Consider the following 71632-nt stretch of genomic DNA (forward strand, 5'->3'; position numbering starts at 1 on the left):
TCTTTTCCTTAAAGGTTGCCGCGCAAGGTGCTATTACCTTTGCCTGCGGAGAATAGTAACAGGATGCCTCTACACTGTGCTACTTCAGCCACTAATGCAATGTAGACTTCGCAGGCTCTATTCTCTAGTGCCTGCGTCTTTTTACTATTACGTTAATTATGTAAATAGTAGAGAAGAGACACAGTTAAGATTAAGAAACGGATTACATGCGACAACGATAGTACGGTTAATATTGGGGTTGGTGTTTTTCTGAATTTACAGTTAATACGAAATATTTTAAAAAATCATAACACTACGTAACGTGTATTAATCTCTTCAAAAGCTGTATAGGATAGAAGATGTATATAGTATATACGTGTTTTATAGGAGAGAAGATGTAAAATTATAGTGGAAGCTATAATAGCTTACTCTACACTGGGGACTCCTGTATAATAGTATGACATCGGTCAACCCATGCATAATCAGAACTACCAAACACGCATTGAATAAAACCTTTAGCATCGCTCCGTAGTCGCATTAACTCTGTACGTCTCTTCTCAAGAACGGAATCATAGTTGATCGCTATGTCGCTGTTCCTTGGGGAGTCTCGACGCCCACTAGTAACCCGAATCCATTGCAGTTGTCGAAGGAAGCGGTTGTTGCAACCTTTGTGCTCTACCCCAGATAGTACTATGTTAGCAATGCTTCTTACTTGGGAAAAGGGCCTCTCTTAGGGAAGTCTTACCAATCTTCTTCGTCATCTCCCGTACCGAAAGCACCCAACCATCGTCTTCCTCCGACGGGAAGTAATCTGGTCGAAGAGACCAGAGCATTCTTGTTACCAAGGCGGCCGCAAACATTTCAGAGTTCTTGGTTGGTCCTTTGGAAAACTCAGTCGCATTCACCGCTACAGTAGGGGTAGCTGAAGAGGATGCAAGGGTTAACACCAACATGAGCATTAGATCGCATTTTGGCTGACCTAAGCACTCGATGAGGCACTGACGTGCTCTGTGGTAGTGTTCACGAACCTTCTGATTCATGCCGGACTTTGAGAACTGGCCGTCCAACTGCTGAAAACCTTTTTCAACTAGCGGCGGGATGGCGTTAAAAGGGATTTGGCAACCAAAGTCGATAGTACTCTTTGTTTGCGAGCGCCGCTTTGCTTGGTGTACTGCCTCAATCGCTGCCCGCTTGAGGCTGCCCGGTCTCGCCGCTATAGCGGATGGGGCCGGAACGTTACCGACTAGCCGCGTCATTCTCCGGTAGCTCAATCGGCCATGGTATGAACCAGGCACACAGTCAATGCGGCACGCCGCTAGAGCTGACATTATGGCGCTGATCCAGTATTCCTCCTTCATCGCCTTGGCCCTGGCGTGTTGCACGGCAGCGCGTAACACAGTGAACCAGCTCGCGTTCTTTGAAAAGAGGTAGCTACTAGATTGGCCATGGCTGTTAACACACTCCCAGTAGAGCTCTTGCGCAAAGTCGCGTCGCGTCTGGCTTCTCAAACCCGAAGTCGCTTCTGGATAAAAGACAGGAAAGATCGACTCGTACTCCCTGTACTGTGTTAGCGGCTGATATTTGAAACGCTAATTGCACGAACCCTGCAGAGAAGGGGTGCTCGCTTTCAGCCCAACGCGTCACCTGCTCTTGCGCCTCCTGTCGTGCCTGCAGTGTTGTTAGGCTTACGCTTTGAGCATTGCCCCGTCCGCCCTTGTTCAGAGCGCGATAGAATTGGTGTGTTACGAAAGCGATTGTCTGCGGCTTCCACATCTCTTCGAGCACCTCTACTAGGAACTCTTCTGCGCCACGAGGCCCTTTACCTGTGAGCCCACCAAGCTCACGGAACCATACCTCGCTGTGACAATAAGCGGCAACCTGGGGCCCATAGTGGTGGCGAATGGAAGCAACGTGCATCATAATAGGTCGTCCATTGTCCATGCGCGGCCAACGCACTAGGTTAGCATGGCCACTGCCTTGCAGATTGAGCATGTTGGGGTCGATAAACGGCCACCCACCCTGCTCAATGCTTTCTATGGTGCAGAGAGGCCCGAGCACTGAGCCCACTAAAGACCGGGGGAACCCAGTAAAGCAGTAGCTGCCAAGGCGATCGAATGCGGCCACACCTTCCGCTAGGGCAAAAGGCAGCCCTTTAGAGCCAGCAGCCTTGAAGCGACGATAAAACTCGTCTGATGCGTGCGCGAACAGACTAGCAAAGGAGGAGAGAACCTTTGGAAAGATGCGTTCTTTGAACGCGAAGAGGACATCAATGTAGGTAGGTTGTTCCAGCGAGAAGTACCGGATTAGCTGGAGGATAGGTTGAAGCACTGTCGCAAAATTCCGTTGACCGTCAGCTAACTGCGACACCTGCACAGACAGAACTTGCTCCATCCTAAACGCGTACAGTTCTTCCTTTATAGCGGCTTTAATCCGCTGTTGCTCGCGAGCGAACGGTTGGGAAGACGTAGGGTTATCAGGAGTCTGTTCGCCTCGCAATTTCCGCAGTAAACGCTGCCGCTTCGCCGCTACCCGAGGGTTTAGGTTGCCATCCTGATCTGGCAGCGTCAGGGCAGCCGTGGCAATGCCCTTGGTAGCAAGTAAGTTGCCGGGGCTATGGCGTATAGTTCGCTTAATGTTGGAGTACGCCTGAAAATAACCACTAGTCAACACGCTCGCACCGTTGTTCTGATAGCTCATGTTGTCCTCCATTACAGCGAGCACGTTGTCGCGTAGGAATGCTGGGGGCTGCGCGGAGGAGAAGTTGCCGTACGATGGATGGAAGGCAAGAGGGTAGAAGGTAAAGTCGCGCGGGTGTTGGTATTGGCGAACAACGTTGTTGCGATTGGCAAGGAGGCAGCGCGCAGGTGCGAGAATGACACCGACGTCATTAGAGGCGTTAGGGAGGTTGGAAGATGCTATTGAGTGGATGTCGACCGCTAGCGCGTAGGAGACCGTCTCAATGCTCTCCAGTCTATACTTGTCCTCTAGTGCGCGTAGAAGATCCTGTGTGTAGTTATCAAACGGCTGTTGATGGTCGTGCGGCGGGGGAATTGGATCGCCTGTTTGTGTACCGCTCTGTGGGGGCGTAGCCCCCTCTGCGCCGCCTTCGGACCTAGCCGCCGCGTCTTCAGAGTTAGATAAATCATTCTGAGAGTTTGGTAAATCATTCCCAGAGTTTGACAAATCATTCCCAGAATCAGACGTCTCGCTATCAGAGTCAGACGTCTCGTCATCAGAGTCAGACGTCTCGTCATCAGAGTCAGACGTCTCGTCATCAGGGCGCAACCGGGTTTCCTTAGGCAGACTATTGAGTTGCTCAGTAGACAACTCAATTGGAAGGTTCTGCCCGTAGTCATACGCATGGAACGCTGGCAGGTTCTCAGTCCAGAACGGATCCTGCGTGTTCTTGCGCACGTACTCTGGCCACCCTTCCATGAACTGCTCCTGGAACGTTTCCCACTTGACGATTGAGATCGATTGCGACTGGGGTCCATCCAATTTCCAAGAAGCCTCAACACCCTCTCCAAGTAATACGCCTGTAAGGAAGACTTTCTTAATGTACGACGTAAGGAACAGGGCATGGGAGGGTTTGAGAGCGCTGTGCTCAGACGCCTTCTCGCGGCGTTTGCGACGTTCGCTGCCTGACAGAAGAGGGTCTACTGTGCTATCGACAGGGTGCATAACAATAAACCAAGATTCGCGCGTTCCACCCTTTGCAAGACGGAAGGTACGATGCTCCATATCAAACGACAGTCCGTGGCTGTGTTTAGCGCTGTATGGAGCTCGCCAGTGTTTAAAGCTGATTGTTACGTGGTCGAAGAACGTAGAGAACTTCACAATGGGTTGGAGCGGCCGGCCGATGATAATGATAAGGTCGAGGTGGAACTCAGGGATAAATTTGTCCTCAGGCTTGGCTGGTCGGGACCCAACGCGCCTCGATCCGTAGTCTATCGTGTATCGCTTCTGCAGCATTCCAATAGCCTTACTGCCGTTAAATTCGGGGCTGTCTATCATCTTGATAAATCCCTTCACTACTACGTAGTTACTATATGCGTACAAGTAGGATGCTCTTAAACTCACCAGGTAGTCGGTGGTCACCTCCGCTGTGGTCAATAGCCCAGGTAAGTTGATTATTCGCTATTGCGTCTTCGTCCCCAAGGCTGCTCTCGTGGTATTCTTCTCCATCATGCTCGTCAGGTTCTCTATCGTGCTCATCAGGTTGCACATCTTGGTACAGGCCGTCCTCCTCTCCAGCACTGCTGTTATCGTAATCGCTATCGTTTTGTTGTGCAAGATCTAAAGACATGATGATAAGAACAGTATTATATAAAATAGTACGTTGGCTAAGGGCTGAGGATCTTGTAGGGTAGATCGATAGATGATGATCGAGAATCACAATATCCAGTGCAGAGGAAAGAGGAGAGGAACAGTGTCTATTGGGTTAGGGCTAGGGTCAGATACGGATTACTTCCTCCAAGCCCCTCGTTGTTTCTGTCGAGTCTTTTCGCTTGGAGAAGCACTGCCCTCTACAGCTACCTGGTCGCCAAGGGTGTGTTTCTTACGGTGTTTCTTTCGGGTCTTTTCGCTTAGAGAAGCACTGCCCTTTACAGCTACCTGGTCGCTAAGGGTGCGTTTCTGACGGTGTTTCTCTCGGGCTGCAGCAAGGTCGCTTAGACTCAAGTCCTCAATCCCCCTGTTTTGAACTTTGGTCTGCTGGGATGCCTTGGGTATGCGCGGCTCAGTTGAGGGGTGAGAAATTAGCTCTGGGGTAAGCTGGTCCGAACTCGACCGTGCTGAAACGCTACGTGCCGCTTCAGAGACTGTCAGATTGAGCTCTCTCTCTCTGCTAGACTCGGCGTTAGAGTGCCTTGCGGGCAGCGGAACCTCTTGACTTGTATTATCAGAGTCTTCTAGAGTGTGTCTAGACATCCATTCAGTGATTGCGACCTGAATTGTCTCTAGCAAGTCGTTTGCTGCCCTAGTAGACTGGAGCGCAGGTTCGTTGACGACTTCAGGGACCTGACAGATAGCATCACACGCGATTTGTGCGATTGTAGGCGTTCGCGCTATGTAGGTATCGCTTTGAATTAGGCACGCCAAGTGCTTGTTGTGCAAGGTTGGCCCTGTGAAACTGGTCACAATTGACAGCAGTTCTCTCCACACCTTATGCTGGAAGCGTGCGCCGTAGTTCTTGATCTCTGCACTTGGGTACTCGTCAATATAGCGGTCTAGTATAGAGCTTGTGAATGCTTCCGCATTTTGCTGTACGTGTTGCAGTACTTCTTGTTGGAGGTCAAGAGATTTTTGATCAGCCTGGCCGGCATGCCTGCTCTGCAGCACGGGCACTAGATACTTCCGCAGTGCGGGTTTGTTGTTGTCGCTGTCAGACACCTTGGCGGATCCGCTGTTTACCCATTGGCTGACGTGGGTCATAATACTCCTCATAAGCTTCCCCTCTTTCTTCGGGGTTTTTAAGAGAGCGAGGATGTTTGTGTACGTGTGTGTGGGCTTTGAAAGTACAGTGGAGTATAGCGCATGGTAGGCCTCATTGCTTAGAGTTGGGAAGAAGCCCTGCCGGCGCGTATGGGAAGGGCCAGGATCCTTGTCTAACTCCTCGCCAGGGTAGAACAGGTCTTGTACGTCATGGGGACTTCGTGCCTGGGGCAGGCTAGCTAGCGTGTTCCAGTCTGCTAAACTGGCGTCAACCCCATACTGCTTTCGAATAGATGTAGAGATGCGAAGTACGTTCTCAAACGCAGCGAACCAATGCTAGACAGTAGATTAGCAAGACAGGTCAGAGTATTTCGGCGGCGGGTTACACATACGTCATCTATCCGACAACTAGCCATCCACTCAAAAGTGGAGAGATTAAACGTTGCCTGCCCAATTGCGGTAGAACACCAACGCGTAAGCAGGGGCTGCCAGTTTTGATTTCTCCACAGGGTAACTAGCCGCCGTATTGGGAACTTGACGCGGCTACTAAGCTGAAGATGCTCTCTCATCTCTTTCTCAACTGACTTGCTTGAGCCTTGAAAGAGATTGGCGTTTGTGCAGAACAGGCTGGTTAACTCGGACCATATCTGGCCATGATTGTCAGGGAGCGTAATATCGGCCCGATTCGCCCGAAGTTTAACACGAGTGTCTGGTGGTAGCGTGTCTAAAAAGGTTAGGGGCTGTTGTTCACAGTACGCGCGTTAAGGGGCACCCGCCTTTATCGTAGATGCGGCACACCCACCACCTCTCCTCTTCTCCTAACTGCCGAAGGCGAAGATACTCTTTGAATGCCTCTACACGATGGTGACCCGTAATAAGTTCCGCTGTCCCTCCAGTCACGCTTTTCCAGCTCTTGAACGACGGCCATTCCAATCCTTCCTTATCCGCAAACGTGGCAGAAGTAACTGTGCTCTGAGCTGGCAATTCCACCTTCAGATGATGAAGCATCTGCTCTACGTGTTCCTTAGAACAGGCAATCTGCAGTTGGTGGCTAGGGTCTCGTCGAAGAATACCAGTTTCGTTAAAGATCTCGCAGAGGCGGCGCTGGTGTGCTGTGTCAATAGACCTATTGACACCAAAACTCCATTCTGCGCTAAGCGCATCGATTGGAAACTTCGCTATAGCGAGTAGGTATGGCGCAGCTTGTTCGTGGATAGGAGTTGTCTCTTCAATCTCTGGATCATTCGTACGCTGCCGTTTGCTGTTTTTGGTTAAAACGTTTGCTAGAGGGCGCTTCATTGCAACGTTGTTAGAAAGAACACAGAAACTAAGGTAAGTGGAAAAGAGATAAGAGAAGGTAAGAAAGCAATAGAGAGGTACTACACAAGGTATAAGTAGGCGAGAAGCCGTCTATTCTTGCATAGGCCGCTGTAAGTCTAGCGGTGAGTGTTAGTCACTCTCGCCCCCAAGGGCAGCACCTTACGGCAATCCGCGGCTACTATCTCGCCCCTGGGGGCAGCACTCTACGCCTACTATCTCGCCCCCGGGGGCAGCACTCTACGGCTACTATCTCGCCCCCGGGGGCAGCACTCTACGGCTACTATCTCGCCCCTGGGGGCAGCACTCTACGGCTACTATCTCGCCCCCGGGGGCAGCACTCTACGGCTACTATCTCGCCCCTGGGGGCAGCACTCTACGGCTACTATCTCGCCCCCGGGGGTAGTAACTTACAGCAACTTGCCGCAACCCGCGCCTACTATCTCGCCCCTGGGGGCAGCACTCTACGCCTACTATCTCGCCCCCGGGGGCAGCACTCTACGGCTACTATCTCGCCCCCGGGGGCAGCACTCTACGGCTACTATCTCGCCCCTGGGGGCAGCACTCTACGGCTACTATCTCGCCCCTAGGGGCAGCACTCTACGGCTACTATCTCGCCCCTGGGGGCAGTAACTTACAGCAACTTGCAGCAACCCGCGCCTACTATCTCGCCCCTGGGGGCAGCACTCTACGGCTACTATCTCGCCCCCGGGGGCAGCACTCTACGGCTACTATCTCGCCCCTGGGGGCAGCACTCTACGGCTACTATCTCGCCCCCGGGGGTAGTAACTTACAGCAACTTGCCGCAACCCGCGCCTACTATCTCGCCCCTGGGGGCAGCACTCTACGCCTACTATCTCGCCCCCGGGGGCAGCACTCTACGGCTACTATCTCGCCCCCGGGGGCAGCACTCTACGGCTACTATCTCGCCCCTGGGGGCAGCACTCTACGGCTACTATCTCGCCCCTAGGGGCAGCACTCTACGGCTACTATCTCGCCCCTGGGGGCAGTAACTTGCAGCAACTTGCAGCAACCCGCGCCTACTATCTCGCCCCTGGGGGCAGCACTCTACGGCTACTATCTCGCCCCCGGGGGCAGCAACTTGTAGTAACTTGCAGCAACCCGCGCCTACTATCTCGCCCCTGGGGGCAGCACTCTACGCCTACTATCTCGCCCCCAGGGGCAGCAACTTACCGCAACCCGCGCCTACTATCTCGCCCCTAGGGGCAGCACTCTACGGCTACTATCTCGCCCCTAGGGGCAGCACTCTACGCCTACTATCTCGCCCCCAGGGGCAGCAACTTGCCGCAACCCGCGCCTACTATCTCGCCCCTGGGGGCAGCACTCTACGGCTACTATCTCGCCCCTAGGGGCAGCACTCCACGGCTACTATCTCGCCCCCAGGGGCAGCACTCTACGGCTACTATCTCGCCCCTGGGGGCAGCACTCTACGGCTACTATCTCGCCCCCGGGGGCAGCACTCTACGGCTACTATCTCGCCCCTGGGGGCAGCACTCTACGGCTACTATCTCGCCCCTGGGGGTAGCACTCTACGGCTACTATCTCGCCCCCGGGGGCAGCACTCTACGGCTACTATCTCGCCCCCGGGGGTAGCACTCTACGGCTACTATCTCGCCCCTGGGGGCAGCACTCTACGGCTACTATCTCGCCCCCGGGGGCAGCACTCTACGGCTACTATCTCGCCCCCGGGGGCAGCACTCTACGGCTACTATCTCGCCCCTGGGGGCAGCACTCTACGGCTACTATCTCGCCCCCGGGGGCAGCACTCTACGGCTACTATCTTGCCCCTGGGGGCAGCACTCTACGCCTACTATCTCGCCCCCGGGGGTAGCAACTTGCAGTAACTTGCAGCAACCCGCGCCTACTATCTCGCCCCTGGGGGCAGCACTCTACGCCTACTATCTCGCCCCTAAGGGTAGTACTCTATAGATACTATCTTACCCCTAGGGGTAGACCCCTATAGCTACTATCCTACATCTAACCCTATACTAGTTATACTGTTTACCTCTATAGTATTTAGGGCTTCTTAGTTACTTAGGGCTTCTTAGTTATTTAGGGCTTCTTAGTTACTTAAGGCTTCTTAGTTATTTAGGGCTTCTTAGTTACTTAAGGCTTCTTAGTTATTTAGGGCTTCTTAGTTACTTAGGGCTTCTTAGTTACTTAGGGCTTCTTAGTTATTTAGGGCTTCTTAGTTATTTAGGGCTTCTTAGTTACTTAGGGCTTCTTAGTTACTTAAGGCTTCTTAGTTATTTAGGGCTTCTTAGTTACTTAGGGCTTCTTAGTTACTTAGGGCTTCTTAGTTACTTAGGGCTTCTTAGTTACTTAGGGCTTCTTAGTTATTTAGGGCTTCTTAGTTATTTAGGGCTTCTTAGTTACTTAGGGCTTCTTAGTTACTTAAGGCTTCTTAGTTATTTAGGGCTTCTTAGTTACTTAGGGCTTCTTAGTTACTTAGGGCTTCTTAGTTACTTAGGGCTTCTTAGTTACTTAGGGCTTCTTAGTTACTTAAGGCTTCTTAGTTATTTAGGGCTTCTTAGTTACTTAGGGCTTCTTAGTTACTTAAGGCTTTTAAGATTAATTTATATTAAAGTTAAAGTAAAATAGTAGTAAAGTTTATATTTATTTTATTCTTATAATATTATTAGCTATATAGTAATATAAATAATAAAACTATATACTTTAGAAATAAATCTTACTATTAGTAATAAAGGATTTAAAAAACTATACTAACTATTACTTAAAATACTTAAAAACTCTTTTTTTAAATAAAATAAAAAAAAATTTATTTTTACCTTAAATCTTTTATTAACTTTTAATAAATACTACTTTTAAAATTATTTCTTTCTACTAGTTTACTTAATTAAAAATAGCTATATAGTTAGAAGTAGTATATAAAAGGCTATACTTAAGGAGCTATTATATAAGTATACTATTATTTTATTAAATAAGAAAAGAAGTTAAGGAAAGCTATAGTTTAAAAGTTATTTAGGAAGTAGTAGCTTAGAGTATTATTTATCTAGTATACTAGTATAGAATCTAAGTAAACTACTTACTACTTAGATTTTATAAATAGTATACTTTATATATATAACTAAGATCTTATTAAGGAATAAGCTAATTAAGTTTTAGCCTATTATATAGTAAGTTAATTAGAAGTAACTAGTTATTATAAAATAATAAATTATAAAAAACTACTTCTTATTTTTTAAATAACTATACTTAGTAGTTACTAATACTTTATTATACTTTTTTTTCTTAAAGAAAAAATACTAAATTTTTATAAAATATTTTTTATTTTAAAGTATTAAATATTTTATTCTTTTACTTTATAAATATCTTTATCTTAAATATAAGTTATACTCTTTTCTTCTTTTTATAAAGTAGTTAAAAGTTATTAAATCTAAGTAAACCTTTATATAAGAATATAGATAAATAAAAAAGTAAAAAAATCTTATTTAATATATTACTATATACTATATACTTACCCTTAGTTAAGTAAAATAAATAACTTTTTTTAAAAGGTTTCTTAATTATAGTAAAACTTTATAAATTCTTAATCTTTATTTAAGTTTTATATATAGTAGTATAAATTTCTTTTATAAAGATAATATAAGAAAGTCTTACTTAGTAGTAACTAGTATTTAGTTAATATAGCTTTAAACTATCTTTACTTATTACTTAATTAAATACTTAATAACTTTATTCTTACTTTAGTATTTATTATTCTACTTATTTAAATAAAATTTAATTTAACTAGCTTTATTTTATACTTTTTCTTTATTTATTACTTTATTATTATAAAGTAAAAGTAGTCTAGTTTTATTACTTCTATAGTAATATTATTAAATAATAAATAAGAAAGAAAAAAATTAATTATTATAAATATATTTAGTAGAAAGTATATTTTTTAAAGATATAGTAAAAGGATTACTAACTATTTATACTAATAGATATATAAATTTTTAAAAGATTAGGTAATACTAACTTTAATATTTATTAAAAGTTACTATAATATAAACCTTAACTTACTATAATATAAACCTTAACTTACTATAATATAAACCTTAACTTACTATAATATAAACCTTAACTTACTATAATATAAACCTTAACTTACTATAATATAAACCGTAACTTGCTGTAACATGAACCTTAACTTACTGTAACATCAACCTTAACTTACGGCAACATCAACCGCAACTTACTGCAATATTAACCGCAACTTACTGTAACATGAACCTCAACTTGCTGCAACATAAACCTCAACTTGCTGCAACATCAACCGCAACTTGCTGCAACATAAACCTCAACTTGCTGCAACATGAACCTCAACTTGCTGCAACATAAACCTCAACTTGCTGCAACATGAACCTCAACTTGCGGCAACATCAACCGCAACTTGCTGCAACATCAACCGCAACTTGCTGCAACATGAACCTCAACTTGCGGCAACATCAACCGCAACTTGCTGCAACATGAACCTCAACTTGCTGCAACATGAACCTCAACTTGCTGCAACATCAACCGCAACTTGCTGCAACATGAACCTCAACTTGCTGCAACATTAACTGCAACTTGCTGTAACATTAACCGCAACTTGCTGTAATATGAACCTCAACTTGCGGCAACATCAACCGCAACTTGCTGCAACATTAACCGCAACTTGCTGCAACATGAACCTCAACTTGCTGCAACATTAACCGCAACTTACTGCAACATCAACCGCAACTTGCTGCAACATGAACCTCAACTTGCTGCAACATCAACCGCAACTTGCTGCAACATGAACCTCAACTTGCTGCAACATTAACTGCAACTTGCTGTAACATTAACCGCAACTTGCTGTAATATGAACCTCAACTTGCGGCAACATCAACCGCAACTTGCTGCAACATTAACCGCAACTTGCTGCAACATGAACCTCAACTTGCTGCAACATTAACCGCAACTTACTGCAACATCAACCGCAACTTGCTGCAACATGAACCTCAACTTGCTGCAACATCAACCGTGATATATCGTAATGTATAATACAACATACTATAGTACATATTACCAACTATTGTACCACCTATTGTACCTTACTATACTACATATTACAGCTTTATACACCCGTATAAGTTCTACATACAGTATATTATTACTTCTCCTCCAAAATCCTCTTCTGCCTTAACTCCTCTTCTCCCCAACGTAGCCGCAACTCTCCAGAACCGCTTGAAGTTCAGGGCTTTACTTCCAACCCATCTATTGTCAAACATATACAGCTGCATACGGTGAACTCAAGGTGTTTAGGAAACACACCTTTACCGCGATTTATTACAGTGTCTTTCAACAGTGTTGTGCTTGCGTCTTTTACCAGCACGTTTATTATTTTGATACAGTGTATTATCACTTTAAGAGGAATAGAGTAAGCGCATAAACTCTTACTCTACTACTTCTCTTCATTACTACGTACTGGCTTTCAAAGAACAAGAAGAGATCGATATTAGCCTAGTCCCACACTATCCTACTGGGAGGCTTGTCTTCCTTGATCTCCAAATCACCTCCAGCGTCTCTAGAACCTTTTCAATCGTACTGGTTCCAGTCGTGTGCTACGTTGCTGCACTGATCTCCACCGTGACCCTCATCATTGCCGGCGTGATCCTCATCATCGTCAGCGTGATCCTCACCCTCTGGCTTGTCCTTGGCTTCGTCTCCACCATCGTCGGCGTGATCCTCACCCTCTGGCTTGTCCTTGGCTTCGTCTCCACCATCGTCGGCATGATCCTCACCCTCTGGCTTGTCCTTGGCTTCGTCTCCACCATCGTCGGCGTGATCCTCACCCTCTGGCTTGTCCTTGGCTTCGTCTCCACCATCGTCGGCGTGATCCTCACCCTCTGGCTTGTCCTTGGCGTCATCCCGATTCCAGTCATCTCCACCGGAATAGAAAGGAATCCCATCATCATTTGGCTTGTCCTTGGCGTCATCCCGATTCCAGTCATCTCCACCGGAATAGAAAGGAACCCCATCATCATTTGGCTTGTCCTTGGCGTCATCCCGATTCCAGTCATCTCCACCGGAATAGAAAGGAACCCCATCATCATTTGGCTTGTCCTTGGCGTCATCCCGATTCCAGTCATCTCCACCGGAATAGAAATCAATTCCATCACCGTCGACGGGGGAGGCTGTGGAAAATGTGGGGAGAGGTCCGTAGTTGGCATCGGGAAACATCTTTATGGGCTCTTCAGTGGCCTGAGAGCCCGCAGCGAAGGCCTCTATATGCTCGGCGACATTGAACGGGGGGTTGAACTCGCACCAACCTTGAGCCAATTCTGGATCAACGTGCAATTGGATGGCGGATTTTCGGTCTAGGCACCATTTCCAAACCTTGTAGTAGGCGAGCTTGACGTACCGCTTGTCCTTGTCGGTCGCACCAGTGTATTCGGCGAGGACGCTCACAGGATTACCAACGATAACGAGGAGGGAACGCGCGCGTCCAACGGCTAGGAGCATTCGTGTGGTATGCTTGACGAAACCGAGGTCGCCAGCGTTGGTGGTGTCGAATACAATACCTTCCTTCTCGGCGCCCTGCATTTTGTCGACTGTGAAGACTTCGACGTCTCGCAGCTGGACGCTAAGTTTGAACAGCTCCTCCTCGTCAACCTGATTGGCTAAGTGCTCCATGAATCTAGCCAATACGAAGCGGATAGCGGCAACTTGCGCTACATACGGGGTGATGATAGCGACCTGCTTACCAGAAAACCCGCCAGCGATCATCTTGCAGACGGCCCGGAGGGTATAGGGAATGAAGTCCTTGTTGTAGCGAGACTTGGTGGCACCGACGATGTCGTGGCTACCTTTGACGCTGACGAAGATGACGCGATGGCCGGAGGAAATGTTGAACTGCTCCATCGCGATCTCCATGGCGCGAATGTTTTCTTCCCGGTCATCTACCCCGGGGGCCACTTCCATACGGCCACGAGGAAGGATGTGGTTGGTGAGAGCGTTGATGTCGGAATTGAAGCGGTACTGTGTGTGCAGGTAAATAGTGGTACAGCCGCCTAGCATCGCACGATGGAAGAAAGGTAGGTCCTGCTGATCACTGAAGACGTGACGTTCCTCCGAACCACCGGCAGCAGAAGGCTTTGGCTGATGGATATCGCCGAAGAACAGGTGGGGTGTTATGGCCTTGCGCTCGACCATCAGCGGGCCCTCGTTATTATAGGCGTGCGTGTACACGAGAGGAGCGAGCGTGCTTGACTCGCTTGACTTGCCAGCCTCGTCGTGATGAACGGCATACGGCTGCTCGAGCGTATGAGTACGCGGCTGCGAGATTACGTCGGAGGTCATGCCAATGGCTACGGCCAGTTGAGCGAGGTCCCTAATGATCTCGTTGGTGAGAGCAGTCAGTCGGCGCATGTCATCGGCGTCGAATTCTTGGCCTGAAGCATAGAGGTCGAGCTGAAAACGGAAATCGCGGTACTTTTTTGGTTGGGCGATTTCGTGTACCACTAACTCGTTCGTATCGGCATTACGCTCCGGCACTCCGGCGAGGCGCAGAACCCACGCACCCTCCGACAGCATTTCCAACTGAAGTCGCTTGTCGGTGAAAGACGACTTTGTCTCGGACGTCTCAAGAAGGATGCGGAATTGCGAGTCCACTGTCAGTGCGTCAAGGAACGCCATGGTCCGCCTGTCTTCACTGGACTTCTCCTGGTAAGCCGCTGCCTGCTCTTTCAGCTGGTCCTTGGTGAAGTGCTCTTCTTCGATGTATTCAAAGTAGGGCGGCTTCTCGTTCTTTAGCAGGACGTTGCGAGCAGCTTCGGACTCCTTGCGAACAACCGCTGTCTCCGTCTCTTTCATATGGCGTCGGATTACGATAGGGAAACGTGCCTGGATGCCAGCGGCCTTGAGCTCCTTCCGTCGCTCTAGGCAGGCCGTGTAGATCCTGAGCATAGCGTCGTCGAGCTGCTTGTTCAACGGCGACGTGACCCAGAAAGCAGCAAGGCGACCAAGGCCATGGATAACGCCAGTTTGTTGAGCCTCGTAGTGCGCAACAGCCAGAGCCTCGATGATGCGTGTCTTGCCAACGCCACCAGGACCTTGGATGAGCGCTACACCACCGGCAAGGGCGCGAAGCTTCTGCAAAACGTCGGGTTGGAGTGAGCGGTTCAGACGCTCCATGATGCTGTCCTTAGCACCGTTGTCTCCCAAATACGCGAACATGCCGGCGAAGTAGTCCACGATCTTGTCGTCTGGGAAGCGAAGGTAGGAGTTGTGGAGGATTTGAGTGACATCGCTAAAGGCATCGCCGCCTCGGAAGTAATGGTTAAGGGCGTTGATCTGGCGCTTGATTCCCACGGTGGCAGGGTTCAAGCGAGCAAAGACGTAGATGCCGCGAAGCTTACGCAATGCCTCTTCAGCTTCAGGCAAAGTACGATAGTTAAATGCACAGCTGTAGTGAACGCCCTCCTTGAACAGGGGCTGCTCGGCGAAGGATGCACCCAAGCGAGGGCGGTAGAGAAAGCCGCCTATGTAGCTAGCGGGCGTGATGCCTGCGGACGGTTTGATCTCAAATCGCCAGGTGTCCGCTTGCTCCTGGTAGGGACTGAACTGGATGTCCACGAAGGCGCCCTCGCGGTAGCTGGCGCCCTCTGGTACCCTGAGCTCGGCGTAGTATAACCGGTCACCGCCGCCGCGAACCTTCATAATCTTGGTGTCGGTGATCTCGAAACCCTTCTGCTTGGCGGCCTTGCGCAGTTCGTGGACAAGGTTCTGGTAGTGCACGGTGACGTACTGTGTGTTGTTCTGGAATGCCCACTGGGGAGGGACCTTGAATCCTTTCGGCTGCTTGTCGACAGAGATCTCCATGCCAGTCTGAGGGTTGACACGACAGTCCTTCCAGTAGAGCAGAATCGGGTCGTTCTTGTATTGAGCTTGCATCTCTTTGTACACGGTATCCATGCGCTCTTGTGCTGACTCTGTGGCGACCGTGAAGAAGTGCAGCACGGTGCCCTCGCCGCCATTCTCGAGGATATCGCGAGCACGATGGATGACTTCATCGAAGATCCCAAAGTTCTGGTGGGAGAAGAACCCCAATCCGTAGAGGGGGCGGGAGTTCAGAGGTTGTCCGTCAGGTTGTTCGGTTTGGAGGTCGAAGCGGAAGTGTAGGAGCATCCCTAGTTCGCTGAGTGCAAGCTTACTAGCAGCTCGCTTAACATCTTCTTGGGAAACCCTTGAGGTGAAGAACTCATCGGTGATCTTCATGGGAAGTACAGTGCAGTTGACGATGTTGTGGGCTGTCAGGGTAATGGAGGCTGCCCGATGAGCGTGGCCACGGAGGGTGATACTAGCGTCGTCGCTCGGATAGGAAATATCCATCTCTACACTAACGGAGGAGACATAGTGAGGGATCTTCCGAGTGAATAACTTTGTTGTGAAGCTAGGTTTATCCAGTGGTGGGGCCATGGTTTGGGCAGGAGGAAGCTCGTCTTTGCCATCCTTGGAGACGTCCTCCTTGGAGACGTCCTCCTTGGAGGCGTCCTCCTTAGGAGCACGAAACTTGCGGGTTTTGATCGGCTGGGGATAGAAGCAATCCGAGGCAACGTGGCCGAGACGGTTACAGCCGTTGCACCTAGGGCCCTGGTCTGCTGCTGGCTCACTAGGGCATTGCTTGGAGAGGTGCCCGTGACCACCGCAGTTGAAGCACTCGTTCGTGGGACAGTCGCGGTAGACATGGCCAACCTCGCCGCAGTTGGAACACGCTTGCTGTTCGAGCTTCTTGGGGCAATCTTTGGCCCTGTGGCCTGGTTCTTTGCAGGTGAAGCAGGCGTGCTTCTCTCGGTCAGGGGCGTCGGGAAGGCCTCCGAGCTGGACAGAGTCTTTGCCGGGTGCCTCCAAGACAGCAATGCCCTGGTCGTAGACTTCTGTATCATGCGGCGCCGACGTCGGCCGGTCATTGACCATGTAGTGCATGACAGACTGGTCGGCCATGCTGGACGATATGCAAAAACAGAGTTTCAACGGTAGGTGAGACTTTGTTTCTATACGGACAGCACATCGTTAGCAATCGATCAGCGGAACAGGAGGCCACAACAACTTACCGACAAGGGTCAATGGGTAGGTAGAGATATCGACGTTGAGAGTGGTTTGCTTTCAAGAGAAGCAATTCGGGGAAGGTGTCAAGTAGTTGGTGTGGAGGAAAGTGTTATTTGTGCAGGACTAGGTAGCGCGAGCGCGAGAGACGCTAACGCCAAGCAAATTTTGCGTTGCTCACCTTGGGTTGTGCGTGAGGAAGCGAGGAGCAAGATAAAGACACGTGAAAAGAAGGATTGGATGGAGAACGATAGGGACGCGAAGAGGATATGGGGATCACCCGAGTTCTACAAGTTGGTACCAAGAGACAGAAGTGGACAGCCAGTCGACCTTTGGGCAATAGGAAGATAACTATCGGACCGGCCATACAAATAAGCGAGGACATGCCAAGGTGAATGGGAGATCTAGCGAGCGTCAAGGCCACAGCAATGCGCAGCGTGTAGCCGGCTACGTCTTGGCTCTCTCCTTCGCGACTACAGTTAGTCCTACGGCTGGGTGATCCCCATATCTCTTTTCGCTTTCTTTTGTTTGGTTCTATCAACTTCTATGCTCGATTCAGTTCACGATGACGGCCAGAACTGCGTTTGGGTGATCCCCATGTCTCTCCCTACTTTCCCTGCTCCTTGTCTCTCTTCTCCCTCTGCTCGCTTTCTATACACTCGGGTGATCCCCATATCTTTTATCAACTTTCTCTGTTTCGCGCGTACGCAACGTGAGCCCGCGTCAGAGTCTTGTGCGCTGTACCCGCAATGCTCAACAGTGAGCGCTCACGCCAGAACCGGGTGGCTATACTATGCCCTACTCCTGGTCATCGTTCTACTAGGCTCAGTACGGGCGACGAGGCTAAAATTACTGGGAGCTTCCCCTTTCACTTTTCACCGCTCTCCGGCTGTTTCCTCGCGCATGTTGCCACAACACGAACGTTGCGACGCTCGCCGCAACACCACCCACCCACCACGTACCGCAGCATCGTCAACCTGCATACACCTTCTACCACGGGTGACTAGGATGGACGATAACACGCAGTCACCCGCCCATCCACCGGCAGGCGACCCCAGCTCCCTTAGCTACTCGGGGAACCAAACAGAGATCTTCCGCGGCTTCGGCATCGACGACGCCACCAGACAAAAGGAGATAGCCAGGACGATTGACAAGATTCTTGTGGACAACTACCCCGATGCACGCAATCGAGGTGCAGCAAAGCTCAGCGACACTGCCAATGAAGACCTGAACAAGAACCTACACGCCCTGGTCTGGAAGTCCGTACCCGACTTCCGCAACGAACCCAAGGCGTGGAGGACAATGGCGATTAGCAAGTTGATCACACATTCTCTCAATCGCCTGAGGAAGCGTAAAGCGGAAGGCGACCATGCTAAAGCCCCAACCCCCAACCCCTTGACGGCAACCTCTACACTCCAAAAGCGCGAGTTATCGCCAGAATCAACGCACAACTCCAAAGACCACCCACCTAAGCGCTCTCGATCCAGAACCGTTCCTACAGGATTCACGCCTACTCCGAACAACGACAAGCCTGCTAATCCTCCCATGCCAACCGCTTCAAATCTCGACACACAGGTACATATATGCGCCGTAAAGGATGGAGAGATCAGCGAAGTAGTCAGCATGGTCGAATTCAGTGACATATGTTGGGAGGGCATCCCCAACTGGGAAAAACTACGCGACGAAGCTGAGCAATGCTACGAAACTGCGCAAGGCCTAGGACTCGATGGATTCGACTTCAAGGGCCGCTTGTTTATCGCTCCAAGAGCAAATCAGCATATCGGAATTGGAAGCCAAGGTGGATTCAACTTTGCTATGCGAGAAATCCCAGCTGGCACAGCCGTAGTGTTTGTCACGACGGTTAGATTGAACGTAACCGACACGCAAGTTGCCTCCTCCAAAGTCGTCCCGCCAGCAGAGGTGCAAGATGGTCAGCAACAAGATGCCACCCACATGCAAGTTGCCTCCTCCGAGCCCGCCCCGCCAGCAGAGGTGCAAGGTGACCAGCAACAAGATGCCACCCACATGCAAGTTGCCTCCTCCGAGCCCGCCCCGCCAGCAGAGGTGCAAGATGGTCAGCAACAAGATGCCACCCACATGCAAGTTGCCTCCTCCGAGCCCGCCCCGCCAGCAGAGGTGCAAGGTGACCAGCAACAAGATGCCACCCACATGCAAGTTGCCTCCTCCGAGCCCGCCCCGCCAGCAGAGGTGCAAGATGGTCAGCAACAAGATGCCACCCACATGCAAGTTGCCTCCTCCGAGCCCGCCCCGCCAGCAGAGGTGCAAGGTGACCAGCAACAAGATGCCACCCACATGCAAGTTGCCTCCTCCGAGCCCGCCCCGCCAGCAGAGGTGCAAGGTGACCAGCAACAAGATGCCACCCACATGCAAGTTGCCTCCTCCGAGCCCGCCCCGCCAGCAGAGGTGCAAGATGGTCAGCAACAAGATGCCACCCACATGCAAGTTGCCTCCTCCGAGCCCGCCCCGCCAGCAGAGGTGCAAGGTGACCAGCAACAAGATGCCACCCACATGCAAGTTGCCTCCTCCGAGCCCGCCCCGCCAGCAGAGGTGCAAGATGGTCAGCAACAAGATGCCACCCACATGCAAGTTGCCTCCTCCGAGCCCGCCCCGCCAGCAGAGGTGCAAGGTGACCAGCAACAAGATGCCACCCACATGCAAGTTGCCTCCTCCGAGCCCGCCCCGCCAGCAGAGGTGCAAGATGGTCAGCAACAAGATGCCACCCACATGCAAGTTGCCTCCTCCGAGCCCGCCCCGCCAGCAGAGGTGCAAGGTGACCAGCAACAAGATGCCACCCACATGCAAGTTGCCTCCTCCGAGCCCGCCCCGCCAGCAGAGGTGCAAGATGGTCAGCAACAAGATGCCACCCACATGCAAGTTGCCTCCTCCGAGCCCGCCCCGCCAGCAGAGGTGCAAGGTGACCAGCAACAAGATGCCACCCACATGCAAGTTGCCTCCTCCGAAGCCGTCCCACCGGAAAGTAAGGAGCTTACACCCAAGACACTCAAGGAGATACTAGATTTGGCGGCCAACATACATCCATTATCCTGGTCGAGGGAAGAATCCACACCTAGCAACAGCGCACACAAGCAGCATCCTGTAGGTCCGTTCTCGTCATACATGTCCAGGAATAACAGCATCGCCTTCCCCCGCACACTTCAACCCTCGTCGTTCACACCCGTGAATCTGCTACCGCTCGCCAGACCTGCCAAACCACCGTCCAGCGCACCTAAGTCCTTTCTCAAGTTTGTCGAGACCTTCCCTTCTAATAGCTACCACGGTAGCGGACTAGACGACCCAATACATATCAGCGACGATAGTGGTAGCAGCGATTCTAGTGACAGCGAGTCTAGTAACAACATGGACATTCTCGTAGACGATGAAGAGGTGCTAGAAGAATGCATGTTAGACGAAGGCGAACCGGAACAACCCCCATTGAACGAACAAGCTAAGACCCAGGCAAACGCGCATTTCTCGAGCACTATGAAGGTGAAGATGGATGGTATGTCTGCTTTTGCGCACGCGCAAAAGTCGAACATAGACTTGTGGGACTTAGCCGCGCAAACCTTCGGCCTTGCGCTCGACGACCTCAAAGGCGACCAGATCAACCTCGGAACTGGGGTCGGCTTAAACCCAGATTTCCACCCGCTACCCCATCAGTTGGTCGGCGCCAAGGATGGCTTGGATGTCCTCGCCGGCGACCGAGGAGCACTTGTCATCGCCGACGACATGGGCATGGGCAAGACGATCACCGATGTCCTCATATGGTATCTCAATTTTGCTAGATCGTACCAGCGCCTCGGCATCAGCGCGACGCCAGACTTCCCCTACACTGCTCTCAAATCGAACGGAGACGAGATAGAGACGCCGAATCTGTTTGGATGCACCTACTTTGTTGCGAGTGCAGCAGGCCTTGAAACATTGGTACAAGCATGGCGTATGATCATGGGTGGCAGCGCCCACTTGGCTCAAGGATCAGAGTACAAGCCACCGAAGCTGATAGTCTTGCACGGTACGGGCGAAGAGATTGTACAGCGTTATGGCGGTGCGAAGAACAGCATCTACTCTAGCATGACACCAAAAGAGTGGGATGAAGTCAACCGTCGCCCTAACTGGTTGAAATCACGATTGGCCTATGGGGAGTACAACAAGGTGTGGAAGTTGAACAACCCGACTAAGGAATGGGCAAACAGCGTCCCTGAGACATCGGACTTCAGACCTCAAAAGACGAGCGTTAGGTTCTTGATAGTCTCAACTCGCGAGTCTTGGAAGACGAAGATCTTTGGCACGCTTGTCGATACCTCTGCGCCCCCTCAGTACAAGAGGCTAAAACAACAGTTAGAAAAGACCGACAAGAGGCATACTAAGAAGAGGGCGGCGTTGAGAGCACAGCTGAGCCTGTGCGCCAAGACGCATATGGACACTTCACGATTGCCTGCGCTTGATGGTCTCGGCCCTTGGCAGGCTCGTCGCATGCAAATATGGACAGACGACAAAGGTGTGAGGGTCGAGGTGTGGTTGGTCACATTCGTTGGTTGCGCTGCAATAATCATGGTCGACGAGCTGCATACCGCCCCGGGTACAAAAACTCAAACCTACACCCACATCATCGACCCCATTTTGGACTACAGGCCCAATGATCATCGTACTGGTATAGTAGGTCAGACGGGCACAGCTCTCACGAACGGGGTCGACCTGGTGTTAGGATTCGCCGACCACGTGATCCAGCGGTTAGTACAAAAGCAGTCCACCGATCCAGGCGCCAAAGCTTTAGCCAATTTGAAAGGGGTAGATTGTACTGCAGTGTGGAGAAAGCTCCTCAATAGCTACAAGAAGTATCACGACGGGATGCAGCGTTGTAAAACCGAGAAGGAAAAGAACAAAGTACAGTCCGCGCTCGACAAGCAACTCCAGTCCGGCGAGATCAAGGACATGCTGAACAATTTTCGGGACATGGTTCGGTGGTGTTTCATAATGCGCGACACCGACAGTCTGGATCCCTGGCGCAAACCCCTCAACGTTGTCACAGCAAAGCTTACTGTCAACTTCACGTATCTGCAGCACGATGCGTGTTACTTCGCTAACGTGGAACAAGAAGAGTCTCGCGTGCTAGCCGCGGTCAAACAGCATTACGAGAAGGAAGTGGAGGCCTGGGAAGACCAAGGGGGAGAGAGCAGCAAGAAGTCCAAGCCCACCATGCCCCCAGGCGCAGTCGCAGACTCCGAGGCCTACCGCATTGCGCGACATGTCAGCATCTTTCCTAACCTTATGGCCGCAATCAACAATTGGGATGCCGACCAGCTTATCGGAGATCGGATCCTCGACCCTCACCGCAGTCTCAGTAATAACAACGAAAACCTCCGCACAGCTCTTGTGAACAGCGACACAATTCGACACTCATTCATCTGGGACATTGCATTGGAGGCTTGCAAGGGCTCAGCCAAGGTCGCATACATTCACAAGACGTTGGAAGAGCTACGCAACAAGAAGACGACCATTCCCCATCCCCGTCCTCGCGCACACCAAGGAGAAACCCTAGAGTACAGAGCCAAGTACGTCGTACTCGCGAGCTCGACATTGTCACGTGCTCTGATCTACGCTTACATCTGCCAAACGTTTGGAGAGAAACACGTTGTTCATGCCTACAACGCCGTGACACGGGACAAGGAAGTACCCAAGTGGAAGAAGGTCTGGGATGAGGGGGGCGGCAAGGTCGACGATGGCGTCTATATTCTCGTGGGTGCAACGGGCGCGATGTGTCAGTCAATATCGCTTACAGAGGGCAACATCTTGCATGGTCTTGAGCCTCAGAGTAACGCGCATATTGCTGAACAGGCTGCGAAACGCCAACATCGCATTAATACGAGGTTCGCCGAAGTCTTCGTTGAATGGCTGACAACTACTGCCCCTCAAGGATGCCGAGACACCATTGACATGAGGATAGTCAAGAACCTCCAAGCTAAAGGCTATTTTCAGAGCACGATAAAGGCGCAAGACTGAGATACTTTGAAGGAATGACTGCCCGGAAATCGCGGAGACATACTGTAACTTTCTCAAGTAGTCTGTAGTACAAAATCGATCCCATGACTCAATACCGATATAGGCGCACCAGACTAACATAGAGTAACGCTGTACGTATTGCCTACTGCTGCCACTGTAGGAAGCCTAGAAAGTTGCCTCTGTTAGCAATAGCAAGTTACTGCTGTACCTAGGTAACGTTGTGAGTGGAAGCGCTGCTGTCAGCCTGACTTGCGGGCGCGTGGTCTTCCGAGTCAGGCCGAATGCAACCTACCACACTAAATACTACTCCATGCTTCGCAACCGCTTCGCAATGTGCCCTCGCTAGCAACCAACCGTTGCGGCAACTTGCGTCCCAAGCCATATCGCAACCGCTTCGCAACGTGCCCTCGCTAGCAACCAACCGTTGCGGCAACTTGCGTCCCAAGCCATATCGCAACCGCTTCGCAACGTGCCCTCGCTAGCAACCAACCGTTGCGGCAACTTGCGTCCCAAGCCATATCGCAACCGCTTCGCAACGTGCCCTCGCTAGCAACCAACCGTTGCGGCAACTTGCTTCCCAAGCCATATCGTGATCTAATGACATAGTTTTGTACGACGGCTTACGCCGAAAAGTCAGACATGGATGCGATACAGGCTCTAGCTGCAGCCTATAGGGTATATAAGCTCTCGGCGGTACAGCCACCTACTGCACTGAAATACGAGCTAGACCAGGGACAGGACTTCAACAAGAATGCGATTCGGAACACGGTGCTGTGCAACACCAAGGCGTTTGCAGATTCCAATGAAGCGAATCTACCAAAGCGAGAATCGGAGACTGAACAGCAGCATCACGACAGGATTGCACGCCGCATTTCAGGAGAATCAAACTAGGGCGATCGACTCGTTCGTGGAAGATCTGAGGAACCAGTGGCCAAGGCAGAGTCCCAGCGTGCCGTCCAGGACTGAGTATACTGCCTACCTCGACGTTTTCTCTACAGCGACAACCATTAGGAATCAGTTTGTTCATTGGTTCAACAACCGTCTGTTCATGCAGCAGACTTGTCAACAATCAAGCCAGCTTGATCGCTATCAAGCTGGGGCATCAAGCTGGCGTATCAATCAAGCCAAGCTAGAGTAGAGGTATAAATCAATTAAGCCAAGCTACTATAAGCTAGCTTGATTGTTTGGCTTGATTGGCTTGATAGAATTAATACTCTATAAAGAAGGTTAAAGTAAGTAAGTAAGGTCACGTGGTGATAAGATCACGTGGTGATAAGATTATATAAGGATACCCCTACACTATCCCCTTTTAAGCTTCTTGAAAGGGGGATTAATTTTGTTAAGCTAATCAAGCTAAACAAGCCAAGCTTATTAATTTTAACCATCAAGCCAATCAAGCTAAGCTGAGGTAGAGGTACCCACTAATCAAGCTAAGCTGGGGCACCCAGCTTGATTGGCTTGATTGTTGACAACTCTGTCATGCAGTACCTTGGACAGTCCAGAGAGTTGCCCAAAAGGTGTTAGTAGGTGTATGAAGCCATACCGTGGTCTCTGCGTAACTTGCCCTCGCTGGCAACCAACCGTTGCGGCAACTTGCGTCCCAAGCCATATCGCAACCTTGCAGCTGGAACATTCGGACGCTTTAACTACCTTAGGGCTGGCGCTCCAACCTTCTTCACGCTGCACCTCTAAAGGCAAATACTAGTGTTATATTATTTGGAACTGCGCTCTTAGATGTACGAGGCAGAGCGACCCTCCCTATCTAGGACTACCTCTTTGAGATCTTTCGTGTCTTCAACAACTAAACTTTAGTATTCAATATTATATAAGAATAGCACTCTAAAAAGAGAAATAACATGTATTCTACACTCAAGGACGCGACCTCTTCTGGGATTAGGGACCGTACTCTACCTTGTTAGTCGGTGCGACTATATGCCGCACCTTGCCGGCACGCCCTGGCCCCCTGCTTTCCATGCCACGTCTTCTTTTCTCTGCTGTTATTCTTACTACTTTTCTACCCACACACTAATCGCTGGCTTAGAGCGTCAGCCTTGGTTCTAAAATGGATCAGTTACAGCTCGATAGTGACCATTGTCAGGATAAACACAGCGGAAGAGGCTTTCCTGCACAGTGGGACGCTACAGTCGCTAACAACTTAGCATACAGCCCACCTAACCCGTCCTACAGCAGATTTCTTGCGCGTCGTCTCGCAGAACCATGCCGTGTACCAGGCGATGTACGATACGCGGGATGGATCGTTCCAGAAGTAGGCGACGACGAAGCGTGCAAGCCGGTTTTCATAGCCCACTCGACACTAGATGCGATATGGCTGCTGAAAGAGACGCTGGGTGCCAGCACACTTGACGCAGAAAATTGGGGGCGTCTCACAAGCGCTGCTATGGACTTTGCTAGTAGTAAGTCTCTAGAGCCTAGAAACTTAACTACAGCGCGGCTAATGACGCCAACGGAAGGCATCGCGGAGGACCGCATGGCTATAGACTCAGACAAGGACGATAGCATACCGCCATCAGCACAGAGGGCTACAGGCGACCTTGTGCCGTACCGTAAACGTCCAGCCTCCTCATCGCCTATTCGCAGCGAGATCCGTGCCAACAGCTTAAACCGCCTAGCAATACAGGAGGACAGCGCGGACGAATCGACGGCTAGGGCTAGCGAAGTCAACACTATGACAGTACACGCTGGCAAAGACACAGCTAGAGCGGAGGGGGGACACGAGCGCGGAACAAGCGACGAGGACAGCGAAAACCAGAGTGCGACGACGCCTCTATCCGTAAAGAGGTCCGCAACAGTTACAAACAAGAATCGTCTTGCAGAGCTACGGCGTACAAGAAAGCTAGAAAGATCGCGTGTAATAAAGCTCGAGGCGATAGGCTTAAAGGAACCGCCTGAGAAGATGCCTGCGCAGGAACGTATGGCGTACGGCAGCATTGCGCCAGACGATGAGCCGACGATCTCTTGGATCTTCAAGCAAAAAGTCGCGGAAGATGCTGATTTCTATACAGCCTCGCCAACACCCTACTATACTGCCTGCAGCATGCTAGCAAAAGCGCGTGCTTTTGGAAATGCAACCTCGCAGTACAGCGCTGCGCAGTTCCTGCATAATTGGCGGAAACAGGGCACGCCGTTCTTGGTAAAACCAGTAGATCGTTATGTTCTTACCCAGACGCAAATGTCGCAGTCAGTGGATAGTAGCGCAACACTTCATACTGATGCCGACAATGCATTCTGCTTTGCCTGGGACATGTGCACACGGTACGAGACGATGCTTGCAGCTGTAAACATTGGCACTCGCTGGGCTTTCGCTTTGCTAGGGAAGGCGTACGCTCGCAAGGTCGACGAAATCCAGGTCGCTGATCGTCTAGCCAGTAACGACAGAACTCGCAACAGGTACGGGAAGGGCCAGGCACGAACAGAGGCTATCACATATTTGGTCCATCTGGTTTGCCAATCACCATCTAAATCTGACCACGCAGCCTTTCGTTACCGCCTAAAGCGAGCGACACGATGGTTCGACATAGTTCAAGCTCTAGGCTGGGGATCGCTGCTGCTCATACCCCACGAAGAGGTCTCAAACCATTGGCTCGAGCGTGTGCTGCGGAAGAACCAGCGCGATGTTTTTCTTGAGCTAGTGAAGCGCGAACGGCCGGAAATTTGCACGGCAAGCAGGGCCCTCGAAGCCTGGCTAGGGCCGGATGGAATTACTGGTGCGCCGATTGCTGGAAAGGAGAGGCTTAGCATTGAAGCGAATGCGCTAGCTACGGCGGTGGGGTTAACAGAGATTCCAGACAGCGAAGCCGAAGATGACACTGATTCTGACGCATCGGAAAGTATCCCGGCATCGCCGGCGCCATTGCGACAGATGTCGGTACTTGAATTATTCTGTCCTGTAAGCCCTATAGGTTGAACAATAAACCGGGTTACCTGACGACCCTGAACTATGCGCTGCGGAAAAAGAGTGATGGGCTCGAAGAGCACAATGCTGAGCTTCTAGCGACACTCTACGGAAGTAGTGAGGTAGACGAGAGTTGCTAGTCATAGCGGTGCTTATTAGCAGGTGGGGTGTATGCGTCCGTGTTGCGGAAGCTTGCCAATTTAGTGTTAGGCTAGGTCTGTCGTCTAAGTCACCGGCTGTACCGTGGCTCTCGACGATTACAGCCTGCTAGGAAGCTGCTGTCGTATTGCGATACAGATAAGTCAACAACACCGCAGGCTACAAATCTACAAATAACTACAAAGAAGAGCGAAACACATAGCGGCTTCCTCTCTTTTCCTTAAAGGTTGCCGCGCAAGGTGCTATTACCTTTGCCTGCGGAGAATAGTAACAGGATGCCTCTACACTGTGCTACTTCAGCCACTAATGCAATGTAGACTTCGCAGGCTCTATTCTCTAGTGCCTGCGTCTTTTTACTATTACGTTAATTATGTAAATAGTAGAGAAGAGACACAGTTAAGATTAAGAAACGGATTACATGCGACAACGATAGTACGGTTAATATTGGGGTTGGTGTTTTTCTGAATTTACAGTTAATACGAAATATTTTAAAAAATCATAACACTACGTAACGTGTATTAATCTCTTCAAAAGCTGTATAGGATAGAAGATGTATATAGTATATACGTGTTTTATAGGAGAGAAGATGTAAAATTATAGTGGAAGCTATAATAGCTTACTCTACACTGGGGACTCCTGTATAATAGTATGACATCGGTCAACCCATGCATAATCAGAACTACCAAACACGCATTGAATAAAACCTTTAGCATCGCTCCGTAGTCGCATTAACTCTGTACGTCTCTTCTCAAGAACGGAATCATAGTTGATCGCTATGTCGCTGTTCCTTGGGGAGTCTCGACGCCCACTAGTAACCCGAATCCATTGCAGTTGTCGAAGGAAGCGGTTGTTGCAACCTTTGTGCTCTACCCCAGATAGTACTATGTTAGCAATGCTTCTTACTTGGGAAAAGGGCCTCTCTTAGGGAAGTCTTACCAATCTTCTTCGTCATCTCCCGTACCGAAAGCACCCAACCATCGTCTTCCTCCGACGGGAAGTAATCTGGTCGAAGAGACCAGAGCATTCTTGTTACCAAGGCGGCCGCAAACATTTCAGAGTTCTTGGTTGGTCCTTTGGAAAACTCAGTCGCATTCACCGCTACAGTAGGGGTAGCTGAAGAGGATGCAAGGGTTAACACCAACATGAGCATTAGATCGCATTTTGGCTGACCTAAGCACTCGATGAGGCACTGACGTGCTCTGTGGTAGTGTTCACGAACCTTCTGATTCATGCCGGACTTTGAGAACTGGCCGTCCAACTGCTGAAAACCTTTTTCAACTAGCGGCGGGATGGCGTTAAAAGGGATTTGGCAACCAAAGTCGATAGTACTCTTTGTTTGCGAGCGCCGCTTTGCTTGGTGTACTGCCTCAATCGCTGCCCGCTTGAGGCTGCCCGGTCTCGCCGCTATAGCGGATGGGGCCGGAACGTTACCGACTAGCCGCGTCATTCTCCGGTAGCTCAATCGGCCATGGTATGAACCAGGCACACAGTCAATGCGGCACGCCGCTAGAGCTGACATTATGGCGCTGATCCAGTATTCCTCCTTCATCGCCTTGGCCCTGGCGTGTTGCACGGCAGCGCGTAACACAGTGAACCAGCTCGCGTTCTTTGAAAAGAGGTAGCTACTAGATTGGCCATGGCTGTTAACACACTCCCAGTAGAGCTCTTGCGCAAAGTCGCGTCGCGTCTGGCTTCTCAAACCCGAAGTCGCTTCTGGATAAAAGACAGGAAAGATCGACTCGTACTCCCTGTACTGTGTTAGCGGCTGATATTTGAAACGCTAATTGCACGAACCCTGCAGAGAAGGGGTGCTCGCTTTCAGCCCAACGCGTCACCTGCTCTTGCGCCTCCTGTCGTGCCTGCAGTGTTGTTAGGCTTACGCTTTGAGCATTGCCCCGTCCGCCCTTGTTCAGAGCGCGATAGAATTGGTGTGTTACGAAAGCGATTGTCTGCGGCTTCCACATCTCTTCGAGCACCTCTACTAGGAACTCTTCTGCGCCACGAGGCCCTTTACCTGTGAGCCCACCAAGCTCACGGAACCATACCTCGCTGTGACAATAAGCGGCAACCTGGGGCCCATAGTGGTGGCGAATGGAAGCAACGTGCATCATAATAGGTCGTCCATTGTCCATGCGCGGCCAACGCACTAGGTTAGCATGGCCACTGCCTTGCAGATTGAGCATGTTGGGGTCGATAAACGGCCACCCACCCTGCTCAATGCTTTCTATGGTGCAGAGAGGCCCGAGCACTGAGCCCACTAAAGACCGGGGGAACCCAGTAAAGCAGTAGCTGCCAAGGCGATCGAATGCGGCCACACCTTCCGCTAGGGCAAAAGGCAGCCCTTTAGAGCCAGCAGCCTTGAAGCGACGATAAAACTCGTCTGATGCGTGCGCGAACAGACTAGCAAAGGAGGAGAGAACCTTTGGAAAGATGCGTTCTTTGAACGCGAAGAGGACATCAATGTAGGTAGGTTGTTCCAGCGAGAAGTACCGGATTAGCTGGAGGATAGGTTGAAGCACTGTCGCAAAATTCCGTTGACCGTCAGCTAACTGCGACACCTGCACAGACAGAACTTGCTCCATCCTAAACGCGTACAGTTCTTCCTTTATAGCGGCTTTAATCCGCTGTTGCTCGCGAGCGAACGGTTGGGAAGACGTAGGGTTATCAGGAGTCTGTTCGCCTCGCAATTTCCGCAGTAAACGCTGCCGCTTCGCCGCTACCCGAGGGTTTAGGTTGCCATCCTGATCTGGCAGCGTCAGGGCAGCCGTGGCAATGCCCTTGGTAGCAAGTAAGTTGCCGGGGCTATGGCGTATAGTTCGCTTAATGTTGGAGTACGCCTGAAAATAACCACTAGTCAACACGCTCGCACCGTTGTTCTGATAGCTCATGTTGTCCTCCATTACAGCGAGCACGTTGTCGCGTAGGAATGCTGGGGGCTGCGCGGAGGAGAAGTTGCCGTACGATGGATGGAAGGCAAGAGGGTAGAAGGTAAAGTCGCGCGGGTGTTGGTATTGGCGAACAACGTTGTTGCGATTGGCAAGGAGGCAGCGCGCAGGTGCGAGAATGACACCGACGTCATTAGAGGCGTTAGGGAGGTTGGAAGATGCTATTGAGTGGATGTCGACCGCTAGCGCGTAGGAGACCGTCTCAATGCTCTCCAGTCTATACTTGTCCTCTAGTGCGCGTAGAAGATCCTGTGTGTAGTTATCAAACGGCTGTTGATGGTCGTGCGGCGGGGGAATTGGATCGCCTGTTTGTGTACCGCTCTGTGGGGGCGTAGCCCCCTCTGCGCCGCCTTCGGACCTAGCCGCCGCGTCTTCAGAGTTAGATAAATCATTCTGAGAGTTTGGTAAATCATTCCCAGAGTTTGACAAATCATTCCCAGAATCAGACGTCTCGCTATCAGAGTCAGACGTCTCGTCATCAGAGTCAGACGTCTCGTCATCAGAGTCAGACGTCTCGTCATCAGAGTCAGACGTCTCGTCATCAGGGCGCAACCGGGTTTCCTTAGGCAGACTATTGAGTTGCTCAGTAGACAACTCAATTGGAAGGTTCTGCCCGTAGTCATACGCATGGAACGCTGGCAGGTTCTCAGTCCAGAACGGATCCTGCGTGTTCTTGCGCACGTACTCTGGCCACCCTTCCATGAACTGCTCCTGGAACGTTTCCCACTTGACGATTGAGATCGATTGCGACTGGGGTCCATCCAATTTCCAAGAAGCCTCAACACCCTCTCCAAGTAATACGCCTGTAAGGAAGACTTTCTTAATGTACGACGTAAGGAACAGGGCATGGGAGGGTTTGAGAGCGCTGTGCTCAGACGCCTTCTCGCGGCGTTTGCGACGTTCGCTGCCTGACAGAAGAGGGTCTACTGTGCTATCGACAGGGTGCATAACAATAAACCAAGATTCGCGCGTTCCACCCTTTGCAAGACGGAAGGTACGATGCTCCATATCAAACGACAGTCCGTGGCTGTGTTTAGCGCTGTATGGAGCTCGCCAGTGTTTAAAGCTGATTGTTACGTGGTCGAAGAACGTAGAGAACTTCACAATGGGTTGGAGCGGCCGGCCGATGATAATGATAAGGTCGAGGTGGAACTCAGGGATAAATTTGTCCTCAGGCTTGGCTGGTCGGGACCCAACGCGCCTCGATCCGTAGTCTATCGTGTATCGCTTCTGCAGCATTCCAATAGCCTTACTGCCGTTAAATTCGGGGCTGTCTATCATCTTGATAAATCCCTTCACTACTACGTAGTTACTATATGCGTACAAGTAGGATGCTCTTAAACTCACCAGGTAGTCGGTGGTCACCTCCGCTGTGGTCAATAGCCCAGGTAAGTTGATTATTCGCTATTGCGTCTTCGTCCCCAAGGCTGCTCTCGTGGTATTCTTCTCCATCATGCTCGTCAGGTTCTCTATCGTGCTCATCAGGTTGCACATCTTGGTACAGGCCGTCCTCCTCTCCAGCACTGCTGTTATCGTAATCGCTATCGTTTTGTTGTGCAAGATCTAAAGACATGATGATAAGAACAGTATTATATAAAATAGTACGTTGGCTAAGGGCTGAGGATCTTGTAGGGTAGATCGATAGATGATGATCGAGAATCACAATATCCAGTGCAGAGGAAAGAGGAGAGGAACAGTGTCTATTGGGTTAGGGCTAGGGTCAGATACGGATTACTTCCTCCAAGCCCCTCGTTGTTTCTGTCGAGTCTTTTCGCTTGGAGAAGCACTGCCCTCTACAGCTACCTGGTCGCCAAGGGTGTGTTTCTTACGGTGTTTCTTTCGGGTCTTTTCGCTTAGAGAAGCACTGCCCTTTACAGCTACCTGGTCGCTAAGGGTGCGTTTCTGACGGTGTTTCTCTCGGGCTGCAGCAAGGTCGCTTAGACTCAAGTCCTCAATCCCCCTGTTTTGAACTTTGGTCTGCTGGGATGCCTTGGGTATGCGCGGCTCAGTTGAGGGGTGAGAAATTAGCTCTGGGGTAAGCTGGTCCGAACTCGACCGTGCTGAAACGCTACGTGCCGCTTCAGAGACTGTCAGATTGAGCTCTCTCTCTCTGCTAGACTCGGCGTTAGAGTGCCTTGCGGGCAGCGGAACCTCTTGACTTGTATTATCAGAGTCTTCTAGAGTGTGTCTAGACATCCATTCAGTGATTGCGACCTGAATTGTCTCTAGCAAGTCGTTTGCTGCCCTAGTAGACTGGAGCGCAGGTTCGTTGACGACTTCAGGGACCTGACAGATAGCATCACACGCGATTTGTGCGATTGTAGGCGTTCGCGCTATGTAGGTATCGCTTTGAATTAGGCACGCCAAGTGCTTGTTGTGCAAGGTTGGCCCTGTGAAACTGGTCACAATTGACAGCAGTTCTCTCCACACCTTATGCTGGAAGCGTGCGCCGTAGTTCTTGATCTCTGCACTTGGGTACTCGTCAATATAGCGGTCTAGTATAGAGCTTGTGAATGCTTCCGCATTTTGCTGTACGTGTTGCAGTACTTCTTGTTGGAGGTCAAGAGATTTTTGATCAGCCTGGCCGGCATGCCTGCTCTGCAGCACGGGCACTAGATACTTCCGCAGTGCGGGTTTGTTGTTGTCGCTGTCAGACACCTTGGCGGATCCGCTGTTTACCCATTGGCTGACGTGGGTCATAATACTCCTCATAAGCTTCCCCTCTTTCTTCGGGGTTTTTAAGAGAGCGAGGATGTTTGTGTACGTGTGTGTGGGCTTTGAAAGTACAGTGGAGTATAGCGCATGGTAGGCCTCATTGCTTAGAGTTGGGAAGAAGCCCTGCCGGCGCGTATGGGAAGGGCCAGGATCCTTGTCTAACTCCTCGCCAGGGTAGAACAGGTCTTGTACGTCATGGGGACTTCGTGCCTGGGGCAGGCTAGCTAGCGTGTTCCAGTCTGCTAAACTGGCGTCAACCCCATACTGCTTTCGAATAGATGTAGAGATGCGAAGTACGTTCTCAAACGCAGCGAACCAATGCTAGACAGTAGATTAGCAAGACAGGTCAGAGTATTTCGGCGGCGGGTTACACATACGTCATCTATCCGACAACTAGCCATCCACTCAAAAGTGGAGAGATTAAACGTTGCCTGCCCAATTGCGGTAGAACACCAACGCGTAAGCAGGGGCTGCCAGTTTTGATTTCTCCACAGGGTAACTAGCCGCCGTATTGGGAACTTGACGCGGCTACTAAGCTGAAGATGCTCTCTCATCTCTTTCTCAACTGACTTGCTTGAGCCTTGAAAGAGATTGGCGTTTGTGCAGAACAGGCTGGTTAACTCGGACCATATCTGGCCATGATTGTCAGGGAGCGTAATATCGGCCCGATTCGCCCGAAGTTTAACACGAGTGTCTGGTGGTAGCGTGTCTAAAAAGGTTAGGGGCTGTTGTTCACAGTACGCGCGTTAAGGGGCACCCGCCTTTATCGTAGATGCGGCACACCCACCACCTCTCCTCTTCTCCTAACTGCCGAAGGCGAAGATACTCTTTGAATGCCTCTACACGATGGTGACCCGTAATAAGTTCCGCTGTCCCTCCAGTCACGCTTTTCCAGCTCTTGAACGACGGCCATTCCAATCCTTCCTTATCCGCAAACGTGGCAGAAGTAACTGTGCTCTGAGCTGGCAATTCCACCTTCAGATGATGAAGCATCTGCTCTACGTGTTCCTTAGAACAGGCAATCTGCAGTTGGTGGCTAGGGTCTCGTCGAAGAATACCAGTTTCGTTAAAGATCTCGCAGAGGCGGCGCTGGTGTGCTGTGTCAATAGACCTATTGACACCAAAACTCCATTCTGCGCTAAGCGCATCGATTGGAAACTTCGCTATAGCGAGTAGGTATGGCGCAGCTTGTTCGTGGATAGGAGTTGTCTCTTCAATCTCTGGATCATTCGTACGCTGCCGTTTGCTGTTTTTGGTTAAAACGTTTGCTAGAGGGCGCTTCATTGCAACGTTGTTAGAAAGAACACAGAAACTAAGGTAAGTGGAAAAGAGATAAGAGAAGGTAAGAAAGCAATAGAGAGGTACTACACAAGGTATAAGTAGGCGAGAAGCCGTCTATTCTTGCATAGGCCGCTGTAAGTCTAGCGGTGAGTGTTAGTCACTCTCGCCCCCAAGGGCAGCACCTTACGGCAATCCGCGGCTACTATCTCGCCCCTGGGGGCAGCACTCTACGCCTACTATCTCGCCCCCGGGGGCAGCACTCTACGGCTACTATCTCGCCCCCGGGGGCAGCACTCTACGGCTACTATCTCGCCCCCGGGGGCAGCACTCTACGGCTACTATCTCGCCCCCGGGGGCAGCACTCTACGGCTACTATCTCGCCCCTGGGGGCAGCACTCTACGGCTACTATCTCGCCCCCGGGGGCAGCACTCTACGGCTACTATCTCGCCCCCGGGGGCAGCACTCTACGGCTACTATCTCGCCCCTGGGGGCAGCACTCTACGGCTACTATCTCGCCCCTGGGGGTAGCACTCTACGGCTACTATCTCGCCCCCGGGGGCAGCACTCTACGGCTACTATCTCGCCCCCGGGGGTAGCACTCTACGGCTACTATCTCGCCCCTGGGGGCAGCACTCTACGGCTACTATCTCGCCCCCGGGGGCAGCACTCTACGGCTACTATCTCGCCCCCGGGGGCAGCACTCTACGGCTACTATCTCGCCCCTGGGGGCAGCACTCTACGGCTACTATCTCGCCCCTGGGGGCAGCACTCTACGGCTACTATCTCGCCCCCGGGGGCAGCACTCTACGGCTACTATCTTGCCCCTGGGGGCAGCACTCTACGCCTACTATCTCGCCCCCGGGGGTAGCAACTTGCAGTAACTTGCAGCAACCCGCGCCTACTATCTCGCCCCTGGGGGCAGCACTCTACGCCTACTATCTCGCCCCTAAGGGTAGTACTCTATAGATACTATCTTACCCCTAGGGGTAGACCTCTATAGCTACTCTCTTACCTCTAACCCTATGCTAGTTATACTGTTTACCTCTATAGTATTTAGGGCTTCTTAGTTACTTAAGGCTTCTTAGTTATTTAGGGCTTCTTAGTTACTTAGGGCTTCTTAGTTACTTAAGGCTTTTAAGATTAATTTATATTAAAGTTAAAGTAAAATAGTAGTAAAGTTTATATTTATTTTATTCTTATAATATTATTAGCTATATAGTAATATAAATAATAAAACTATATACTTTAGAAATAAATCTTACTATTAGTAATAAAGGATTTAAAAAACTATACTAACTATTACTTAAAATACTTAAAAACTCTTTTTTTAAATAAAATAAAAAAAAATTTATTTTTACCTTAAATCTTTTATTAACTTTTAATAAATACTACTTTTAAAATTATTTCTTTCTACTAGTTTACTTAATTAAAAATAGCTATATAGTTAGAAGTAGTATATAAAAGGCTATACTTAAGGAGCTATTATATAAGTATACTATTATTTTATTAAATAAGAAAAGAAGTTAAGGAAAGCTATAGTTTAAAAGTTATTTAGGAAGTAGTAGCTTAGAGTATTATTTATTTAGTATACTAGTATAGAATCTAAGTAAACTACTTACTACTTAGATTCTATAAGTAGTATACTTTATATATATAACTAAGATCCTATTAAGGAATAAACTAATTAGGCTTTAGCTTATTATATAGTAAGTTAATTAGAAGTAACTAGTTATTATAAAATAATAAATTATAAAAAACTACTTCTTATTTTTTAAATAACTATACTTAGTAGTTACTAATACTTTATTATACTTTTTTTTCTTAAAGAAAAAATACTAAATTTTTATAAAATATTTTTTATTTTAAAGTATTAAATATTTTATTCTTTTACTTTATAAATATCTTTATCTTAAATATAAGTTATACTCTTTTCTTCTTTTTATAAAGTAGTTAAAAGTTATTAAATCTAAGTAAACCTTTATATAAGAATATAGATAAATAAAAAAGTAAAAAAATCTTATTTAATATATTACTATATACTATATACTTACCCTTAGTTAAGTAAAATAAATAACTTTTTTTAAAAGGTTTCTTAATTATAGTAAAACTTTATAAATTCTTAATCTTTATTTAAGTTTTATATATAGTAGTATAAATTTCTTTTATAAAGATAATATAAGAAAGTCTTACTTAGTAGTAACTAGTATTTAGTTAATATAGCTTTAAACTATCTTTACTTATTACTTAATTAAATACTTAATAACTTTATTCTTACTTTAGTATTTATTATTCTACTTATTTAAATAAAATTTAATTTAACTAGCTTTATTTTATACTTTTTCTTTATTTATTACTTTATTATTATAAAGTAAAAGTAGTCTAGTTTTATTACTTCTATAGTAATATTATTAAATAATAAATAAGAAAGAAAAAAATTAATTATTATAAATATATTTAGTAGAAAGTATATTTTTTAAAGATATAGTAAAAGGATTACTAACTATTTATACTAATAGATATATAAATTTTTAAAAGATTAGGTAATACTAACTTTAATATTTATTAAAAGTTACTATAATATAAACCTTAACTTACTATAATATAAACCTTAACTTACTATAATATAAACCTTAACTTACTATAATATAAACCTTAACTTACTATAATATAAACCTTAACTTACTATAATATAAACCGTAACTTGCTGTAACATGAACCTTAACTTACTGTAACATCAACCTTAACTTACGGCAACATCAACCGCAACTTACTGCAATATTAACCGCAACTTACTGTAACATGAACCTCAACTTGCTGCAACATAAACCTCAACTTGCTGCAACATCAACCGCAACTTGCTGCAACATAAACCTCAACTTGCTGCAACATGAACCTCAACTTGCTGCAACATAAACCTCAACTTGCTGCAACATGAACCTCAACTTGCGGCAACATCAACCGCAACTTGCTGCAACATCAACCGCAACTTGCTGCAACATGAACCTCAACTTGCGGCAACATCAACCGCAACTTGCTGCAACATGAACCTCAACTTGCTGCAACATGAACCTCAACTTGCTGCAACATCAACCGCAACTTGCTGCAACATGAACCTCAACTTGCTGCAACATTAACTGCAACTTGCTGTAACATTAACCGCAACTTGCTGTAATATGAACCTCAACTTGCGGCAACATCAACCGCAACTTGCTGCAACATTAACCGCAACTTGCTGCAACATGAACCTCAACTTGCTGCAACATTAACCGCAACTTACTGCAACATCAACCGCAACTTGCTGCAACATGAACCTCAACTTGCTGCAACATCAACCGCAACTTGCTGCAACATGAACCTCAACTTGCTGCAACATTAACTGCAACTTGCTGTAACATTAACCGCAACTTGCTGTAATATGAACCTCAACTTGCGGCAACATCAACCGCAACTTGCTGCAACATTAACCGCAACTTGCTGCAACATGAACCTCAACTTGCTGCAACATTAACCGCAACTTACTGCAACATCAACCGCAACTTGCTGCAACATGAACCTCAACTTGCTGCAACATCAACCGTGATATATCGTAATGTATAATACAACATACTATAGTACATATTACCAACTATTGTACCACCTATTGTACCTTACTATACTACATATTACAGCTTTATACACCCGTATAAGTTCTACATACAGTATATTATTACTTCTCCTCCAAAATCCTCTTCTGCCTTAACTCCTCTTCTCCCCAACGTAGCCGCAACTCTCCAGAACCGCTTGAAGTTCAGGGCTTTACTTCCAACCCATCTATTGTCAAACATATACAGCTGCATACGGTGAACTCAAGGTGTTTAGGAAACACACCTTTACCGCGATTTATTACAGTGTCTTTCAACAGTGTTGTGCTTGCGTCTTTTACCAGCACGTTTATTATTTTGATACAGTGTATTATCACTTTAAGAGGAATAGAGTAAGCGCATAAACTCTTACTCTACTACTTCTCTTCATTACTACGTACTGGCTTTCAAAGAACAAGAAGAGATCGATATTAGCCTAGTCCCACACTATCCTACTGGGAGGCTTGTCTTCCTTGATCTCCAAATCACCTCCAGCGTCTCTAGAACCTTTTCAATCGTACTGGTTCCAGTCGTGTGCTACGTTGCTGCACTGATCTCCACCGTGACCCTCATCATTGCCGGCGTGATCCTCATCATCGTCAGCGTGATCCTCACCCTCTGGCTTGTCCTTGGCTTCGTCTCCACCATCGTCGGCGTGATCCTCACCCTCTGGCTTGTCCTTGGCTTCGTCTCCACCATCGTCGGCATGATCCTCACCCTCTGGCTTGTCCTTGGCTTCGTCTCCACCATCGTCGGCGTGATCCTCACCCTCTGGCTTGTCCTTGGCTTCGTCTCCACCATCGTCGGCGTGATCCTCACCCTCTGGCTTGTCCTTGGCGTCATCCCGATTCCAGTCATCTCCACCGGAATAGAAAGGAATCCCATCATCATTTGGCTTGTCCTTGGCGTCATCCCGATTCCAGTCATCTCCACCGGAATAGAAAGGAACCCCATCATCATTTGGCTTGTCCTTGGCGTCATCCCGATTCCAGTCATCTCCACCGGAATAGAAAGGAACCCCATCATCATTTGGCTTGTCCTTGGCGTCATCCCGATTCCAGTCATCTCCACCGGAATAGAAATCAATTCCATCACCGTCGACGGGGGAGGCTGTGGAAAATGTGGGGAGAGGTCCGTAGTTGGCATCGGGAAACATCTTTATGGGCTCTTCAGTGGCCTGAGAGCCCGCAGCGAAGGCCTCTATATGCTCGGCGACATTGAACGGGGGGTTGAACTCGCACCAACCTTGAGCCAATTCTGGATCAACGTGCAATTGGATGGCGGATTTTCGGTCTAGGCACCATTTCCAAACCTTGTAGTAGGCGAGCTTGACGTACCGCTTGTCCTTGTCGGTCGCACCAGTGTATTCGGCGAGGACGCTCACAGGATTACCAACGATAACGAGGAGGGAACGCGCGCGTCCAACGGCTAGGAGCATTCGTGTGGTATGCTTGACGAAACCGAGGTCGCCAGCGTTGGTGGTGTCGAATACAATACCTTCCTTCTCGGCGCCCTGCATTTTGTCGACTGTGAAGACTTCGACGTCTCGCAGCTGGACGCTAAGTTTGAACAGCTCCTCCTCGTCAACCTGATTGGCTAAGTGCTCCATGAATCTAGCCAATACGAAGCGGATAGCGGCAACTTGCGCTACATACGGGGTGATGATAGCGACCTGCTTACCAGAAAACCCGCCAGCGATCATCTTGCAGACGGCCCGGAGGGTATAGGGAATGAAGTCCTTGTTGTAGCGAGACTTGGTGGCACCGACGATGTCGTGGCTACCTTTGACGCTGACGAAGATGACGCGATGGCCGGAGGAAATGTTGAACTGCTCCATCGCGATCTCCATGGCGCGAATGTTTTCTTCCCGGTCATCTACCCCGGGGGCCACTTCCATACGGCCACGAGGAAGGATGTGGTTGGTGAGAGCGTTGATGTCGGAATTGAAGCGGTACTGTGTGTGCAGGTAAATAGTGGTACAGCCGCCTAGCATCGCACGATGGAAGAAAGGTAGGTCCTGCTGATCACTGAAGACGTGACGTTCCTCCGAACCACCGGCAGCAGAAGGCTTTGGCTGATGGATATCGCCGAAGAACAGGTGGGGTGTTATGGCCTTGCGCTCGACCATCAGCGGGCCCTCGTTATTATAGGCGTGCGTGTACACGAGAGGAGCGAGCGTGCTTGACTCGCTTGACTTGCCAGCCTCGTCGTGATGAACGGCATACGGCTGCTCGAGCGTATGAGTACGCGGCTGCGAGATTACGTCGGAGGTCATGCCAATGGCTACGGCCAGTTGAGCGAGGTCCCTAATGATCTCGTTGGTGAGAGCAGTCAGTCGGCGCATGTCATCGGCGTCGAATTCTTGGCCTGAAGCATAGAGGTCGAGCTGAAAACGGAAATCGCGGTACTTTTTTGGTTGGGCGATTTCGTGTACCACTAACTCGTTCGTATCGGCATTACGCTCCGGCACTCCGGCGAGGCGCAGAACCCACGCACCCTCCGACAGCATTTCCAACTGAAGTCGCTTGTCGGTGAAAGACGACTTTGTCTCGGACGTCTCAAGAAGGATGCGGAATTGCGAGTCCACTGTCAGTGCGTCAAGGAACGCCATGGTCCGCCTGTCTTCACTGGACTTCTCCTGGTAAGCCGCTGCCTGCTCTTTCAGCTGGTCCTTGGTGAAGTGCTCTTCTTCGATGTATTCAAAGTAGGGCGGCTTCTCGTTCTTTAGCAGGACGTTGCGAGCAGCTTCGGACTCCTTGCGAACAACCGCTGTCTCCGTCTCTTTCATATGGCGTCGGATTACGATAGGGAAACGTGCCTGGATGCCAGCGGCCTTGAGCTCCTTCCGTCGCTCTAGGCAGGCCGTGTAGATCCTGAGCATAGCGTCGTCGAGCTGCTTGTTCAACGGCGACGTGACCCAGAAAGCAGCAAGGCGACCAAGGCCATGGATAACGCCAGTTTGTTGAGCCTCGTAGTGCGCAACAGCCAGAGCCTCGATGATGCGTGTCTTGCCAACGCCACCAGGACCTTGGATGAGCGCTACACCACCGGCAAGGGCGCGAAGCTTCTGCAAAACGTCGGGTTGGAGTGAGCGGTTCAGACGCTCCATGATGCTGTCCTTAGCACCGTTGTCTCCCAAATACGCGAACATGCCGGCGAAGTAGTCCACGATCTTGTCGTCTGGGAAGCGAAGGTAGGAGTTGTGGAGGATTTGAGTGACATCGCTAAAGGCATCGCCGCCTCGGAAGTAATGGTTAAGGGCGTTGATCTGGCGCTTGATTCCCACGGTGGCAGGGTTCAAGCGAGCAAAGACGTAGATGCCGCGAAGCTTACGCAATGCCTCTTCAGCTTCAGGCAAAGTACGATAGTTAAATGCACAGCTGTAGTGAACGCCCTCCTTGAACAGGGGCTGCTCGGCGAAGGATGCACCCAAGCGAGGGCGGTAGAGAAAGCCGCCTATGTAGCTAGCGGGCGTGATGCCTGCGGACGGTTTGATCTCAAATCGCCAGGTGTCCGCTTGCTCCTGGTAGGGACTGAACTGGATGTCCACGAAGGCGCCCTCGCGGTAGCTGGCGCCCTCTGGTACCCTGAGCTCGGCGTAGTATAACCGGTCACCGCCGCCGCGAACCTTCATAATCTTGGTGTCGGTGATCTCGAAACCCTTCTGCTTGGCGGCCTTGCGCAGTTCGTGGACAAGGTTCTGGTAGTGCACGGTGACGTACTGTGTGTTGTTCTGGAATGCCCACTGGGGAGGGACCTTGAATCCTTTCGGCTGCTTGTCGACAGAGATCTCCATGCCAGTCTGAGGGTTGACACGACAGTCCTTCCAGTAGAGCAGAATCGGGTCGTTCTTGTATTGAGCTTGCATCTCTTTGTACACGGTATCCATGCGCTCTTGTGCTGACTCTGTGGCGACCGTGAAGAAGTGCAGCACGGTGCCCTCGCCGCCATTCTCGAGGATATCGCGAGCACGATGGATGACTTCATCGAAGATCCCAAAGTTCTGGTGGGAGAAGAACCCCAATCCGTAGAGGGGGCGGGAGTTCAGAGGTTGTCCGTCAGGTTGTTCGGTTTGGAGGTCGAAGCGGAAGTGTAGGAGCATCCCTAGTTCGCTGAGTGCAAGCTTACTAGCAGCTCGCTTAACATCTTCTTGGGAAACCCTTGAGGTGAAGAACTCATCGGTGATCTTCATGGGAAGTACAGTGCAGTTGACGATGTTGTGGGCTGTCAGGGTAATGGAGGCTGCCCGATGAGCGTGGCCACGGAGGGTGATACTAGCGTCGTCGCTCGGATAGGAAATATCCATCTCTACACTAACGGAGGAGACATAGTGAGGGATCTTCCGAGTGAATAACTTTGTTGTGAAGCTAGGTTTATCCAGTGGTGGGGCCATGGTTTGGGCAGGAGGAAGCTCGTCTTTGCCATCCTTGGAGACGTCCTCCTTGGAGACGTCCTCCTTGGAGGCGTCCTCCTTAGGAGCACGAAACTTGCGGGTTTTGATCGGCTGGGGATAGAAGCAATCCGAGGCAACGTGGCCGAGACGGTTACAGCCGTTGCACCTAGGGCCCTGGTCTGCTGCTGGCTCACTAGGGCATTGCTTGGAGAGGTGCCCGTGACCACCGCAGTTGAAGCACTCGTTCGTGGGACAGTCGCGGTAGACATGGCCAACCTCGCCGCAGTTGGAACACGCTTGCTGTTCGAGCTTCTTGGGGCAATCTTTGGCCCTGTGGCCTGGTTCTTTGCAGGTGAAGCAGGCGTGCTTCTCTCGGTCAGGGGCGTCGGGAAGGCCTCCGAGCTGGACAGAGTCTTTGCCGGGTGCCTCCAAGACAGCAATGCCCTGGTCGTAGACTTCTGTATCATGCGGCGCCGACGTCGGCCGGTCATTGACCATGTAGTGCATGACAGACTGGTCGGCCATGCTGGACGATATGCAAAAACAGAGTTTCAACGGTAGGTGAGACTTTGTTTCTATACGGACAGCACATCGTTAGCAATCGATCAGCGGAACAGGAGGCCACAACAACTTACCGACAAGGGTCAATGGGTAGGTAGAGATATCGACGTTGAGAGTGGTTTGCTTTCAAGAGAAGCAATTCGGGGAAGGTGTCAAGTAGTTGGTGTGGAGGAAAGTGTTATTTGTGCAGGACTAGGTAGCGCGAGCGCGAGAGACGCTAACGCCAAGCAAATTTTGCGTTGCTCACCTTGGGTTGTGCGTGAGGAAGCGAGGAGCAAGATAAAGACACGTGAAAAGAAGGATTGGATGGAGAACGATAGGGACGCGAAGAGGATATGGGGATCACCCGAGTTCTACAAGTTGGTACCAAGAGACAGAAGTGGACAGCCAGTCGACCTTTGGGCAATAGGAAGATAACTATCGGACCGGCCATACAAATAAGCGAGGACATGCCAAGGTGAATGGGAGATCTAGCGAGCGTCAAGGCCACAGCAATGCGCAGCGTGTAGCCGGCTACGTCTTGGCTCTCTCCTTCGCGACTACAGTTAGTCCTACGGCTGGGTGATCCCCATATCTCTTTTCGCTTTCTTTTGTTTGGTTCTATCAACTTCTATGCTCGATTCAGTTCACGATGACGGCCAGAACTGCGTTTGGGTGATCCCCATGTCTCTCCCTACTTTCCCTGCTCCTTGTCTCTCTTCTCCCTCTGCTCGCTTTCTATACACTCGGGTGATCCCCATATCTTTTATCAACTTTCTCTGTTTCGCGCGTACGCAACGTGAGCCCGCGTCAGAGTCTTGTGCGCTGTACCCGCAATGCTCAACAGTGAGCGCTCACGCCAGAACCGGGTGGCTATACTATGCCCTACTCCTGGTCATCGTTCTACTAGGCTCAGTACGGGCGACGAGGCTAAAATTACTGGGAGCTTCCCCTTTCACTTTTCACCGCTCTCCGGCTGTTTCCTCGCGCATGTTGCCACAACACGAACGTTGCGACGCTCGCCGCAACACCACCCACCCACCACGTACCGCAGCATCGTCAACCTGCATACACCTTCTACCACGGGTGACTAGGATGGACGATAACACGCAGTCACCCGCCCATCCACCGGCAGGCGACCCCAGCTCCCTTAGCTACTCGGGGAACCAAACAGAGATCTTCCGCGGCTTCGGCATCGACGACGCCACCAGACAAAAGGAGATAGCCAGGACGATTGACAAGATTCTTGTGGACAACTACCCCGATGCACGCAATCGAGGTGCAGCAAAGCTCAGCGACACTGCCAATGAAGACCTGAACAAGAACCTACACGCCCTGGTCTGGAAGTCCGTACCCGACTTCCGCAACGAACCCAAGGCGTGGAGGACAATGGCGATTAGCAAGTTGATCACACATTCTCTCAATCGCCTGAGGAAGCGTAAAGCGGAAGGCGACCATGCTAAAGCCCCAACCCCCAACCCCTTGACGGCAACCTCTACACTCCAAAAGCGCGAGTTATCGCCAGAATCAACGCACAACTCCAAAGACCACCCACCTAAGCGCTCTCGATCCAGAACCGTTCCTACAGGATTCACGCCTACTCCGAACAACGACAAGCCTGCTAATCCTCCCATGCCAACCGCTTCAAATCTCGACACACAGGTACATATATGCGCCGTAAAGGATGGAGAGATCAGCGAAGTAGTCAGCATGGTCGAATTCAGTGACATATGTTGGGAGGGCATCCCCAACTGGGAAAAACTACGCGACGAAGCTGAGCAATGCTACGAAACTGCGCAAGGCCTAGGACTCGATGGATTCGACTTCAAGGGCCGCTTGTTTATCGCTCCAAGAGCAAATCAGCATATCGGAATTGGAAGCCAAGGTGGATTCAACTTTGCTATGCGAGAAATCCCAGCTGGCACAGCCGTAGTGTTTGTCACGACGGTTAGATTGAACGTAACCGACACGCAAGTTGCCTCCTCCAAAGTCGTCCCGCCAGCAGAGGTGCAAGATGGTCAGCAACAAGATGCCACCCACATGCAAGTTGCCTCCTCCGAGCCCGCCCCGCCAGCAGAGGTGCAAGGTGACCAGCAACAAGATGCCACCCACATGCAAGTTGCCTCCTCCGAGCCCGCCCCGCCAGCAGAGGTGCAAGATGGTCAGCAACAAGATGCCACCCACATGCAAGTTGCCTCCTCCGAGCCCGCCCCGCCAGCAGAGGTGCAAGGTGACCAGCAACAAGATGCCACCCACATGCAAGTTGCCTCCTCCGAGCCCGCCCCGCCAGCAGAGGTGCAAGATGGTCAGCAACAAGATGCCACCCACATGCAAGTTGCCTCCTCCGAGCCCGCCCCGCCAGCAGAGGTGCAAGGTGACCAGCAACAAGATGCCACCCACATGCAAGTTGCCTCCTCCGAAGCCGTCCCACCGGAAAGTAAGGAGCTTACACCCAAGACACTCAAGGAGATACTAGATTTGGCGGCCAACATACATCCATTATCCTGGTCGAGGGAAGAATCCACACCTAGCAACAGCGCACACAAGCAGCATCCTGTAGGTCCGTTCTCGTCATACATGTCCAGGAATAACAGCATCGCCTTCCCCCGCACACTTCAACCCTCGTCGTTCACACCCGTGAATCTGCTACCGCTCGCCAGACCTGCCAAACCACCGTCCAGCGCACCTAAGTCCTTTCTCAAGTTTGTCGAGACCTTCCCTTCTAATAGCTACCACGGTAGCGGACTAGACGACCCAATACATATCAGCGACGATAGTGGTAGCAGCGATTCTAGTGACAGCGAGTCTAGTAACAACATGGACATTCTCGTAGACGATGAAGAGGTGCTAGAAGAATGCATGTTAGACGAAGGCGAACCGGAACAACCCCCATTGAACGAACAAGCTAAGACCCAGGCAAACGCGCATTTCTCGAGCACTATGAAGGTGAAGATGGATGGTATGTCTGCTTTTGCGCACGCGCAAAAGTCGAACATAGACTTGTGGGACTTAGCCGCGCAAACCTTCGGCCTTGCGCTCGACGACCTCAAAGGCGACCAGATCAACCTCGGAACTGGGGTCGGCTTAAACCCAGATTTCCACCCGCTACCCCATCAGTTGGTCGGCGCCAAGGATGGCTTGGATGTCCTCGCCGGCGACCGAGGAGCACTTGTCATCGCCGACGACATGGGCATGGGCAAGACGATCACCGATGTCCTCATATGGTATCTCAATTTTGCTAGATCGTACCAGCGCCTCGGCATCAGCGCGACGCCAGACTTCCCCTACACTGCTCTCAAATCGAACGGAGACGAGATAGAGACGCCGAATCTGTTTGGATGCACCTACTTTGTTGCGAGTGCAGCAGGCCTTGAAACATTGGTACAAGCATGGCGTATGATCATGGGTGGCAGCGCCCACTTGGCTCAAGGATCAGAGTACAAGCCACCGAAGCTGATAGTCTTGCACGGTACGGGCGAAGAGATTGTACAGCGTTATGGCGGTGCGAAGAACAGCATCTACTCTAGCATGACACCAAAAGAGTGGGATGAAGTCAACCGTCGCCCTAACTGGTTGAAATCACGATTGGCCTATGGGGAGTACAACAAGGTGTGGAAGTTGAACAACCCGACTAAGGAATGGGCAAACAGCGTCCCTGAGACATCGGACTTCAGACCTCAAAAGACGAGCGTTAGGTTCTTGATAGTCTCAACTCGCGAGTCTTGGAAGACGAAGATCTTTGGCACGCTTGTCGATACCTCTGCGCCCCCTCAGTACAAGAGGCTAAAACAACAGTTAGAAAAGACCGACAAGAGGCATACTAAGAAGAGGGCGGCGTTGAGAGCACAGCTGAGCCTGTGCGCCAAGACGCATATGGACACTTCACGATTGCCTGCGCTTGATGGTCTCGGCCCTTGGCAGGCTCGTCGCATGCAAATATGGACAGACGACAAAGGTGTGAGGGTCGAGGTGTGGTTGGTCACATTCGTTGGTTGCGCTGCAATAATCATGGTCGACGAGCTGCATACCGCCCCGGGTACAAAAACTCAAACCTACACCCACATCATCGACCCCATTTTGGACTACAGGCCCAATGATCATCGTACTGGTATAGTAGGTCAGACGGGCACAGCTCTCACGAACGGGGTCGACCTGGTGTTAGGATTCGCCGACCACGTGATCCAGCGGTTAGTACAAAAGCAGTCCACCGATCCAGGCGCCAAAGCTTTAGCCAATTTGAAAGGGGTAGATTGTACTGCAGTGTGGAGAAAGCTCCTCAATAGCTACAAGAAGTATCACGACGGGATGCAGCGTTGTAAAACCGAGAAGGAAAAGAACAAAGTACAGTCCGCGCTCGACAAGCAACTCCAGTCCGGCGAGATCAAGGACATGCTGAACAATTTTCGGGACATGGTTCGGTGGTGTTTCATAATGCGCGACACCGACAGTCTGGATCCCTGGCGCAAACCCCTCAACGTTGTCACAGCAAAGCTTACTGTCAACTTCACGTATCTGCAGCACGATGCGTGTTACTTCGCTAACGTGGAACAAGAAGAGTCTCGCGTGCTAGCCGCGGTCAAACAGCATTACGAGAAGGAAGTGGAGGCCTGGGAAGACCAAGGGGGAGAGAGCAGCAAGAAGTCCAAGCCCACCATGCCCCCAGGCGCAGTCGCAGACTCCGAGGCCTACCGCATTGCGCGACATGTCAGCATCTTTCCTAACCTTATGGCCGCAATCAACAATTGGGATGCCGACCAGCTTATCGGAGATCGGATCCTCGACCCTCACCGCAGTCTCAGTAATAACAACGAAAACCTCCGCACAGCTCTTGTGAACAGCGACACAATTCGACACTCATTCATCTGGGACATTGCATTGGAGGCTTGCAAGGGCTCAGCCAAGGTCGCATACATTCACAAGACGTTGGAAGAGCTACGCAACAAGAAGACGACCATTCCCCATCCCCGTCCTCGCGCACACCAAGGAGAAACCCTAGAGTACAGAGCCAAGTACGTCGTACTCGCGAGCTCGACATTGTCACGTGCTCTGATCTACGCTTACATCTGCCAAACGTTTGGAGAGAAACACGTTGTTCATGCCTACAACGCCGTGACACGGGACAAGGAAGTACCCAAGTGGAAGAAGGTCTGGGATGAGGGGGGCGGCAAGGTCGACGATGGCGTCTATATTCTCGTGGGTGCAACGGGCGCGATGTGTCAGTCAATATCGCTTACAGAGGGCAACATCTTGCATGGTCTTGAGCCTCAGAGTAACGCGCATATTGCTGAACAGGCTGCGAAACGCCAACATCGCATTAATACGAGGTTCGCCGAAGTCTTCGTTGAATGGCTGACAACTACTGCCCCTCAAGGATGCCGAGACACCATTGACATGAGGATAGTCAAGAACCTCCAAGCTAAAGGCTATTTTCAGAGCACGATAAAGGCGCAAGACTGAGATACTTTGAAGGAATGACTGCCCGGAAATCGCGGAGACATACTGTAACTTTCTCAAGTAGTCTGTAGTACAAAATCGATCCCATGACTCAATACCGATATAGGCGCACCAGACTAACATAGAGTAACGCTGTACGTATTGCCTACTGCTGCCACTGTAGGAAGCCTAGAAAGTTGCCTCTGTTAGCAATAGCAAGTTACTGCTGTACCTAGGTAACGTTGTGAGTGGAAGCGCTGCTGTCAGCCTGACTTGCGGGCGCGTGGTCTTCCGAGTCAGGCCGAATGCAACCTACCACACTAAATACTACTCCATGCTTCGCAACCGCTTCGCAATGTGCCCTCGCTAGCAACCAACCGTTGCGGCAACTTGCGTCCCAAGCCATATCGCAACCGCTTCGCAACGTGCCCTCGCTAGCAACCAACCGTTGCGGCAACTTGCGTCCCAAGCCATATCGCAACCGCTTCGCAACGTGCCCTCGCTAGCAACCAACCGTTGCGGCAACTTGCGTCCCAAGCCATATCGCAACCGCTTCGCAACGTGCCCTCGCTAGCAACCAACCGTTGCGGCAACTTGCGTCCCAAGCCATATCGCAACCGCTTCGCAACGTGCCCTCGCTAGCAACCAACCGTTGCGGCAACTTGCGTCCCAAGCCATATCGCAACCGCTTCGCAACGTGCCCTCGCTAGCAACCAACCGTTGCGGCAACTTGCTTCCCAAGCCATATCGTGATCTAATGACATAGTTTTGTACGACGGCTTACGCCGAAAAGTCAGACATGGATGCGATACAGGCTCTAGCTGCAGCCTATAGGGTATATAAGCTCTCGGCGGTACAGCCACCTACTGCACTGAAATACGAGCTAGACCAGGGACAGGACTTCAACAAGAATGCGATTCGGAACACGGTGCTGTGCAACACCAAGGCGTTTGCAGATTCCAATGAAGCGAATCTACCAAAGCGAGAATCGGAGACTGAACAGCAGCATCACGACAGGATTGCACGCCGCATTTCAGGAGAATCAAACTAGGGCGATCGACTCGTTCGTGGAAGATCTGAGGAACCAGTGGCCAAGGCAGAGTCCCAGCGTGCCGTCCAGGACTGAGTATACTGCCTACCTCGACGTTTTCTCTACAGCGACAACCATTAGGAATCAGTTTGTTCATTGGTTCAACAACCGTCTGTTCATGCAGCAGACTTGTCAACAATCAAGCCAGCTTGATCGCTATCAAGCTGGGGCATCAAGCTGGCGTATCAATCAAGCTAAGCTAGAGTAGAGGTATAAATCAATTAAGCCAAGCTACTATAAGCTAGCTTGATTGTTTGGCTTGATTGGCTTGATAGAATTAATACTCTATAAAGAAGGTTAAAGTAAGTAAGTAAGGTCACGTGGTGATAAGATCACGTGGTGATAAGATTATATAAGGATACCCCTACACTATCCCCTTTTAAGCTTCTTGAAAGGGGGATTAATTTTGTTAAGCTAATCAAGCTAAACAAGCCAAGCTTATTAATTTTAACCATCAAGCCAATCAAGCTAAGCTGAGGTAGAGGTACCCACTAATCAAGCTAAGCTGGGGCACCCAGCTTGATTGGCTTGATTGTTGACAACTCTGTCATGCAGTACCTTGGACAGTCCAGAGAGTTGCCCAAAAGGTGTTAGTAGGTGTATGAAGCCATACCGTGGTCTCTGCGTAACTTGCCCTCGCTGGCAACCAACCGTTGCGGCAACTTGCGTCCCAAGCCATATCGCAACCTTGCAGCTGGAACATTCGGACGCTTTAACTACCTTAGGGCTGGCGCTCCAACCTTCTTCACGCTGCACCTCTAAAGGCAAATACTAGTGTTATATTATTTGGAACTGCGCTCTTAGATGTACGAGGCAGAGCGACCCTCCCTATCTAGGACTACCTCTTTGAGATCTTTCGTGTCTTCAACAACTAAACTTTAGTATTCAATATTATATAAGAATAGCACTCTAAAAAGAGAAATAACATGTATTCTACACTCAAGGACGCGACCTCTTCTGGGATTAGGGACCGTACTCTACCTTGTTAGTCGGTGCGACTATATGCCGCACCTTGCCGGCACGCCCTGGCCCCCTGCTTTCCATGCCACGTCTTCTTTTCTCTGCTGTTATTCTTACTACTTTTCTACCCACACACTAATCGCTGGCTTAGAGCGTCAGCCTTGGTTCTAAAATGGATCAGTTACAGCTCGATAGTGACCATTGTCAGGATAAACACAGCGGAAGAGGCTTTCCTGCACAGTGGGACGCTACAGTCGCTAACAACTTAGCATACAGCCCACCTAACCCGTCCTACAGCAGATTTCTTGCGCGTCGTCTCGCAGAACCATGCCGTGTACCAGGCGATGTACGATACGCGGGATGGATCGTTCCAGAAGTAGGCGACGACGAAGCGTGCAAGCCGGTTTTCATAGCCCACTCGACACTAGATGCGATATGGCTGCTGAAAGAGACGCTGGGTGCCAGCACACTTGACGCAGAAAATTGGGGGCGTCTCACAAGCGCTGCTATGGACTTTGCTAGTAGTAAGTCTCTAGAGCCTAGAAACTTAACTACAGCGCGGCTAATGACGCCAACGGAAGGCATCGCGGAGGACCGCATGGCTATAGACTCAGACAAGGACGATAGCATACCGCCATCAGCACAGAGGGCTACAGGCGACCTTGTGCCGTACCGTAAACGTCCAGCCTCCTCATCGCCTATTCGCAGCGAGATCCGTGCCAACAGCTTAAACCGCCTAGCAATACAGGAGGACAGCGCGGACGAATCGACGGCTAGGGCTAGCGAAGTCAACACTATGACAGTACACGCTGGCAAAGACACAGCTAGAGCGGAGGGGGGACACGAGCGCGGAACAAGCGACGAGGACAGCGAAAACCAGAGTGCGACGACGCCTCTATCCGTAAAGAGGTCCGCAACAGTTACAAACAAGAATCGTCTTGCAGAGCTACGGCGTACAAGAAAGCTAGAAAGATCGCGTGTAATAAAGCTCGAGGCGATAGGCTTAAAGGAACCGCCTGAGAAGATGCCTGCGCAGGAACGTATGGCGTACGGCAGCATTGCGCCAGACGATGAGCCGACGATCTCTTGGATCTTCAAGCAAAAAGTCGCGGAAGATGCTGATTTCTATACAGCCTCGCCAACACCCTACTATACTGCCTGCAGCATGCTAGCAAAAGCGCGTGCTTTTGGAAATGCAACCTCGCAGTACAGCGCTGCGCAGTTCCTGCATAATTGGCGGAAACAGGGCACGCCGTTCTTGGTAAAACCAGTAGATCGTTATGTTCTTACCCAGACGCAAATGTCGCAGTCAGTGGATAGTAGCGCAACACTTCATACTGATGCCGACAATGCATTCTGCTTTGCCTGGGACATGTGCACACGGTACGAGACGATGCTTGCAGCTGTAAACATTGGCACTCGCTGGGCTTTCGCTTTGCTAGGGAAGGCGTACGCTCGCAAGGTCGACGAAATCCAGGTCGCTGATCGTCTAGCCAGTAACGACAGAACTCGCAACAGGTACGGGAAGGGCCAGGCACGAACAGAGGCTATCACATATTTGGTCCATCTGGTTTGCCAATCACCATCTAAATCTGACCACGCAGCCTTTCGTTACCGCCTAAAGCGAGCGACACGATGGTTCGACATAGTTCAAGCTCTAGGCTGGGGATCGCTGCTGCTCATACCCCACGAAGAGGTCTCAAACCATTGGCTCGAGCGTGTGCTGCGGAAGAACCAGCGCGATGTTTTTCTTGAGCTAGTGAAGCGCGAACGGCCGGAAATTTGCACGGCAAGCAGGGCCCTCGAAGCCTGGCTAGGGCCGGATGGAATTACTGGTGCGCCGATTGCTGGAAAGGAGAGGCTTAGCATTGAAGCGAATGCGCTAGCTACGGCGGTGGGGTTAACAGAGATTCCAGACAGCGAAGCCGAAGATGACACTGATTCTGACGCATCGGAAAGTATCCCGGCATCGCCGGCGCCATTGCGACAGATGTCGGTACTTGAATTATTCTGTCCTGTAAGCCCTATAGGTTGAACAATAAACCGGGTTACCTGACGACCCTGAACTATGCGCTGCGGAAAAAGAGTGATGGGCTCGAAGAGCACAATGCTGAGCTTCTAGCGACACTCTACGGAAGTAGTGAGGTAGACGAGAGTTGCTAGTCATAGCGGTGCTTATTAGCAGGTGGGGTGTATGCGTCCGTGTTGCGGAAGCTTGCCAATTTAGTGTTAGGCTAGGTCTGTCGTCTAAGTCACCGGCTGTACCGTGGCTCTCGACGATTACAGCCTGCTAGGAAGCTGCTGTCGTATTGCGATACAGATAAGTCAACAACACCGCAGGCTACAAATCTACAAATAACTACAAAGAAGAGCGAAACACATAGCGGCTTCCTCTCTTTTCCTTAAAGGTTGCCGCGCAAGGTGCTATTACCTTTGCCTGCGGAGAATAGTAACAGGATGCCTCTACACTGTGCTACTTCAGCCACTAATGCAATGTAGACTTCGCAGGCTCTATTCTCTAGTGCCTGCGTCTTTTTACTATTACGTTAATTATGTAAATAGTAGAGAAGAGACACAGTTAAGATTAAGAAACGGATTACATGCGACAACGATAGTACGGTTAATATTGGGGTTGGTGTTTTTCTGAATTTACAGTTAATACGAAATATTTTAAAAAATCATAACACTACGTAACGTGTATTAATCTCTTCAAAAGCTGTATAGGATAGAAGATGTATATAGTATATACGTGTTTTATAGGAGAGAAGATGTAAAATTATAGTGGAAGCTATAATAGCTTACTCTACACTGGGGACTCCTGTATAATAGTATGACATCGGTCAACCCATGCATAATCAGAACTACCAAACACGCATTGAATAAAACCTTTAGCATCGCTCCGTAGTCGCATTAACTCTGTACGTCTCTTCTCAAGAACGGAATCATAGTTGATCGCTATGTCGCTGTTCCTTGGGGAGTCTCGACGCCCACTAGTAACCCGAATCCATTGCAGTTGTCGAAGGAAGCGGTTGTTGCAACCTTTGTGCTCTACCCCAGATAGTACTATGTTAGCAATGCTTCTTACTTGGGAAAAGGGCCTCTCTTAGGGAAGTCTTACCAATCTTCTTCGTCATCTCCCGTACCGAAAGCACCCAACCATCGTCTTCCTCCGACGGGAAGTAATCTGGTCGAAGAGACCAGAGCATTCTTGTTACCAAGGCGGCCGCAAACATTTCAGAGTTCTTGGTTGGTCCTTTGGAAAACTCAGTCGCATTCACCGCTACAGTAGGGGTAGCTGAAGAGGATGCAAGGGTTAACACCAACATGAGCATTAGATCGCATTTTGGCTGACCTAAGCACTCGATGAGGCACTGACGTGCTCTGTGGTAGTGTTCACGAACCTTCTGATTCATGCCGGACTTTGAGAACTGGCCGTCCAACTGCTGAAAACCTTTTTCAACTAGCGGCGGGATGGCGTTAAAAGGGATTTGGCAACCAAAGTCGATAGTACTCTTTGTTTGCGAGCGCCGCTTTGCTTGGTGTACTGCCTCAATCGCTGCCCGCTTGAGGCTGCCCGGTCTCGCCGCTATAGCGGATGGGGCCGGAACGTTACCGACTAGCCGCGTCATTCTCCGGTAGCTCAATCGGCCATGGTATGAACCAGGCACACAGTCAATGCGGCACGCCGCTAGAGCTGACATTATGGCGCTGATCCAGTATTCCTCCTTCATCGCCTTGGCCCTGGCGTGTTGCACGGCAGCGCGTAACACAGTGAACCAGCTCGCGTTCTTTGAAAAGAGGTAGCTACTAGATTGGCCATGGCTGTTAACACACTCCCAGTAGAGCTCTTGCGCAAAGTCGCGTCGCGTCTGGCTTCTCAAACCCGAAGTCGCTTCTGGATAAAAGACAGGAAAGATCGACTCGTACTCCCTGTACTGTGTTAGCGGCTGATATTTGAAACGCTAATTGCACGAACCCTGCAGAGAAGGGGTGCTCGCTTTCAGCCCAACGCGTCACCTGCTCTTGCGCCTCCTGTCGTGCCTGCAGTGTTGTTAGGCTTACGCTTTGAGCATTGCCCCGTCCGCCCTTGTTCAGAGCGCGATAGAATTGGTGTGTTACGAAAGCGATTGTCTGCGGCTTCCACATCTCTTCGAGCACCTCTACTAGGAACTCTTCTGCGCCACGAGGCCCTTTACCTGTGAGCCCACCAAGCTCACGGAACCATACCTCGCTGTGACAATAAGCGGCAACCTGGGGCCCATAGTGGTGGCGAATGGAAGCAACGTGCATCATAATAGGTCGTCCATTGTCCATGCGCGGCCAACGCACTAGGTTAGCATGGCCACTGCCTTGCAGATTGAGCATGTTGGGGTCGATAAACGGCCACCCACCCTGCTCAATGCTTTCTATGGTGCAGAGAGGCCCGAGCACTGAGCCCACTAAAGACCGGGGGAACCCAGTAAAGCAGTAGCTGCCAAGGCGATCGAATGCGGCCACACCTTCCGCTAGGGCAAAAGGCAGCCCTTTAGAGCCAGCAGCCTTGAAGCGACGATAAAACTCGTCTGATGCGTGCGCGAACAGACTAGCAAAGGAGGAGAGAACCTTTGGAAAGATGCGTTCTTTGAACGCGAAGAGGACATCAATGTAGGTAGGTTGTTCCAGCGAGAAGTACCGGATTAGCTGGAGGATAGGTTGAAGCACTGTCGCAAAATTCCGTTGACCGTCAGCTAACTGCGACACCTGCACAGACAGAACTTGCTCCATCCTAAACGCGTACAGTTCTTCCTTTATAGCGGCTTTAATCCGCTGTTGCTCGCGAGCGAACGGTTGGGAAGACGTAGGGTTATCAGGAGTCTGTTCGCCTCGCAATTTCCGCAGTAAACGCTGCCGCTTCGCCGCTACCCGAGGGTTTAGGTTGCCATCCTGATCTGGCAGCGTCAGGGCAGCCGTGGCAATGCCCTTGGTAGCAAGTAAGTTGCCGGGGCTATGGCGTATAGTTCGCTTAATGTTGGAGTACGCCTGAAAATAACCACTAGTCAACACGCTCGCACCGTTGTTCTGATAGCTCATGTTGTCCTCCATTACAGCGAGCACGTTGTCGCGTAGGAATGCTGGGGGCTGCGCGGAGGAGAAGTTGCCGTACGATGGATGGAAGGCAAGAGGGTAGAAGGTAAAGTCGCGCGGGTGTTGGTATTGGCGAACAACGTTGTTGCGATTGGCAAGGAGGCAGCGCGCAGGTGCGAGAATGACACCGACGTCATTAGAGGCGTTAGGGAGGTTGGAAGATGCTATTGAGTGGATGTCGACCGCTAGCGCGTAGGAGACCGTCTCAATGCTCTCCAGTCTATACTTGTCCTCTAGTGCGCGTAGAAGATCCTGTGTGTAGTTATCAAACGGCTGTTGATGGTCGTGCGGCGGGGGAATTGGATCGCCTGTTTGTGTACCGCTCTGTGGGGGCGTAGCCCCCTCTGCGCCGCCTTCGGACCTAGCCGCCGCGTCTTCAGAGTTAGATAAATCATTCTGAGAGTTTGGTAAATCATTCCCAGAGTTTGACAAATCATTCCCAGAATCAGACGTCTCGCTATCAGAGTCAGACGTCTCGTCATCAGAGTCAGACGTCTCGTCATCAGAGTCAGACGTCTCGTCATCAGGGCGCAACCGGGTTTCCTTAGGCAGACTATTGAGTTGCTCAGTAGACAACTCAATTGGAAGGTTCTGCCCGTAGTCATACGCATGGAACGCTGGCAGGTTCTCAGTCCAGAACGGATCCTGCGTGTTCTTGCGCACGTACTCTGGCCACCCTTCCATGAACTGCTCCTGGAACGTTTCCCACTTGACGATTGAGATCGATTGCGACTGGGGTCCATCCAATTTCCAAGAAGCCTCAACACCCTCTCCAAGTAATACGCCTGTAAGGAAGACTTTCTTAATGTACGACGTAAGGAACAGGGCATGGGAGGGTTTGAGAGCGCTGTGCTCAGACGCCTTCTCGCGGCGTTTGCGACGTTCGCTGCCTGACAGAAGAGGGTCTACTGTGCTATCGACAGGGTGCATAACAATAAACCAAGATTCGCGCGTTCCACCCTTTGCAAGACGGAAGGTACGATGCTCCATATCAAACGACAGTCCGTGGCTGTGTTTAGCGCTGTATGGAGCTCGCCAGTGTTTAAAGCTGATTGTTACGTGGTCGAAGAACGTAGAGAACTTCACAATGGGTTGGAGCGGCCGGCCGATGATAATGATAAGGTCGAGGTGGAACTCAGGGATAAATTTGTCCTCAGGCTTGGCTGGTCGGGACCCAACGCGCCTCGATCCGTAGTCTATCGTGTATCGCTTCTGCAGCATTCCAATAGCCTTACTGCCGTTAAATTCGGGGCTGTCTATCATCTTGATAAATCCCTTCACTACTACGTAGTTACTATATGCGTACAAGTAGGATGCTCTTAAACTCACCAGGTAGTCGGTGGTCACCTCCGCTGTGGTCAATAGCCCAGGTAAGTTGATTATTCGCTATTGCGTCTTCGTCCCCAAGGCTGCTCTCGTGGTATTCTTCTCCATCATGCTCGTCAGGTTCTCTATCGTGCTCATCAGGTTGCACATCTTGGTACAGGCCGTCCTCCTCTCCAGCACTGCTGTTATCGTAATCGCTATCGTTTTGTTGTGCAAGATCTAAAGACATGATGATAAGAACAGTATTATATAAAATAGTACGTTGGCTAAGGGCTGAGGATCTTGTAGGGTAGATCGATAGATGATGATCGAGAATCACAATATCCAGTGCAGAGGAAAGAGGAGAGGAACAGTGTCTATTGGGTTAGGGCTAGGGTCAGATACGGATTACTTCCTCCAAGCCCCTCGTTGTTTCTGTCGAGTCTTTTCGCTTGGAGAAGCACTGCCCTCTACAGCTACCTGGTCGCCAAGGGTGTGTTTCTTACGGTGTTTCTTTCGGGTCTTTTCGCTTAGAGAAGCACTGCCCTTTACAGCTACCTGGTCGCTAAGGGTGCGTTTCTGACGGTGTTTCTCTCGGGCTGCAGCAAGGTCGCTTAGACTCAAGTCCTCAATCCCCCTGTTTTGAACTTTGGTCTGCTGGGATGCCTTGGGTATGCGCGGCTCAGTTGAGGGGTGAGAAATTAGCTCTGGGGTAAGCTGGTCCGAACTCGACCGTGCTGAAACGCTACGTGCCGCTTCAGAGACTGTCAGATTGAGCTCTCTCTCTCTGCTAGACTCGGCGTTAGAGTGCCTTGCGGGCAGCGGAACCTCTTGACTTGTATTATCAGAGTCTTCTAGAGTGTGTCTAGACATCCATTCAGTGATTGCGACCTGAATTGTCTCTAGCAAGTCGTTTGCTGCCCTAGTAGACTGGAGCGCAGGTTCGTTGACGACTTCAGGGACCTGACAGATAGCATCACACGCGATTTGTGCGATTGTAGGCGTTCGCGCTATGTAGGTATCGCTTTGAATTAGGCACGCCAAGTGCTTGTTGTGCAAGGTTGGCCCTGTGAAACTGGTCACAATTGACAGCAGTTCTCTCCACACCTTATGCTGGAAGCGTGCGCCGTAGTTCTTGATCTCTGCACTTGGGTACTCGTCAATATAGCGGTCTAGTATAGAGCTTGTGAATGCTTCCGCATTTTGCTGTACGTGTTGCAGTACTTCTTGTTGGAGGTCAAGAGATTTTTGATCAGCCTGGCCGGCATGCCTGCTCTGCAGCACGGGCACTAGATACTTCCGCAGTGCGGGTTTGTTGTTGTCGCTGTCAGACACCTTGGCGGATCCGCTGTTTACCCATTGGCTGACGTGGGTCATAATACTCCTCATAAGCTTCCCCTCTTTCTTCGGGGTTTTTAAGAGAGCGAGGATGTTTGTGTACGTGTGTGTGGGCTTTGAAAGTACAGTGGAGTATAGCGCATGGTAGGCCTCATTGCTTAGAGTTGGGAAGAAGCCCTGCCGGCGCGTATGGGAAGGGCCAGGATCCTTGTCTAACTCCTCGCCAGGGTAGAACAGGTCTTGTACGTCATGGGGACTTCGTGCCTGGGGCAGGCTAGCTAGCGTGTTCCAGTCTGCTAAACTGGCGTCAACCCCATACTGCTTTCGAATAGATGTAGAGATGCGAAGTACGTTCTCAAACGCAGCGAACCAATGCTAGACAGTAGATTAGCAAGACAGGTCAGAGTATTTCGGCGGCGGGTTACACATACGTCATCTATCCGACAACTAGCCATCCACTCAAAAGTGGAGAGATTAAACGTTGCCTGCCCAATTGCGGTAGAACACCAACGCGTAAGCAGGGGCTGCCAGTTTTGATTTCTCCACAGGGTAACTAGCCGCCGTATTGGGAACTTGACGCGGCTACTAAGCTGAAGATGCTCTCTCATCTCTTTCTCAACTGACTTGCTTGAGCCTTGAAAGAGATTGGCGTTTGTGCAGAACAGGCTGGTTAACTCGGACCATATCTGGCCATGATTGTCAGGGAGCGTAATATCGGCCCGATTCGCCCGAAGTTTAACACGAGTGTCTGGTGGTAGCGTGTCTAAAAAGGTTAGGGGCTGTTGTTCACAGTACGCGCGTTAAGGGGCACCCGCCTTTATCGTAGATGCGGCACACCCACCACCTCTCCTCTTCTCCTAACTGCCGAAGGCGAAGATACTCTTTGAATGCCTCTACACGATGGTGACCCGTAATAAGTTCCGCTGTCCCTCCAGTCACGCTTTTCCAGCTCTTGAACGACGGCCATTCCAATCCTTCCTTATCCGCAAACGTGGCAGAAGTAACTGTGCTCTGAGCTGGCAATTCCACCTTCAGATGATGAAGCATCTGCTCTACGTGTTCCTTAGAACAGGCAATCTGCAGTTGGTGGCTAGGGTCTCGTCGAAGAATACCAGTTTCGTTAAAGATCTCGCAGAGGCGGCGCTGGTGTGCTGTGTCAATAGACCTATTGACACCAAAACTCCATTCTGCGCTAAGCGCATCGATTGGAAACTTCGCTATAGCGAGTAGGTATGGCGCAGCTTGTTCGTGGATAGGAGTTGTCTCTTCAATCTCTGGATCATTCGTACGCTGCCGTTTGCTGTTTTTGGTTAAAACGTTTGCTAGAGGGCGCTTCATTGCAACGTTGTTAGAAAGAACACAGAAACTAAGGTAAGTGGAAAAGAGATAAGAGAAGGTAAGAAAGCAATAGAGAGGTACTACACAAGGTATAAGTAGGCGAGAAGCCGTCTATTCTTGCATAGGCCGCTGTAAGTCTAGCGGTGAGTGTTAGTCACTCTCGCCCCCAAGGGCAGCACCTTACGGCAATCCGCGGCTACTATCTCGCCCCTGGGGGCAGCACTCTACGCCTACTATCTCGCCCCCGGGGGCAGCACTCTACGGCTACTATCTCGCCCCCGGGGGCAGCACTCTACGGCTACTATCTCGCCCCTGGGGGCAGCACTCTACGGCTACTATCTCGCCCCCGGGGGCAGCACTCTACGGCTACTATCTCGCCCCTGGGGGCAGCACTCTACGGCTACTATCTCGCCCCCGGGGGTAGTAACTTACAGCAACTTGCCGCAACCCGCGCCTACTATCTCGCCCCTGGGGGCAGCACTCTACGCCTACTATCTCGCCCCCGGGGGCAGCACTCTACGGCTACTATCTCGCCCCCGGGGGCAGCACTCTACGGCTACTATCTCGCCCCTGGGGGCAGCACTCTACGGCTACTATCTCGCCCCTAGGGGCAGCACTCTACGGCTACTATCTCGCCCCTGGGGGCAGTAACTTACAGCAACTTGCAGCAACCCGCGCCTACTATCTCGCCCCTGGGGGCAGCACTCTACGGCTACTATCTCGCCCCCGGGGGCAGCACTCTACGGCTACTATCTCGCCCCTGGGGGCAGCACTCTACGGCTACTATCTCGCCCCCGGGGGTAGTAACTTACAGCAACTTGCCGCAACCCGCGCCTACTATCTCGCCCCTGGGGGCAGCACTCTACGCCTACTATCTCGCCCCCGGGGGCAGCACTCTACGGCTACTATCTCGCCCCCGGGGGCAGCACTCTACGGCTACTATCTCGCCCCTGGGGGCAGCACTCTACGGCTACTATCTCGCCCCTAGGGGCAGCACTCTACGGCTACTATCTCGCCCCTGGGGGCAGTAACTTGCAGCAACTTGCAGCAACCCGCGCCTACTATCTCGCCCCTGGGGGCAGCACTCTACGGCTACTATCTCGCCCCCGGGGGCAGCAACTTGTAGTAACTTGCAGCAACCCGCGCCTACTATCTCGCCCCTGGGGGCAGCACTCTACGCCTACTATCTCGCCCCCAGGGGCAGCAACTTACCGCAACCCGCGCCTACTATCTCGCCCCTAGGGGCAGCACTCTACGGCTACTATCTCGCCCCTAGGGGCAGCACTCTACGCCTACTATCTCGCCCCCAGGGGCAGCAACTTGCCGCAACCCGCGCCTACTATCTCGCCCCTGGGGGCAGCACTCTACGGCTACTATCTCGCCCCTAGGGGCAGCACTCCACGGCTACTATCTCGCCCCCAGGGGCAGCACTCTACGGCTACTATCTCGCCCCTGGGGGCAGCACTCTACGGCTACTATCTCGCCCCCGGGGGCAGCACTCTACGGCTACTATCTCGCCCCTGGGGGCAGCACTCTACGGCTACTATCTCGCCCCTGGGGGTAGCACTCTACGGCTACTATCTCGCCCCCGGGGGCAGCACTCTACGGCTACTATCTCGCCCCCGGGGGTAGCACTCTACGGCTACTATCTCGCCCCTGGGGGCAGCACTCTACGGCTACTATCTCGCCCCCGGGGGCAGCACTCTACGGCTACTATCTCGCCCCCGGGGGCAGCACTCTACGGCTACTATCTCGCCCCTGGGGGCAGCACTCTACGGCTACTATCTCGCCCCCGGGGGCAGCACTCTACGGCTACTATCTTGCCCCTGGGGGCAGCACTCTACGCCTACTATCTCGCCCCCGGGGGTAGCAACTTGCAGTAACTTGCAGCAACCCGCGCCTACTATCTCGCCCCTGGGGGCAGCACTCTACGCCTACTATCTCGCCCCTAAGGGTAGTACTCTATAGATACTATCTTACCCCTAGGGGTAGACCTCTATAGCTACTCTCTTACCTCTAACCCTATGCTAGTTATACTGTTTACCTCTATAGTATTTAGGGCTTCTTAGTTATTTAGGGCTTCTTAGTTATTTAAGGCTTCTTAGTTATTTAGGGCTTCTTAGTTATTTAAGGCTTCTTAGTTACTTAGGGCTTCTTAGTTATTTAGGGCTTCTTAGTTATTTAGGGCTTCTTAGTTATTTAGGGCTTCTTAGTTATTTAAGGCTTCTTAGTTATTTAGGGCTTCTTAGTTATTTAGGGCTTCTTAGTTATTTAGGGCTTCTTAGTTATTTAGGGCTTCTTAGTTACTTAGGGCTTCTTAGTTACTTAAGGCTTCTTAGTTATTTAGGGCTTCTTAGTTACTTAGGGCTTCTTAGTTACTTAGGGCTTCTTAGTTACTTAGGGCTTCTTAGTTACTTAGGGCTTCTTAGTTACTTAAGGCTTCTTAGTTATTTAGGGCTTCTTAGTTACTTAGGGCTTCTTAGTTACTTAAGGCTTTTAAGATTAATTTATATTAAAGTTAAAGTAAAATAGTAGTAAAGTTTATATTTATTTTATTCTTATAATATTATTAGCTATATAGTAATATAAATAATAAAACTATATACTTTAGAAATAAATCTTACTATTAGTAATAAAGGATTTAAAAAACTATACTAACTATTACTTAAAATACTTAAAAACTCTTTTTTTAAATAAAATAAAAAAAAATTTATTTTTACCTTAAATCTTTTATTAACTTTTAATAAATACTACTTTTAAAATTATTTCTTTCTACTAGTTTACTTAATTAAAAATAGCTATATAGTTAGAAGTAGTATATAAAAGGCTATACTTAAGGAGCTATTATATAAGTATACTATTATTTTATTAAATAAGAAAAGAAGTTAAGGAAAGCTATAGTTTAAAAGTTATTTAGGAGGTAGTAGCTTAGAGTATTATTTATCTAGTATACTAGTATAGAATCTAAGTAAACTACTTACTACTTAGATTTTATAAATAGTATACTTTATATATATAACTAAGATCTTATTAAGGAATAAACTAAATAAGCTTTAGCTTATTATATAGTAAGTTAATTAGAAGTAACTAGTTATTATAAAATAATAAATTATAAAAAACTACTTCTTATTTTTTAAATAACTATACTTAGTAGTTACTAATACTTTATTATACTTTTTTTTCTTAAAGAAAAAATACTAAATTTTTATAAAATATTTTTTATTTTAAAGTATTAAATATTTTATTCTTTTACTTTATAAATATCTTTATCTTAAATATAAGTTATACTCTTTTCTTCTTTTTATAAAGTAGTTAAAAGTTATTAAATCTAAGTAAACCTTTATATAAGAATATAGATAAATAAAAAAGTAAAAAAATCTTATTTAATATATTACTATATACTATATACTTACCCTTAGTTAAGTAAAATAAATAACTTTTTTTAAAAGGTTTCTTAATTATAGTAAAACTTTATAAATTCTTAATCTTTATTTAAGTTTTATATATAGTAGTATAAATTTCTTTTATAAAGATAATATAAGAAAGTCTTACTTAGTAGTAACTAGTATTTAGTTAATATAGCTTTAAACTATCTTTACTTATTACTTAATTAAATACTTAATAACTTTATTCTTACTTTAGTATTTATTATTCTACTTATTTAAATAAAATTTAATTTAACTAGCTTTATTTTATACTTTTTCTTTATTTATTACTTTATTATTATAAAGTAAAAGTAGTCTAGTTTTATTACTTCTATAGTAATATTATTAAATAATAAATAAGAAAGAAAAAAATTAATTATTATAAATATATTTAGTAGAAAGTATATTTTTTAAAGATATAGTAAAAGGATTACTAACTATTTATACTAATAGATATATAAATTTTTAAAAGATTAGGTAATACTAACTTTAATATTTATTAAAAGTTACTATAATATAAACCTTAACTTACTATAATATAAACCTTAACTTACTATAATATAAACCTTAACTTACTATAATATAAACCTTAACTTACTATAATATAAACCTTAACTTACTATAATATAAACCGTAACTTGCTGTAACATGAACCTTAACTTACTGTAACATCAACCTTAACTTACGGCAACATCAACCGCAACTTACTGCAATATTAACCGCAACTTACTGTAACATGAACCTCAACTTGCTGCAACATAAACCTCAACTTGCTGCAACATCAACCGCAACTTGCTGCAACATAAACCTCAACTTGCTGCAACATGAACCTCAACTTGCTGCAACATAAACCTCAACTTGCTGCAACATGAACCTCAACTTGCGGCAACATCAACCGCAACTTGCTGCAACATCAACCGCAACTTGCTGCAACATGAACCTCAACTTGCGGCAACATCAACCGCAACTTGCTGCAACATGAACCTCAACTTGCTGCAACATGAACCTCAACTTGCTGCAACATCAACCGCAACTTGCTGCAACATGAACCTCAACTTGCTGCAACATTAACTGCAACTTGCTGTAACATTAACCGCAACTTGCTGTAATATGAACCTCAACTTGCGGCAACATCAACCGCAACTTGCTGCAACATTAACCGCAACTTGCTGCAACATGAACCTCAACTTGCTGCAACATTAACCGCAACTTACTGCAACATCAACCGCAACTTGCTGCAACATGAACCTCAACTTGCTGCAACATCAACCGCAACTTGCTGCAACATGAACCTCAACTTGCTGCAACATTAACTGCAACTTGCTGTAACATTAACCGCAACTTGCTGTAATATGAACCTCAACTTGCGGCAACATCAACCGCAACTTGCTGCAACATTAACCGCAACTTGCTGCAACATGAACCTCAACTTGCTGCAACATTAACCGCAACTTACTGCAACATCAACCGCAACTTGCTGCAACATGAACCTCAACTTGCTGCAACATCAACCGTGATATATCGTAATGTATAATACAACATACTATAGTACATATTACCAACTATTGTACCACCTATTGTACCTTACTATACTACATATTACAGCTTTATACACCCGTATAAGTTCTACATACAGTATATTATTACTTCTCCTCCAAAATCCTCTTCTGCCTTAACTCCTCTTCTCCCCAACGTAGCCGCAACTCTCCAGAACCGCTTGAAGTTCAGGGCTTTACTTCCAACCCATCTATTGTCAAACATATACAGCTGCATACGGTGAACTCAAGGTGTTTAGGAAACACACCTTTACCGCGATTTATTACAGTGTCTTTCAACAGTGTTGTGCTTGCGTCTTTTACCAGCACGTTTATTATTTTGATACAGTGTATTATCACTTTAAGAGGAATAGAGTAAGCGCATAAACTCTTACTCTACTACTTCTCTTCATTACTACGTACTGGCTTTCAAAGAACAAGAAGAGATCGATATTAGCCTAGTCCCACACTATCCTACTGGGAGGCTTGTCTTCCTTGATCTCCAAATCACCTCCAGCGTCTCTAGAACCTTTTCAATCGTACTGGTTCCAGTCGTGTGCTACGTTGCTGCACTGATCTCCACCGTGACCCTCATCATTGCCGGCGTGATCCTCATCATCGTCAGCGTGATCCTCACCCTCTGGCTTGTCCTTGGCTTCGTCTCCACCATCGTCGGCGTGATCCTCACCCTCTGGCTTGTCCTTGGCTTCGTCTCCACCATCGTCGGCATGATCCTCACCCTCTGGCTTGTCCTTGGCTTCGTCTCCACCATCGTCGGCGTGATCCTCACCCTCTGGCTTGTCCTTGGCTTCGTCTCCACCATCGTCGGCGTGATCCTCACCCTCTGGCTTGTCCTTGGCGTCATCCCGATTCCAGTCATCTCCACCGGAATAGAAAGGAATCCCATCATCATTTGGCTTGTCCTTGGCGTCATCCCGATTCCAGTCATCTCCACCGGAATAGAAAGGAACCCCATCATCATTTGGCTTGTCCTTGGCGTCATCCCGATTCCAGTCATCTCCACCGGAATAGAAAGGAACCCCATCATCATTTGGCTTGTCCTTGGCGTCATCCCGATTCCAGTCATCTCCACCGGAATAGAAATCAATTCCATCACCGTCGACGGGGGAGGCTGTGGAAAATGTGGGGAGAGGTCCGTAGTTGGCATCGGGAAACATCTTTATGGGCTCTTCAGTGGCCTGAGAGCCCGCAGCGAAGGCCTCTATATGCTCGGCGACATTGAACGGGGGGTTGAACTCGCACCAACCTTGAGCCAATTCTGGATCAACGTGCAATTGGATGGCGGATTTTCGGTCTAGGCACCATTTCCAAACCTTGTAGTAGGCGAGCTTGACGTACCGCTTGTCCTTGTCGGTCGCACCAGTGTATTCGGCGAGGACGCTCACAGGATTACCAACGATAACGAGGAGGGAACGCGCGCGTCCAACGGCTAGGAGCATTCGTGTGGTATGCTTGACGAAACCGAGGTCGCCAGCGTTGGTGGTGTCGAATACAATACCTTCCTTCTCGGCGCCCTGCATTTTGTCGACTGTGAAGACTTCGACGTCTCGCAGCTGGACGCTAAGTTTGAACAGCTCCTCCTCGTCAACCTGATTGGCTAAGTGCTCCATGAATCTAGCCAATACGAAGCGGATAGCGGCAACTTGCGCTACATACGGGGTGATGATAGCGACCTGCTTACCAGAAAACCCGCCAGCGATCATCTTGCAGACGGCCCGGAGGGTATAGGGAATGAAGTCCTTGTTGTAGCGAGACTTGGTGGCACCGACGATGTCGTGGCTACCTTTGACGCTGACGAAGATGACGCGATGGCCGGAGGAAATGTTGAACTGCTCCATCGCGATCTCCATGGCGCGAATGTTTTCTTCCCGGTCATCTACCCCGGGGGCCACTTCCATACGGCCACGAGGAAGGATGTGGTTGGTGAGAGCGTTGATGTCGGAATTGAAGCGGTACTGTGTGTGCAGGTAAATAGTGGTACAGCCGCCTAGCATCGCACGATGGAAGAAAGGTAGGTCCTGCTGATCACTGAAGACGTGACGTTCCTCCGAACCACCGGCAGCAGAAGGCTTTGGCTGATGGATATCGCCGAAGAACAGGTGGGGTGTTATGGCCTTGCGCTCGACCATCAGCGGGCCCTCGTTATTATAGGCGTGCGTGTACACGAGAGGAGCGAGCGTGCTTGACTCGCTTGACTTGCCAGCCTCGTCGTGATGAACGGCATACGGCTGCTCGAGCGTATGAGTACGCGGCTGCGAGATTACGTCGGAGGTCATGCCAATGGCTACGGCCAGTTGAGCGAGGTCCCTAATGATCTCGTTGGTGAGAGCAGTCAGTCGGCGCATGTCATCGGCGTCGAATTCTTGGCCTGAAGCATAGAGGTCGAGCTGAAAACGGAAATCGCGGTACTTTTTTGGTTGGGCGATTTCGTGTACCACTAACTCGTTCGTATCGGCATTACGCTCCGGCACTCCGGCGAGGCGCAGAACCCACGCACCCTCCGACAGCATTTCCAACTGAAGTCGCTTGTCGGTGAAAGACGACTTTGTCTCGGACGTCTCAAGAAGGATGCGGAATTGCGAGTCCACTGTCAGTGCGTCAAGGAACGCCATGGTCCGCCTGTCTTCACTGGACTTCTCCTGGTAAGCCGCTGCCTGCTCTTTCAGCTGGTCCTTGGTGAAGTGCTCTTCTTCGATGTATTCAAAGTAGGGCGGCTTCTCGTTCTTTAGCAGGACGTTGCGAGCAGCTTCGGACTCCTTGCGAACAACCGCTGTCTCCGTCTCTTTCATATGGCGTCGGATTACGATAGGGAAACGTGCCTGGATGCCAGCGGCCTTGAGCTCCTTCCGTCGCTCTAGGCAGGCCGTGTAGATCCTGAGCATAGCGTCGTCGAGCTGCTTGTTCAACGGCGACGTGACCCAGAAAGCAGCAAGGCGACCAAGGCCATGGATAACGCCAGTTTGTTGAGCCTCGTAGTGCGCAACAGCCAGAGCCTCGATGATGCGTGTCTTGCCAACGCCACCAGGACCTTGGATGAGCGCTACACCACCGGCAAGGGCGCGAAGCTTCTGCAAAACGTCGGGTTGGAGTGAGCGGTTCAGACGCTCCATGATGCTGTCCTTAGCACCGTTGTCTCCCAAATACGCGAACATGCCGGCGAAGTAGTCCACGATCTTGTCGTCTGGGAAGCGAAGGTAGGAGTTGTGGAGGATTTGAGTGACATCGCTAAAGGCATCGCCGCCTCGGAAGTAATGGTTAAGGGCGTTGATCTGGCGCTTGATTCCCACGGTGGCAGGGTTCAAGCGAGCAAAGACGTAGATGCCGCGAAGCTTACGCAATGCCTCTTCAGCTTCAGGCAAAGTACGATAGTTAAATGCACAGCTGTAGTGAACGCCCTCCTTGAACAGGGGCTGCTCGGCGAAGGATGCACCCAAGCGAGGGCGGTAGAGAAAGCCGCCTATGTAGCTAGCGGGCGTGATGCCTGCGGACGGTTTGATCTCAAATCGCCAGGTGTCCGCTTGCTCCTGGTAGGGACTGAACTGGATGTCCACGAAGGCGCCCTCGCGGTAGCTGGCGCCCTCTGGTACCCTGAGCTCGGCGTAGTATAACCGGTCACCGCCGCCGCGAACCTTCATAATCTTGGTGTCGGTGATCTCGAAACCCTTCTGCTTGGCGGCCTTGCGCAGTTCGTGGACAAGGTTCTGGTAGTGCACGGTGACGTACTGTGTGTTGTTCTGGAATGCCCACTGGGGAGGGACCTTGAATCCTTTCGGCTGCTTGTCGACAGAGATCTCCATGCCAGTCTGAGGGTTGACACGACAGTCCTTCCAGTAGAGCAGAATCGGGTCGTTCTTGTATTGAGCTTGCATCTCTTTGTACACGGTATCCATGCGCTCTTGTGCTGACTCTGTGGCGACCGTGAAGAAGTGCAGCACGGTGCCCTCGCCGCCATTCTCGAGGATATCGCGAGCACGATGGATGACTTCATCGAAGATCCCAAAGTTCTGGTGGGAGAAGAACCCCAATCCGTAGAGGGGGCGGGAGTTCAGAGGTTGTCCGTCAGGTTGTTCGGTTTGGAGGTCGAAGCGGAAGTGTAGGAGCATCCCTAGTTCGCTGAGTGCAAGCTTACTAGCAGCTCGCTTAACATCTTCTTGGGAAACCCTTGAGGTGAAGAACTCATCGGTGATCTTCATGGGAAGTACAGTGCAGTTGACGATGTTGTGGGCTGTCAGGGTAATGGAGGCTGCCCGATGAGCGTGGCCACGGAGGGTGATACTAGCGTCGTCGCTCGGATAGGAAATATCCATCTCTACACTAACGGAGGAGACATAGTGAGGGATCTTCCGAGTGAATAACTTTGTTGTGAAGCTAGGTTTATCCAGTGGTGGGGCCATGGTTTGGGCAGGAGGAAGCTCGTCTTTGCCATCCTTGGAGACGTCCTCCTTGGAGACGTCCTCCTTGGAGGCGTCCTCCTTAGGAGCACGAAACTTGCGGGTTTTGATCGGCTGGGGATAGAAGCAATCCGAGGCAACGTGGCCGAGACGGTTACAGCCGTTGCACCTAGGGCCCTGGTCTGCTGCTGGCTCACTAGGGCATTGCTTGGAGAGGTGCCCGTGACCACCGCAGTTGAAGCACTCGTTCGTGGGACAGTCGCGGTAGACATGGCCAACCTCGCCGCAGTTGGAACACGCTTGCTGTTCGAGCTTCTTGGGGCAATCTTTGGCCCTGTGGCCTGGTTCTTTGCAGGTGAAGCAGGCGTGCTTCTCTCGGTCAGGGGCGTCGGGAAGGCCTCCGAGCTGGACAGAGTCTTTGCCGGGTGCCTCCAAGACAGCAATGCCCTGGTCGTAGACTTCTGTATCATGCGGCGCCGACGTCGGCCGGTCATTGACCATGTAGTGCATGACAGACTGGTCGGCCATGCTGGACGATATGCAAAAACAGAGTTTCAACGGTAGGTGAGACTTTGTTTCTATACGGACAGCACATCGTTAGCAATCGATCAGCGGAACAGGAGGCCACAACAACTTACCGACAAGGGTCAATGGGTAGGTAGAGATATCGACGTTGAGAGTGGTTTGCTTTCAAGAGAAGCAATTCGGGGAAGGTGTCAAGTAGTTGGTGTGGAGGAAAGTGTTATTTGTGCAGGACTAGGTAGCGCGAGCGCGAGAGACGCTAACGCCAAGCAAATTTTGCGTTGCTCACCTTGGGTTGTGCGTGAGGAAGCGAGGAGCAAGATAAAGACACGTGAAAAGAAGGATTGGATGGAGAACGATAGGGACGCGAAGAGGATATGGGGATCACCCGAGTTCTACAAGTTGGTACCAAGAGACAGAAGTGGACAGCCAGTCGACCTTTGGGCAATAGGAAGATAACTATCGGACCGGCCATACAAATAAGCGAGGACATGCCAAGGTGAATGGGAGATCTAGCGAGCGTCAAGGCCACAGCAATGCGCAGCGTGTAGCCGGCTACGTCTTGGCTCTCTCCTTCGCGACTACAGTTAGTCCTACGGCTGGGTGATCCCCATATCTCTTTTCGCTTTCTTTTGTTTGGTTCTATCAACTTCTATGCTCGATTCAGTTCACGATGACGGCCAGAACTGCGTTTGGGTGATCCCCATGTCTCTCCCTACTTTCCCTGCTCCTTGTCTCTCTTCTCCCTCTGCTCGCTTTCTATACACTCGGGTGATCCCCATATCTTTTATCAACTTTCTCTGTTTCGCGCGTACGCAACGTGAGCCCGCGTCAGAGTCTTGTGCGCTGTACCCGCAATGCTCAACAGTGAGCGCTCACGCCAGAACCGGGTGGCTATACTATGCCCTACTCCTGGTCATCGTTCTACTAGGCTCAGTACGGGCGACGAGGCTAAAATTACTGGGAGCTTCCCCTTTCACTTTTCACCGCTCTCCGGCTGTTTCCTCGCGCATGTTGCCACAACACGAACGTTGCGACGCTCGCCGCAACACCACCCACCCACCACGTACCGCAGCATCGTCAACCTGCATACACCTTCTACCACGGGTGACTAGGATGGACGATAACACGCAGTCACCCGCCCATCCACCGGCAGGCGACCCCAGCTCCCTTAGCTACTCGGGGAACCAAACAGAGATCTTCCGCGGCTTCGGCATCGACGACGCCACCAGACAAAAGGAGATAGCCAGGACGATTGACAAGATTCTTGTGGACAACTACCCCGATGCACGCAATCGAGGTGCAGCAAAGCTCAGCGACACTGCCAATGAAGACCTGAACAAGAACCTACACGCCCTGGTCTGGAAGTCCGTACCCGACTTCCGCAACGAACCCAAGGCGTGGAGGACAATGGCGATTAGCAAGTTGATCACACATTCTCTCAATCGCCTGAGGAAGCGTAAAGCGGAAGGCGACCATGCTAAAGCCCCAACCCCCAACCCCTTGACGGCAACCTCTACACTCCAAAAGCGCGAGTTATCGCCAGAATCAACGCACAACTCCAAAGACCACCCACCTAAGCGCTCTCGATCCAGAACCGTTCCTACAGGATTCACGCCTACTCCGAACAACGACAAGCCTGCTAATCCTCCCATGCCAACCGCTTCAAATCTCGACACACAGGTACATATATGCGCCGTAAAGGATGGAGAGATCAGCGAAGTAGTCAGCATGGTCGAATTCAGTGACATATGTTGGGAGGGCATCCCCAACTGGGAAAAACTACGCGACGAAGCTGAGCAATGCTACGAAACTGCGCAAGGCCTAGGACTCGATGGATTCGACTTCAAGGGCCGCTTGTTTATCGCTCCAAGAGCAAATCAGCATATCGGAATTGGAAGCCAAGGTGGATTCAACTTTGCTATGCGAGAAATCCCAGCTGGCACAGCCGTAGTGTTTGTCACGACGGTTAGATTGAACGTAACCGACACGCAAGTTGCCTCCTCCAAAGTCGTCCCGCCAGCAGAGGTGCAAGATGGTCAGCAACAAGATGCCACCCACATGCAAGTTGCCTCCTCCGAGCCCGCCCCGCCAGCAGAGGTGCAAGGTGACCAGCAACAAGATGCCACCCACATGCAAGTTGCCTCCTCCGAGCCCGCCCCGCCAGCAGAGGTGCAAGATGGTCAGCAACAAGATGCCACCCACATGCAAGTTGCCTCCTCCGAGCCCGCCCCGCCAGCAGAGGTGCAAGGTGACCAGCAACAAGATGCCACCCACATGCAAGTTGCCTCCTCCGAGCCCGCCCCGCCAGCAGAGGTGCAAGATGGTCAGCAACAAGATGCCACCCACATGCAAGTTGCCTCCTCCGAGCCCGCCCCGCCAGCAGAGGTGCAAGGTGACCAGCAACAAGATGCCACCCACATGCAAGTTGCCTCCTCCGAAGCCGTCCCACCGGAAAGTAAGGAGCTTACACCCAAGACACTCAAGGAGATACTAGATTTGGCGGCCAACATACATCCATTATCCTGGTCGAGGGAAGAATCCACACCTAGCAACAGCGCACACAAGCAGCATCCTGTAGGTCCGTTCTCGTCATACATGTCCAGGAATAACAGCATCGCCTTCCCCCGCACACTTCAACCCTCGTCGTTCACACCCGTGAATCTGCTACCGCTCGCCAGACCTGCCAAACCACCGTCCAGCGCACCTAAGTCCTTTCTCAAGTTTGTCGAGACCTTCCCTTC

The 71632-nt window shown here is 50.1% G+C and overlaps 5 protein-coding genes across 5 annotated transcripts; 2 read left to right on the top strand and 3 right to left on the bottom strand.

The window, feature by feature from the left end:
- Positions 1 to 937: 937 nt before the first annotated feature.
- ACET3X_004687 (uncharacterized protein) lies at positions 938 to 4285 on the bottom strand (the record flags this gene model as incomplete). Its single annotated transcript, XM_069451028.1, has 4 exons — positions 938 to 958; positions 1008 to 1536; positions 1583 to 4010; positions 4060 to 4285. 4 exons carry the CDS (start codon positions 4283 to 4285, stop codon positions 938 to 940), a joined length of 3204 nt encoding a protein of 1067 aa, XP_069306731.1.
- Positions 4286 to 25294: 21009 nt separating this feature from the next.
- On the top strand, positions 25295 to 26764 carry ACET3X_004688 (uncharacterized protein; the record flags this gene model as incomplete). Its single annotated transcript, XM_069451139.1, has 1 exon — positions 25295 to 26764. The coding sequence occupies one exon, from the start codon at positions 25295 to 25297 to the stop codon at positions 26762 to 26764; it is 1470 nt and encodes a 489-aa protein (XP_069306732.1).
- Positions 26765 to 28060: 1296 nt separating this feature from the next.
- ACET3X_004689 (uncharacterized protein) lies at positions 28061 to 31429 on the bottom strand (the record flags this gene model as incomplete). The annotated part of the gene is made up of 4 exons (XM_069451249.1): positions 28061 to 28081; positions 28131 to 28659; positions 28706 to 31154; positions 31204 to 31429. 4 exons carry the CDS (start codon positions 31427 to 31429, stop codon positions 28061 to 28063), a joined length of 3225 nt encoding a protein of 1074 aa, XP_069306733.1.
- Positions 31430 to 50454: 19025 nt separating this feature from the next.
- Positions 50455 to 51924, top strand: ACET3X_004690 (uncharacterized protein; the record flags this gene model as incomplete). Its single annotated transcript, XM_069451360.1, has 1 exon — positions 50455 to 51924. The coding sequence occupies one exon, from the start codon at positions 50455 to 50457 to the stop codon at positions 51922 to 51924; it is 1470 nt and encodes a 489-aa protein (XP_069306734.1).
- A 1296-nt stretch (positions 51925 to 53220) lies between these two features.
- On the bottom strand, positions 53221 to 56568 carry ACET3X_004691 (uncharacterized protein; the record flags this gene model as incomplete). The annotated part of the gene is made up of 4 exons (XM_069451471.1): positions 53221 to 53241; positions 53291 to 53819; positions 53866 to 56293; positions 56343 to 56568. 4 exons carry the CDS (start codon positions 56566 to 56568, stop codon positions 53221 to 53223), a joined length of 3204 nt encoding a protein of 1067 aa, XP_069306735.1.
- Between the last annotated feature and the right edge of the window lie 15064 nt (positions 56569 to 71632).

Source organism: Alternaria dauci, chromosome 4, assembly GCF_042100115.1.
Source record: "Alternaria dauci strain A2016 chromosome 4, whole genome shotgun sequence".
Classification (NCBI taxonomy): Eukaryota; Fungi; Ascomycota; class Dothideomycetes; order Pleosporales; family Pleosporaceae; genus Alternaria; species Alternaria dauci.